This window comes from Canis lupus, chromosome 11 (assembly GCF_003254725.2).
Source record: "Canis lupus dingo isolate Sandy chromosome 11, ASM325472v2, whole genome shotgun sequence".
Classification (NCBI taxonomy): Eukaryota; Metazoa; Chordata; class Mammalia; order Carnivora; family Canidae; genus Canis; species Canis lupus.
In genome coordinates this window covers 44099004-44159951 of record NC_064253.1, presented here as the reverse complement: position 1 = coordinate 44159951, position 60948 = coordinate 44099004, and the positions used below count along the sequence as shown (strand labels likewise).

The 60948-nt window shown below is 36.1% G+C and overlaps 1 pseudogene; it reads left to right on the top strand.

Annotated features, from left to right (window-relative positions):
* Positions 1 to 20675: 20675 nt before the first annotated feature.
* LOC112649707 (arf-GAP with GTPase, ANK repeat and PH domain-containing protein 11-like) lies at positions 20676 to 56008 on the top strand (annotated as a pseudogene).
* Positions 56009 to 60948: the final 4940 nt, after the last annotated feature.

The following is a 60948-nucleotide window of genomic DNA, read 5'->3' as shown; positions in this document are numbered from 1 at the left end:
AGGGATACATGCCCACCTATGTTTATAAGGAGCATTATTTATAATAGGTAGATATGGAAGCAGCCCAAGTGTCCATTAACTGATGAATGGATACAGAAGAACTGATTATATATATATATATATATATATATATATATATATATATAGGGTGGCATTTATATATTATATATAAACTGGCATTTATATATTTTATACACACACACACACACACACACACACACACACACTGGAATATTATCCAGACATAAAAAGAATGAGATCTTGCCATTTGCAATGTCATGGATACAGCTAGAGGTATGATGCTAAGCAAAATAAGTCAGTCAGAGAAAGACAAATATCATATGGTTTCACTCATATGTGAAATTTAAAAATCAAAACAAACAAGCAAAGAGAAAAAAAGAGAGAGGCAAAATAAGAAACAAACTCTTAATGATGGAGAACAAACTGATGGTTACTATAGGGGAGATAGGTGGAGGAATGGGTGAAATAGGTGATGGAGATTAAGAATGGCACTTGTGATGAGCACAGGGTGAAGGATGGAAGTATACTGTACACTTGAAACTAATATAACACTGTATGTTAACTAACTGGAATTAAAAGAAAAGAAAGGGAAAAAACTCAAATCCTCTTAGGAGAATAAAAAGAATATTCCAGAAGTACAATCCACAAGTATAGAATATAGTTATTACGGTATCTAATAAATTAAATGGACTAATTGGGTTAGAATAAGAAAAAAAGTTAGATTCATAGAGCACATAGAAAGGGGAGAAGGAAAATAAGAAATATAAAAAGAAATATATAATATACCAAACAGTGATAAAAACTAGGGTTCAAAATAAATCAACATAACGGGATAGTTACTATATAAGAGCCACAGGAAAGGTCTCATGGATGTGGTGACGTTGGAGACATGAAGGAAATAGGGATTGCCATATGCAGATTCCTGGGTGTCATATTTCAGGCAAAAGAATAGCAAATGCAAAGTCCCTGAGACAGGGCCATTAGAAAGTACTTGTCTATTTGTGCTTTCTGAATGACATAGGAAGCAAAGTCATTGGAATGTGGGTGAGGTAGGAAGTATCAGAGATTTGAAAAGAGAGGAGAAGATGTGAGGGTCTTCTAAGGTCTTCTAAGATCTTGGGATAAATACTGGAACATCTGAAAGCATATCCCAACACATGGATTTCTTGCAAATAGTTGATTGAGGAAAGGCTCACAGGGGAAACTGGCAAGGAAGTTGGGGAAAACAGGAGAGATAGGAGAAGCATCCAGTAAGAAGGAGATGTCAGGCAAAATTCCTATGGACTCTCTCTCAAGGAAATTTAGGACTGTAGTCTGAGTCTCAGGATTGTCTTGACCCTGGCAACTGAGCCAGAGCTTTCACACTCTTATATTCCTCAATCACTGATTAAAGATTTTCCCAGGAGCAAGTGCATTCCCAGGCTCTGAGCTGTTTATGTCAGCAAGCCAGGTGGCTTGCAATATAGCTGGAGAGCAACATTCCCCCATTACCAAAAGCAAAACCAAAACAACACCCCCACCCCCCTGAAAAGCCCCACAGATGCTGGCTCTTGGAAACAGAAGTACACCAAAAAGGAGACAGGAATTGCATGCAAAATTGTTTGAAAGGATCCATGGGGATCTGAGTGGAGCAACTATTCCATTCTTCCCTAGCTTTTATCCACAGAATCCAATTTATCAGTAAAAACTGTCAATTCTAACTCTAAATACATATTCATTCTCAATTCAGCAGAAAGATGTTCTCAGAGCATAAATCATATTGTGCCATTTCTTGACTTAGAGTACAATCCAAATTCCTCATGAAGCTCTTCAAGTTCTGTCCTGTTCTCTTCAACCTACCTGTCTCACTCATCCCTTATTTTCTGAGGTAGAGTTTAAGTTCTTTGAATATGCCAGCTGCTCTCTGCCTCAGGCCTTCCCTGAGAGTTCTTTCCATCCCCTCCTGCACAGGCACTGCCTGCTGCCACTGTTCCAGTCATTATGGGATGGTTTTTATTGGTTTGTGCATTCGATGCCTCATGAAGAGAGTGACTACCGTGTCACCAATGCTGGACACACACTTAACATTCAATAAATAGGGGCTCCTGAGTGTTTCAGTGGGCTGAACCTCTGACTCCTGATTTCAGCTCATGATCTCAGGGTCATGGGATCAAGCCTTGCCTCAGGCTCCCTGCTCCGTGGGGAGTCAGCTTGGGATTCTTTCCCTCTCCCTCTCCATCTGTCCTTCCTCCCCTGCCCTCTCTCTCTCTCTCTCTAATAAATAAATACATCTTTTAAGAAACCCCACAACACTCAATAAATAATTTTTGGACTAGTGATTTGATGTCTCTTGACTGGTTGTTGGCTGTTATTTTCTTGTCCTTAGCATAGTTAAATAGGAATAATTACTTTCTGTTAGATATTCCTGATACACATTTCTATTTTCTGGTATTGGCTGAGCCTGAGTTTAAATCCTGATGCCTTCTGGAGATGCTAAACACTAAAGCTGCCAGTCACTGTGATCTTTGCATAACTGACCGTGAAGTGGAAGGGCAGTAGATGTTTGAAGATTTTGATACATTTTATTATTGTGTTAAGTATATAATTGTTATTACTCAGTGGGCAGTGTTGTTACCATAAACAGATCACTTGCTTGCATATGTGCATTCGAGCATTAATAATTTTTATTGTATGTTTATTTGTGGTTGCTATACAAGTAATTTAAGTACTGGGAATTTGGAAATATAAATCACTACCCTTGTAATCTGAGCTCATAAAGAGATCCTTAGAGAGAATTCTTCGGAGACCAAATCATAATTCACTCAAATTCATTTAGATGGATTCTTACAGATGATTTCCTAACAATGCAAATAGCCAAGCGTTTTAAAATATAAGTTAAAATAATTAGAAATGTTATGTTTATTTTTTAAAAATATACTTTTAAGCCTTATATGGGACTTTCAGGCCTTTTCTCTGGTGATGAATGAGTTGTATCTATTCTCTTACATGAACTATATATTTACCAATGGCAGAAGTATAGATCATCCTTAAAGCACAATTTTATTTTAAATATCTAGAGGGAAATATTGATTGTGCATTTTTCATTTTATACTCATGAAGCTGATTGATTTTGAAATTACTTTGCTACAATGATCCAGTTTAGGATTTAAAATTCCACAAAGGCAAGATTTTCAGGTTACAAGGAAATTTTAATGCTCAGTGCCCAAGTCACTTTTTATTATTAAGCTAGACACTTGGGGAGACCATCAGCTCTTTTCACTGCCAAAAAACCATTGGTGCATTGCAGCTGCACTCAATCTAACTGTGGTCTGACCTCGCCTGAAATTTCAAGAATTCTGGTTTTTGATACGGAAGCAATATGTTTGTTTATGACTCTGAGAGCAAGGCATAGGCCCAGAGGGCCTGTTCTCTCCTATTGGACTGTTGAAGGCTTTAGCAGCATTAACACCTCTGAGAAGCTGACATCAGAAAAAAGAAACCCAAATTTCACTGAGCAAGCAGGTTTTTAAAACTTTATTGAGGTATAATTTACATATCATAAAATTCACTTGCTTTCAGGGTCCAATTCAATGATTTTTAGTAAATTTACTGAGTTGTGTAACATTTTTATCACTCCTATAAGATCCCTCATGCTCATTCACAGCAATACCCATCCCCACCCCCCACCCCCACCCAGGCAACCACTAGTGTACTTTATATCTCTATACATTTGGCTTTTTTGAACACTTATTATGAAAGGAATCATACATACACTATGTCATCTTTTGTGTCTCATTTCTTTCATGCAGCATAATGTTTGTGAGGTTCATCCGTATTTTAGCATATATCACTGCTTTGTTCCTTCTTATTGTTGAGTTGCATTCCTTGCATGGATGTATGACATTTTGGTTATCCATTCACAACTTGATGAACATTTGAGTTGTTTCCAGTTTTTGACTATTAAGAATAATATTGCTGTGAACATTCACGTGCCGCTCTTTGTGTGGACATAATATCTTCATTTCTTGAGGAGTAGGACTTCTGGATCTCATGGTAGGTTTTGGGTAAGTTGTGCTTTTTAGAAGCTAAAAAAAAAGTTTTGAGTGCATGGCTTGGTGAGCAGCAGGGTTTTCAAAGATAAATGTGAAGAAACAATTCTTTCTCCAAGAAGCTTATGATTCATAAAAAGATAAAACAATTTTATAAATCATTAGACTCCTAGAAATCACTAGACTATGAGGGAGAATGTGAATACCATAAAAAGGGTATAAGAGTTTCTAAAAAAAGAGTCTTTTCAACTGTAAGTAGAGAGAGAATGTGTTCTGCAAGGTCCTCTGAAAGATGTCTTTGGGAATAGTTTAAAGATTTTAGGTTGATAACAAAATAATCAAAGTAAGAAGAAAGGGCAATACATAGAGTGCTGAGCAAATTGCAAGCAGCAGTATGGCGGGAAATTCAAGTAGGACTTCTTGGTCTCTTTTGGTTGAGTTTTAAGGCTTGCATCATTGTGATAGCAGCTAGTCTCCAAAATTCCAAATCAAGTTGCCACAGACCTAGAGAGGATGTGCTAAGAAATTATGAAAGCTATTAGGCCTGCAACCATCTATCAAAGAGTAGGATCTGAAACTTGGAAGAGGAATGAAATACTTGGATGAGGAAGAATTTTTCTTCACTGTAATTGTCTTTGAGGTTTCCATTTCTCACATTTGCTCCATCAGAGAGAAAAGGGAGGGTGAGTTTTTTTGTTTTTTTGTTTTTTTTCCAGATCCAGGTCAGTTACAGGTACTTCAAGGAGGCAGTATGATTGCCTTGATGTATGTCTTCTGGGGTTTCAGCTTGAGAGAGCAGAGGAAAAATAAAGGAGGCTATTCTGGGTGCCAGCTGGACTTGTGCTGCCTGTGAGTGAGTGATACACAAAATTTCCATGGGCTTTTGTGGGTGGATGAGTTGGCCAGGGGTTATTTTAAAAGGGATCCTTCCCAATAGGACTGACTGGTGGAGCAAAGGACTGTGATCGGGTGCCTGGATAGAATAAAATGTCTGAATCCCAGAGGCTAAGGGATGGGGTCTTAAGAAGCAAGCAGAAAAGGGGCATTACTTATGTTATGGGTTCTCTCAAAAAGCCCATAGAGCCCCTACAAGAGAAAGAACCAGTCCTTGCCTCTATCACTTTCAAATGGAACCTGCTCCACATCATCTCAATGTGAGACTGAGTTGGGTTGGGGTTGGGGTGAGAAGCCATGGCTGGTTTGTGGGAAAAGGTAGAGCTAACAGAAATAAAGTGGTCCACATTTTCCTTGTCTCACTGTAGGCTTTGGAGCCTGAAGCCCACATGGCCTGAGAAGCAAGAGAAGCTTTTGGTTGAAGGAAGGGGCTGGATGGAAGTTTTTATTATTACTGTGAATGGCACTTTTAATTATTAAAATAAAACTGTTGTTGAGATTGAAGAAAACTGGAGGAGTATTTATTATCCTCAAATGACTGAGCTCTGAGACCTGTTTGAGATTTCACACAAAAGTAGAGAAAGAACTGTTGGCAACATATTTAATGGCAGAGTGATGGGAAAGAAGAGTTCTCTGCTTTGTCACTACCACTTCCATCTCATTCAATATAATGATTGATGAGGGGATGGGGAGTTGGATGAAAAGGGTGAAGGGGATTAGGTGGGTACATTAAGAAGTACAATCTTAACAGTTGTAAAATAAATAAGACAAAGGGATGTAATGTTACAACATCGGGAATATAGTCAACAATATTGTTAACAATTTTGTATGGTTACAGATGGTAACTAGACTTATTGTGGTGACCATTTTGCAATGTACATAAATATCAAACCACTGTAATATACTCCCAAAATGAATACAATATCATATGCTATTTTTTAAAAATAAAGATGTATTTATTTATTTGAGAGATAAAGAGAACACAGAGGACGAGGGAAAGGGAGAAGCGGACTTCCCACTGAGCAGGGAGCCCGATGCAGAGCTCAATCCTAAGACTCTGGGATCATGGCCTGAGCCAAAGGCAGATGCTTAACCGACTAAGCCACCCAGGCATTCCCCAATTATTCTTTAATTTAGAAATATAAAATATCAAATTAAAAACAATATAATGATTCTACGACTTGTGTAGAATGTTAGTGAGGCACAAAGATAAATTGGAACCAAAACAGAAAGATCTTATAGGCCACTTGGAAGTTACATGGGCAGAAAGCAGATATATAACAAAACTTATATGTTCACAAGATCAGTCTGGAAGCTGGGTGCAGGGCACTTTGATAAGACAGAGTTCAAAATCCACAGATTTCTGGATTGTGTACTAGTCGGAAACACATGATGAGATTATGGTGGTGGTAATAAAAAAAATGAAGTTGGGTCTCTTTAAAGGGGTTACTTATAAGACAACTTTGTCTTGAGGCACTTGAGTGGCTCAGTTAGCTTAGTGTCCTATTCTTGATCTCAGCCCAGATCTTGATCTCAGGGTTGTGAGTTCAGGCCCTGTGTTGGGTTCCACACTGGCCATGGAGACTGCTAAAAAAAAAAAAAGACAACTTGCCTTTTTAAAGTAAGCAGAAAGATGCATAAGCAGTTTTTTTCTTGGTTAACATCTTAGTCCCCTGGAGAATCACCTGGCAGCTTGAAAGAGTTAATGTTCCATCCTAAGCACCTTAGCACAAGAGACTTCTTAAAATGGGTGGCAAGGAAGAGTGTAGTCCATTTGTTTACTGAGCTCCCACAGGGCTGTGAGTAAACTAAGCAGGAAAAAAACTCAAGGAGGGGAAAGAGATGGGTATATATTATCTCACTGCCAAAATTTGAAACTAAGCAGCATGTTTCTACACATCTTGACTCCCCCAAAGACCAAGAGGAAATGAAAAAGTTCAGACTGTAAATGTCAGTGAACTGCTAGATTATAGAGTTAGTAGCAAAATATATTTGCAACTCTTAATGCAGTTAAGCAAAGCTTCAGGGAGAAGCTGGAAATTTCTAAGGGAAGTTTTGATTTGCAATCAGTATGCTCAGGCTATTATTAGAAAAATAGGCTTGATGTAGGCGGGTTGGGGGAGGGATAGCCCAGGTCCCATCTGAACAGTTTTCACTTTTACTTTTTAAGAACTAGTCAGGCCTACTCAGTACCTATTCCACTTTTTGGGATGGACATTTGGATCTTCTGAATGACTAGGCCTATATGATTTGTATGTCTCTATCTTCAAGGCTCCTTCAATCTCACAAATCAACAAACCTCAAACCCTGCTCTCTCTCCTATTAATTTCTTCATTTGAAAAGTTAAGTTCTTATAGTTCCGTCATGAGGTTGTTCATAGGATAACTACCATTTACTGAATGCAGGACAAAACTTGACCTACGCTATCTCATCTGATTCTGGTAGAACTCACACCTGAGGAAGCAGATTCTGAGACTTGCCTTAAAGCACACAAGTTGGACAAATGATGGATCAGGATTAAAACCAGGGCTGTCTCAGGGCACCTGGGTGGCTCACTGGTTGAGCATCTGCCTTCGGCTCAGGTCATGATCTTGGGGTCCTGGGATGGAGTCCTGCATCAGGCTCCCTGCCGGGAGCCTGCTTCTCCTTCTTCCTATTTCTCTGCCTCTCTCTCTATGTGTCTCATGAATAAATAAATACAATTTAACAACAACAGAAAACACCAGGGCTGTGTCACAATGAATGTGGCCCTGTCTACAATGAGTCAGTGTGAGAAATAAAACCATGAGGCCCTCAGGGATGTAGAGGTGATACTGTTCCAAGTGCTGGAACCAGTCATTGCCATACTAGCCTAACACCAAAGGCTTTTTTGGGGTGGAGAATGAACCCTTCTGTTTGTACAAGCACATTTTATGGGCATTTTCTTGTAGCAGTCTACTTGTCACCTATTTACATTCTACTTGTACGTGTTTCCAAGAATACACGGTAATATATCAGTTTTCTTCCCCTTTCCTTCTAAAGTGCTTATCTTTGATTCCCAAGGAATTAGTCTTCCATGTCCTGAAGTTACTGTGGTATGTGCTTTTATTTCAGGGGTATTTAACTTGTGCATATGGAAGTGAAAGTTCCCCTTTCTGTCCTCATTTACAAATTTTTTTCTACCTCTTCTACTTCTAGTCCCTTGTTTCTGTTTCTTGCAGTTTTCCTTGATTTCTCCTCTGCTGTATTTGTCAGTCCTTTTCTTTGCCTTTCATCTACTTTAATGTCACAAGGTATTCTCTCCTACCTTCGTTTTTCCTACTGAATGTCAGATGGTCTTCCTTTCTTGGAAGGGAACTCATTCTTTTTTCTTTCCTTTCTCAGTTTCTTTGCCTTTTAGAATCAATCAAGCCTGGAGTGAAATCACCATCACTAGAATTGGAATCCTATTAACTGTGAGACATTGGATAGGTTACCTGACATCTTTAACCAAAGTTGTCCCATGAATAAGATAATATTTTCTTCATAGTGTTCTTGAGAATAATAAAATGGATAATGTATGTAAAGTTTCTGGTTTATAGTAAGTTTTCCTCTTTTTGCCATTTGCACTTTCTTTTTTTTATTTAAATTTCACTTAGTTAATATACAGTGCAATATTAATTTCTGGAGTAGAATTCAATGATTCATCACTTACATACAACACCCAGTGCTCATCACAAAAGTACCCTCCTTAATACCCTTCACCCATATATCCCATCCACCTCCACCTCCCTCCATTGACCTTCAGTTTATTCTCTATCATTAAGAGTCTCTTATGGTTTATTTCCCTCTCTCCTTTTCCTTCCCATCCCCTTCCCACATGTTCATCTGTTTTCTTTCTTAAATTCCACATATGAGTGAGATAAAATGATATTTTTCTTTCTCTGACTTATTTCACTTAGCATAATACACTCTAGCTCCATTCATGTCATCGCAAATGGCAAGATTTCATTCTTTTTGATGGCTAAGTAATATTTCATTATATATGTATATCACATCTTCTTTATCCATTCACCAGTCAATGGACATTAGGGCTCTCTCCATAGTTTGGCTATTGTGGACATTGCTGTTATATACATTGGAGTGCACATAACCCTTCGTATCTGTATTTTTGTATCCTTTGGGTAAATATCTAGTAGTGTAATTGCTGGTTTATAGGGTAGTTCTATTTTTTTTAATTTTTTAAAAATTTTTATTTATTTATGATAGTCACAGAGAGAAAGAGAGAGAGAGAGAGAGAGTGGCAGAGACACAGGCAGAGGAAGAAGCAGGCTCCATGCACCGGGAGCCCAATGTGGGATTCGATCCCGGGTCTCCAGGATCGCACCCTGGGCCAAAGACAGGCGCTAAACCGCTGCGCCACCCAGGGATCGCTAGGGTAGTTCTATTTTTAACTTTCTGAGGACCCTCTACAGTGTTATCCAGGGTGGCTGCAACAGGTTGCATTCCCACTAACAATGCAAGAGGGTTCCTCTTTCTCCACATCCTTGCCAACACCTGTTATTTCTTGTGTTATTAAATCTAGTCATTCTGACAGGTGTGAGGTAGTATCTCATAGTTATTTTGATTTGCATTTCCCTGATAATGAGTGATGTGGAACATCTTCTCATGTGTCTGTTAGCCATCTGGATGTCTTCTTTGGAAAAGTGTCTATTCATGTCTTTTGCCCATTTCTTTACTGGTTATTTGTTTTTTTTGGATGTTAAGTTTGATAAGCTCTTTATAGATTTTTGGATACTAACCCTTTATTGGTATGTCATTTGCAAATATCTTCTTCCATTACATAGGCTGCCTTTTAGTTCTTGTTTTGAAGATTTTATTTATTTGTTCATGAGAGACACAGAAAGAGAGGCAGAGACACAAGCAGAGGGAGGAGAAGCAGGGTCCATACAAGGAGCCTGATGTAGGACTTGATCCCAGGAATCTGGGATCAGGCCCTGAGCCAAAGGCAGACGCTCAACCACTGAGCCACCCAGGCATCTCTGCCTTTTAGTTTTGTCGATTGTTTCCTTCGCTGTGCAGAAGCTTTTTATGTGGGTGAATTCCCAATAGTTCATTTTTGCTTTTGTTTTCCTGGCCTCCTGTGATGTGTCTAATAAGAAGTTGCTATGGCTGAGGTCAAAGAAGTTGCTTCCTGTGTTCTCCTCTAGAATTTTGATTGTTTCTTGTCTCACATTTAGGTCTTTGATTCATTGTGAATTTATTTTTGTGTACGGTATAGGAAGGTGATCTAATTTAATTCTTCTGCATGTTGCTTTCCAGTTTTCCCAACACCATTTGTTGAAGAGATGTTTTTCCATTGGATATTCTTTCCTGCTTTGTTGGAGATTAGTTGGCCACATAGTTGTGGGTCCAATTCTGGCCACATAGTTGTGGGTCCAATTCTGGATTCTCTGGTTCTGTTCCATTAATCTATGTATCTGTTTTTGTGCCAGTATCATAGTGTCTTGATGACTACAGCTTTGTAATATAACTTGAAATCTGGAATCATGATGCCTCCAGTTTTGTTTTTCTTTTTCAGAATTGCTTTGGCTATTCCAGGTCTTTTGTATTTCCATACATATTTTAGGATTGCTTATCCTAGCTCTGTGAAGAATGTTGGTGTTATATTGATAGAGATTTCATTAGATGTGTAGATTGCTTTGGGTAGTATAAACATTTTAACCATGTTTTTTCTTCTAGTCCATGAGTGTGGAATACTTTTTCATTTCTTTGTGTCCTCTTCAATTTCTTTCATAAGTGTTCTATAGTTTTTAGATTACTGATCTTTTACCTCTTTAGTTAGGTTTATTCCTAGGTATCTTATGGTTTTTAGTACAATTGCAAATGGAAATGACTCATTGAATTTTTTCTGCTGCTTCATTATTGGTGTATAGAAATACAACAGGTCTCTGCACATTGATTTTTTTATCTTGCCACTTTGCTGAGTTCATGAATTAGTTCTAGCAATTTTTTGGTGGAGTCTTCCAAGTTTTCTACATAGAGTATCATGTCATCTGAAAAGAGTGAAAGTTTGACTTTTTCCTGGATGATTTGGATGCCTATTATTTCTTTTTGTTGTCTTATTGCTAAGGCTAAAACTTCCAGTACTATGTTAAATAGTAATGATAAGAATGGACATCCCTGTCTTGTTCCTGACCATATGTGAAATGCTCTCAGTTTTTCCCCATTGAGGATGATATTAGCTGTGGGCCTTTTGTATATGACCTTTTATGATGTAGAGGTATGTTCCATCTATCCCTACTTTGTTGAGGGTTTTTATCAAGAAAAGGTGCTATATTTTGTCAAATGATTTTTCTGCATCTATTGAGAGGATCATATGGTTCTTATTCTTTCTTTTATTAATGTGGCATATCATGTTGATTGATTTGCAGATGTTGAACCACCCCTGTAGCCCAGGAATAAATCACACTTGGTCCTGGTCAATAATCCTTTTAATGTACTGTTGGGTCTGATTAGCCAGTATCTTGTTGAGAATTTTTGCATCCATGTTCATCAAGGATCTTGATGTGTAATCTTTGTCTTTGTCTGGCTTGGGATCAAAATAATGCTGGTCTTATAGAATTTGGAAGTTTTCTTTCCATTTCTATTTTTGGAATAGTTTGAGAAGAATAGGTATCAACACTTCTTTAAACATCTGATTGAATTCCACTGGGAAGCCACCTGGCCCTGGACTTTTATTTGCTAGGAGATTCTTTCTTTCTTTCTTTCTTCTTCTTCTTTTTCTTTTTTTTTTTTTTGAAGGCTCTTTTAAAAAAATATTTTATTTAAATTCAATTTGTTTGTTAGGAGATTTTTGATTATGGACTTAATTTCTTTTCTGGTTATGGGTCTGTTCAAATTTTTTTCTTCCTGTTTCAATTTTGATAATTTACATATTTCTAGGAATTTGTCCATTTCTTCCAGAATGCCTAATTTTTTGGCATGTAATTGCTCATAATATTCTCTTATGTTTGTATTTCTTCAGTGTTGGTTGTGATCTCTCCTCTTTCATTCATGATTTTCTTTATTTGGGCCCTTTTTCTTTCTTTTTGATAAGTTTGGCTAAGGGTTTGTCAATTTTGTTAATTCTTCAAAGAACCAGCTCCTTTTTTCCTTGATCTGTTCTATTGTTTTTTTTTTTTTTTAAATTTCTATATCACTTATTTCCAGTCTAATCTTTATTATTTCCCTTATCCTGCTGGATTTAGGCTTTATTTGCTGTTATTTTCCAGCTCCTTTAGGTGTAAGGTTAGGTTGTGTATTTGAGACTTTTCTTGCTTCTTGTGGTAGGCCCGTATTGCAATATATTTCCCTCTTAGGACTACCTTTGCTGCATCCAAAAACTTCTGGACTGTTGTGTTTTCATTTTCATTTGCTTCCATGTATTCTTTAATTTCTTCTTTAATTTCCTGGCAAACCCATTCATTCTTTAGTAGACTGTTCTTTAACCTCCATATATTTGAGGTCTTTCCAATTTTTTTTCTTTGGTTGACTTCAAGTTTCATAGTGTTGTGCTCTGAAAATATGCATGTATGATTGTAATCTTCTTGTTCCAGTTGAGTCCTGATTTGTGACCCACTATGTGATCTATTCTCGAGAATGTTTCATGTGCACTCAAAAAGAATGTGTATTCTGCTGCTTTCGGATGAAATTTTCTGAATATATATAATATATATCCATCTGGTCCAGTGTCTCATTCAATGCCATTGTTTCCTTATTGATTTTCTGCTTATATTATCTGTCTATTGCTGTGAGTTGGGTGTTAAAGTCCCCTACTATTATTTTATTAATATCAATGTGTTTCTTTATGCTTATTATTAATTGATTTATATATTTGGGTGCTCCCAAGTTGGGGGCATAGATATTTACAATCGTTAGATCTTCTTGATGAATAGACCCCTTACTTATGATAAAGTGCCCTTCTTCATCTCTTGTTACAGTCTTTGTATTAAAATCTAGTTTATTGAGTATAAGTATGGCTACTCTGGCTTTCCTTTGACATCCATTTGCATGATAGATGGTCCTCTATCCCCTCACTTTCAATCTGTAGGTGTTTTTAGATCTAAAATGAATCTCTCGTAGGCTGCATACAGATGGATCTTATTTTGTATTCATTCTGACACCCTATATCTTTTGATTGGAGCATTTAGTCCCTATACAGAGTGATTATTGAAAGTTATGAAGTTAGTGTCATTGTATTATCTATAGACTTGGTGTTTTTGGTGATGTTCTTTGGTCCTTTTTAGTCTTTGTAGCTTTAGGTCTTTTTTCCCCAGTCATAGAATCCTCCTAAATATTTCTTGCAGGGTTGATTTAATGGTCACAAACTCCTTTAGTTTTTGTGTGTCTGGGAAACTGTTTCTCCTTCTATTCGGAATGAAAGCTTTGCTGGATAGAATTTTTGGTTGCCTATTTTTCCCATTCCGCATGTTGAATATATCTTGCCACTTTTTTCTGTTCTGCCACTTTTCTCTAAACAGGTCTGCTGCAGGGCAGCCCTGGTGGCACGGCGGTTTAGCGCCGCCTGCAGCCCAGGGCATGATCCTGGAGTCCCGAGATCGATTCCCACGTCAGGCTCTCTGCATGGAGCCTGCTTCTTCCTCTGCCTGTGTCTCTGCCTCTCTTTCTCTCTGCATCTCTATGAATAAATAAATAAAATCTTAAAAAAAAATAGGTCTGCTGCAAACCTGATCTTTCATCATAGGTTAAGGACTTTTTTTTTTCCCCTTGCTGCTTTCAGGACTCTTTCCTTATCTGTGCATTTTGTGAATTTGTCTATGATATGCCTTGGCATTGGTTGGTTTTTGTTGAATTTAATGGGAGTTCTTGCTTGTTGGAATTTTAATACCTCTATCCTTCTTCCCCAGATAAGGGAAGTTTTCAGTTGTAATTTGCTCGGGTAAACCTTGTGCCATCTTTTCTTTCTTTTCATCTTATGGGACTTCTATGATACGAATATTATTCCATTTTACTAAGACACTGAGTTCCCTAAGTCTACCTCTGTAATCCATTACCTTTGTTTCCCTCTTCTCAGCTTTATTATTTTCCATAATTTTATCTTCTGTATCACTGATTTATTCCTCTGATTCTTCATCCTCATTTTTATGGATTCCATTTGTGCTTGTGTCTCCGTTACAGCATTTTTAATTTTGGCCTAGCTAGATTTTAGTTCTTTTATCTCTACACTAAGGGATTTTTGAGTGTCTTTTATGCTTTTTTCAAGCCTAGCTAGTGTCCTCATAATTGTAGTTTTAAATTCTAGTTCAGACATTGTACATTGTACTTATATCTGCATTGATCAAATCTCTGACTGTCATTTCTTCCTGTTCTTTCCTTTGGGGTGAGTTCTTCCATCTTACACAGGTCATTTTTTTTTTTTTTTGGTTTGTAGATATGCACTTTTGTTCTCTAAGACTTTTGATAGGCTTTGTGGGTGTTCAGAATGATTTGATATTTATCTAACTGTGTTGGAGTGAGGGTGCAGGCTTAGGGTCACCCTACTCCTCTGGCATCTTACCTCTCACCCCTTCCTTTTGTTCTTTCTATGCCTTCTTTTCCTTATCCTTATTTTACAGTCATATGCTAGTATTTTACCTTTTTTCTCTCTACATATCCTATTCTGTTCTCCAGTGGTAGTTGACCCTAACTATGGTCCAAGAATTAGATTTATGTTTTGTATTGCTGCTCTGTTATTGCCTACTGATGTTTTTATAGCTTTAAAAATTATTTGTTGATCTCTTAAAATCATTATTATCTATTACATAATAGATACCAGGGATATAACTGAACAAAACAGGCAACAATTCTTGCCCTCGTAAAGCTTACATTCTATTGGGATTGAAGGTGGGAAAATGGATAATTTAAAGAGTTAAAAATGTAGGAGTTAGCTTCTGGGTTGTTTAATACTTCAAGGTGCATTTGAAAAAGGCATGGAAGTACCATGCCACATACCACACTTGTTCTTTGCCCTATGCATCTCTTCTATTTGGCAAAAAAAAAAAAAAAAAAAAGAATTTACACACAGAGGTCACACCTTACACAAAACTAATTAAAAAAGGATAATAGACCTAAATGAAAAATGGAAAATTATAAACCTCCAAAGAGACAACATTGGAGAAAATCATTATGACTTTGTATCTCTTCTTTCATTTCAGATAGAGCACCAAATACATGATCTATGAAAGGAATAATACGTTGGACTTCATTATAATTAAGAACTTCTGCTCTGTAAAAGATGCTGCAAGAGATGAGATAAGACATAGACTGGGAGAAGATATTTGCAGAAGTCATATCTGATAAAGGATTGTTATCTAAAATAGACAAAGAACTCTTAAAACTCAATAATAAGAAAACATACAAGCTGATTTAAAAATGGGCAAAGGATCTGAGGAGACTCGTCAACAAAGAACATATATAGCTGATAAATAAGCATATGAAATCCTGCTCAATATCATATACCTCAGGGAACTGCAAATTAAAACAATGAGATATCGCTACATACCTATTAGAATGGCAAAAATCCAAAACACTGACAACACCAAATGCTAGTGAACCTGTGGAGCAGTAAGAACTCTCATTCATTGCTGATGGAAATGCCAAATGGAACAGCCACTTCGGAAGACAGTTTGGCAGTTTCTTACAAAACTAAACACATTATTACCATATAATTCAACAATCACTCCCCATGGTATTTAGTTAAATGAGTTGAAAACGTATGTCCACACAAAAACCTGTACACAGTTGTTTATAGCAACTCTATCATAATTGCCAAAACTTAGAATCAACCAAGATGTCCTTCAGTGGATAACTGAAATGGATAAATAAACTGTGTTACATCTATTTAATGGAATATTATTCAGTGCTAAAAAGAAATAAGTTATCAAGTCACAAAGAGATAGGAAATTTAAATGCATGTTGCTTAGTGAAAAAAGGCAATATGAAAAGGCAACATATTGTATAATTCCAACTGTAAGATTTCTTGAAAAGGCAAAACTATGGAGACAGTCTTTTTACTGTAAGTGCTTGCTAGAGGTTTTTAGGGGGTGAGAGATGAATGGATGAGCATAGAGGATTTTTAGAGCAGTGAAACTATTCTGTATGATACAATAAAGATAGATACGTGTCACTATGCGTTTGTCCAAATGTATAGGATGTACAATAAGAATGAACCCTAATGAAAACTATTGGCTGTGAGTGATAATGATGTGTCAGTGGAGGTTCATCAGTTGTAAGAAATGTACCACTCTGGTATAGGATGTTGATAGTGGGGCAGGTTGTTTGTCTCAGATGGAGAGACAGGTGATGTAAAGTAACTCTCAGTTCTTTCCACTCAATTTTCCTATGAACCTAAAACTGCTCTGACTTATAAAGTCTATTTTAAAAATACAGAATTCATATTTTCTGCATATCTGCTGACTGTATTCTAATCTTACCTATTTTTTGACTTGTTGACACCATTTTTGTTTCCAATAACAGTAATGGACAAATTTTTTCCTTCTTGGCAATAATTATTCTCTCAACTTACTCAGTGAGTGATTTTGTAAAATGTACTTGGGTTTCATAATAACTCAACAAGGCAGGTAGAACATCTGATCTTTTCTCTGAAAAAGGAGGAAACTGGTTTGCAGAGAAGTTAAGTGACTTGTAGATCATAGAGACTCTTAGAGGCAGAGTCAAATTGGATCTCTGATCCTCTTATTCTAGTGCTGGCCACTTTCTTTAAGATTATACAGTAAAAAAAGAACATAGTAAATTAACCTATTCCCTATATTTCCATAGCATTTGGTATAATTTATAAGTGCTTTTATTGTACACCTCAGAGTTGGAATGTTTAACAACTGCATTCAGAGGAACTGGATAGTAGTATTACCAGCAGGTATTAGGACCTACGTGGCTTTTGTGCAAGAGATGAGCCTCTTAGTTTCAATGTGATATTTATATTTCACTTTTTTGAAAAGCTAACATTTCCTTCTCTTGAAGGACAACAGAAATTCTCAGAATACTGAAAACAGAGCAGCACAGCACAGCAGGGGTATGTGAGTTGAGATGGGACACTCCCATTAAACTCTCCATAATAACACGATTTAAAGACTGAAGTTTGAGCAATTTCTGACAGAGGAAGAGTATTTTATGCAATGAAGAAATGAAGAAATATTAGAAAGTGATGCCCAACTCTTAAGACAATGACACAATAGAATGCCAATTGGATCAAGCTAGGAACAATTCCCTTAGTGATACCAGCTAAGGATTTTCACCATTTTTTTTTCACCATTTTTTTTCAGTGCGGCAGAATTGACACTTGCAGCAGAGCATCCAGTTTTCTTTAATAATAGAATATTAGCTGGGCACAGTCACCTGATTAGATACTTCCCAGCCTTCTTAGAAGTTTTATGTGACCATCTGACTAAAGTCTGGTTAGTGGAAGGCAAGGAACACCTGGGTGGCTCAGTCGGTTGAGGAAATGACTCTTGGTTTCAGTTCAGGTTATGATCTTAGGGCTGTGAGATTGAGTCCCACGTGGGGCTCCCCACTCAGCAGGGAGTCTGCTTAAGATTCTCTCTCTCCCTTTCCCTTTGCCCTGGCCCACTCCCTCCCTCTGCTTTCTCTCTATATATAAAATTTAAAAAAAATCTTAAAAAAAAGAAAGTCTGGTCAGTGTTTTTTTTTTTTTTTTTAAAAGATTTAATTTATTTATTCATCAGAGACAGAGAGAGACAGAAAGAGAGAGAGAGGCAGAGACACAGGCAGAGAGAGAAGCAGGCTCCCTGCAGGGAGCATGATGTGGGACTCGATCCTAGGACCCTGGGATCACAACCTGAGTCAAAGGCAGACACTCAACCACTGAGCCACCCAGGCGTCCCTGGTCAGTGGATTTTTATTGGAAATGATATGTGCAAGTTTCCCGTTGTGCTTGAAAAGGAAGGGGCTCATCTTTGCTTCCCAGACTAGAATGAATGTGTGATAATGGGAGCTGGTGTAGCCGTGTTGGACCTCAAGGTGAAGCTAGATGTTAAGAATGGCAGAGCAGCAGGATAGAAGTCCACCCATCTATCTTTTGTGTGAGGGAGAGCTAAACTTCTTCTTTCAGCCAGTATCATTTTTGTGCTAATGAATTAATTAAAGCAGTTCCTAACTAAAATAGAAGTTAATGTAAAAACTATATTGTATTCGATTTGTAGTTTGTTACATATTACTTTTCTAAAACTAACAATGGTAATCATGCATATTGTTCTCTCTCCAGAGCATTATTTCATTCTTTCTCTTTCTTTTTGATGTTTTTATAAATGTTAGAGTAATAGGACCTTCTATGTATTGTTATAGATCATTATTTAGATTGAGTGAACCTCCCAATGGAAAAGAAATTAGAGTAAGCATGCTCAAATGGCAATAGTAGTGAAAATCTGGTGCCTAGGTGAGCACATCAGCTTCCCGTTCTCCATAGAGCATGGGGTATTACCAAGGCCTGTTTTATTTAAGTGAACTAAATTCAGTATTTTCAAGAATTTCTTCATTTAATTAAATCCTTGCAGTGTTATGCCCACAGTTTAAATTTTAGTGACATTTTTTGGATTTTATTTCCTTATATTTAAAATAAAGATAATATCTTCAAAGTTCCCTTAAGCTCTGCATGGTCCGTACTTAGTTCTCCAGTTATGTTAGCCTCTTGTTTTTTTGTTTTTGTTTTTGTTTTAAAGATTTTATCTATTTATTCATGAGAGACACAGACAGAGAGAGGCAGAGACATAGGCAGAGGGAGAGGAAGGCTTTCTGTAGGGAACCCAATGCAGGACTTGATCCCAGGACTCCTGGGATCATGCCATGAACCAAAGGTAGAAGCTCAACCACTGAGCCACCCAAGCACCACTGTTAGCATCTTGTTATGAGCATACTAATATTCAGCACCCAATGGTAATACCAAAAAACCCCAAAACCCAAAAACCAAAACAAGACCTAAAACAAAAAACCCCAAAAGGTTAGCAATATTTTTTTCTATTACAGAATAGAGTCAGTTTACAGGAAAAGAATGCCAGGGAGGAAGAAATGTTGGCTGCCAAGGCACAAATACAAGAGCTTCTACACTTTGGTACTAGAACCTTGAACCAGGCATCCTTACCACAATAGGCGTTAATTTAGACTGCCAGTACCATGAAAGGAAAGTAGGCACATTGTGGAAAAACTTTCCCATTTAACCTGCATCTATTTTGGATGTGTTAGTTAGAGCTGAAAAGAGTAAGTACTTAAGATGAGAATCTATTGATTTAAGCAGTACCATTCTCATATGTTCTTTTTCTTCCTACTGCTTTCTCATTATTCTCGCCTTTTTATTTGCTCTTCAGACCTCTGTTACTTAATGAGCTCACATCTTCATTGAATTCTCCACCAGGATGCCTATTTCCTGATCCAGGAAAGTTCATTAACATGTACAAATAATAGAGACTCGAGGTAGAAATGTCCATAGCAATGGATTGGCTCCTTGTCACATTTCACAGTCTTTTCTGTTCCTGACCTTTGTACTTCTTTTTGTCTTTAGAGAATGTTCGAGAAGTAGTCTGGAAAGTAAAAAAAGGAAGAAAGAGCTAGAAGGTATTGTGTTAAGGTGTAGTGTCCATCTGAATTTAAGAATGGAATTAAAATTGCAATTAATTAAAGTTGCAATTAATTAAAGTTGAAAATCTTAGTATGTCTAACATTTTTTAAAAGTATGCTTCCCATATTTTGATATTTCAAGTATTAGCAAAATTTAAAAAAAATTTCAGAGCTGGCATGTAGTCATCAACCTTTTTTTTCTTTCCAGGAATGACTATAAGAACTGTGATGAGGATCACAATAAAACTTGCTCATCTGGAGGCACAGAAATTTCAGATTAGTTATAGCAGAGAGGAGAGAATATTAGCATATTACCAACCCAAAGTAATATGCCTAACCAAAAAAATGAGAAAAAGATATAATCATAGCATAATAAAGAACAGTCTTTAGAGTTGAGTAAATTCTTTTTAAAGATTTTCATTTATTTATTTATTTGAGAGAGAGAGAGAGAGAGGAGAGGGAGAGGGAGCACAAGCAAGGGGAGGGGCAGAAGGAGAAGTAGGCTCCCCGATGAGCAGGGAGCCCCATGTGGGACTTGATCCCAGGATCCCGGGATCATGACCTGAGCCGAAGGCAGACACTTAACTGACTGAGCCACCCAGGCGCCCCAAGTTAAATATATTTCTCTCTCTAAAAAAACTCCATATGTGAGTCTTATTTATTTAAAAACTTTTTAAAAATTTTTTTTTATTTTAAAATTTTAACCGAAGGTTAATTTCCATTAACCTATAACCAGATTATGAAGAAGCATCATGGATTGAAGGTGTAAATCACTCCTATTGAGACTTATCTGAGCCTGCTTTTTTTGGAACTGTTTGCCCAATTACCCAGATTTGCATTCTTTCTGAGGCCCCTCACTTCTTCTTGGCCTGATCTTCAATTGTTGGCACATTTTGCCTTCTTACTTTCCAGGCTCCTTCTCTGTCCTTGGGATGCTAATAGCGATGTTGAGCACCATCACACTGTAGTTCAAGTGATCCATCAGTTTAACCTTGCATCTCCCAAGAACCTTTCCTGAGATACAGCCCCACTGAGCGAGGGTTTAAAGTCAGTTTTTACAAATCACTGTGATCGGTTACTTGCTAAGGTAGGGGAACCTTGACAGCCGTGACGGAATGCTTCTGTGGATAAAATGCAGTGGGGGAAATGGCTGAAGCCATCCTTTTAAATGGAATCAATGTTTGTCAGCAGCTTCACCATCTTGTACCAACATTACAAGGTAGCTAGAACTCAGATAGTTTATGATAAATACCTCTCCTGGGACCTTCTCCTTCTGCAAATATTTTAAAGTAACATTAAGAAGAATAATCTCAATGAACATTATTACTCAATGATAGAAATGTCATTTTGAAACTCTTTTTAGGTTTATCCCAAATAGTTAGCTGAAATTCCTTTTAGAGAGCTATAACAAACAGAATGTATGAAAATAGTTTTTGTAATTTTCTTGCTAAAGAAATGTAAGTGTATAACTATGACATGATGTCTATGTATTTTATTTTCCGTGCATCTTTTTTTTTTAACCAAGTGGCATTGCACTATACTCTCTTTTCTTATTCTTTTTTTGATATTAATCATTTGAGTACTGTAAAACCAGACTATCAAGGGCTTTGCTATTTTCCATTATAAGAATTCTAATAATTAAAACAGAAAAACAATTATGATCATGGCAGACAAACACATCAAGACAAATCTCGGAATGAATTCCAGAAACATTAGGGGACACTTGTATTGCTGCACTTGGAAACTTTATTTAGAGGAAAATTATTTCAGAAATTAGCCCTCCTTCAATCTTCCCCTTAAAAGTAAAAAAAAGTAACAAAAATGATGGCTTGTGTAATCTCAGACAGAATTTCCTTCTTGTGACTGACTTAGAAATTTCTCATACCCTTGCTTGCTGTTTCACATCTAATAGCTAGGAAGTAATTAATTATAGTCATTTCAAAGAAAATGCTTCAAACATTATTCTTTCCTAACTTTTGGCTTACAAAATTGAAGTAGCAATAGCAACAAAGGTATTATTTAAACAGAAGGAGATACAATTTAAAAGATTTTATTAATTTAGTTAATAATTATTTATTGAGTGACTCATATGCTATTCTCATGGTTACTGGAGAGATAGATACATCTAACATACTATCACTCCCCTCAAAGAGCATGGACTATTTTAGAGTTAATGATATTTTGCTTTATTACTCAATTGATTCATATTTATGGATTTAGTACCCACATTCTTCTAGATTTTATTTATTTACTATTATCATTTTTAAAAGATTTTATTTATTTATTTGAGAGAGGGAATGAGTGAGAGAGAGAGCATGAGCTGGGGGAGGAGCAGAGGGAGAGGAAGAAGCAGACCCCCTGTAAGCAGGGAGCCCTATGCGGGGGCTCTATCCCAGGACCCTGAGGTCATGACCTGAGCTGAATGCAGATACTTAACCAACTGAGCCACCTTGGTTCCCCAACATTCTTCTAGATTTCATAGGAGTGACTTAGCTTGGGTCACTTGAAAGCAGAGCTTGAAACAAAGACTTATACAGGTAGTTTATCTGGGGATTACTCTTACAGATCAAGAGAGGATGGAATAGAGAAGAGAAGAATATAAGGGGGGTTACTGCTGTAGGCAATCACTAAAATATCCAATGGAAGGGAGGAAAGAGATGGGGCATTTATAATCCAGTACTGAAGACATAAAACTTCAGTACGCTAAAACTGCAGTGAAGAATATGGGCAGCCATATGACTGAGGAAACAACTGTTCCATGTAAGCCAGTAGTTCTCAACTGGGTTGATTTGCACCCCCTACAGGTGATATTTGACAATATCTAGAGATAGTTTTAATCAAGATGGGAGGGAGAGGGGGTCGAGGAGGGAGGGGAGAAGAATGGGGTGAGAGGGTACACTACTGGCATCTAGTGGGTAGAGGCCAGTGATACTGCTAAACATCCAACAATGCACAAGACCACTGCCCTAATATAAAGAAACATCTAGCACAAAATACCAATTATGTTGTTGTTGAGAGACCCACTCAAACATTTGATATGCCCATGTCACTTGGGAATCTAGTTAAAATGTAGACTGTCTTCAGTAGGTCCAGGGTGGATCCTGACCTGCTTTTTCTAACCAGCTCCTAGATGGTGCTGATGTTGCTGGTCTATGGACCATAGATTAACAGCACTACAGACAGTAAGTATGGTGAAAGATTAGAAAAGTGAGAGACAAATGATAAGTAGAGCAACTTTTCTAAGGGAAAAGTCCTAGACAAGATGACATTCAGGGTGGCTGAGATTTGGTGGATAGGGTAGTAAGGAAAAAAAAAAAAAGCAAAAGCAACATGAGTGAAGAAGTCAAGTTGACAATTTTTAGCATAAAATAAGTATGCCTTAGGAATATAGAGAAAGGAAAGAGAAGAGGGTAAAAAAGTACCTGGGTGGGAAGGCTTGTTTCATCCTTAATATTGCTCTGTGGCTGCGCAAATTACACATCCTTTTGGGCTTCCTGTTTCCTCACTTTAAAAAGAATACTTCAGAGTATTGTGTTAGATATTGAACCTGAAAGTGAAATCATGTATGTCAGTTTTGTACTTTCCAGATGTAAATTTCTATTACCAGCCTGCCCAGATTTGATTCTTACCTGCACTTCTTATTCTGTGACCTAGAACAATGCTTTTCTGGTTTTTACAATTTTGTCAAACAGGAGTTCAGTAAAAAATCAGTTTCCATACGGGATGGTATTTTACAAACTACTGCTCATAGATAGTTAGCATTTATTCATTTCTTATTATGTGTCACTGTTACAAGTACTTTACATGTATGACATTTTAAAGTTTCCATCAGTTACTGGATGCAGGTAATTACTGTGATCCCCATTTTACAGACAAGAAACTAAGGTTATATAACTTACCCAATGGCAAATAGTCAGTAAATGGCACAGCAATGGTTTGGACTCAAGCCTTCTATCACAGTGTGTTTTTAGCAACTATGTTACTGGGGTTTTCTTAAACATCGGTATTCTAGCTTTTGTTTCCTACAAAAATTTTGCTGTGTGAACTGGCTTGCTCGAGAAGCTTCAGCATTTTCATAGTTTCAGACTAGAGAGGATTCAGCAAAGGGACTTCTTGTTGGATCTTTGAAGTTTTTCCACCTATGGGGGAGAGACATCTCCCTGGACTCTTCTAGATTGATTGCTCTTTATTTGTATTTTTCACAATATTAAGAGTCCACGGAAGTAATAGTAGGTATGTACAACCTCACCTCAATCTTTCCGAATGTCTAATGTACACCATATATTTACCCTGTAATAATATAGCACCAGACTGCAAAAATATCAAGATTGCATGTTTTTGAATGGAATTATAGAATAGACTCTGAATATATATCCCATTACTATTAATATAATAATAATAATAATAATAGTAATAATTCTTAAGAAAGTTTGGGAATCATTGGCCTATAATATTGTCCATGTCTGTCATGATTAGGTCAAACCCAAACACATATATAATGTTTCACTCTATGAAAATCTGTATTTTCATTAAACAGAATCTCTAGTTTCCCTGCCTCTTAAGGACATTTTTGGTTCATCTGAGAAAAACCATCTAAGCTAACAACCTCTTTTAACTCAGGCCGTTTTGAACTCTGTCACACACTCCTGTGCCTCCATCTTTACTCCCCAGGAAATGAGGAGTGTGTAGGTTTTTTGTTGTTGTTGTTTTTTATTTGTTTATTTTTTTGCAAGCAAGTTTTTTTATTATTTATTTTTGTGCTTGGGCAGAACGTGACATTGCTGATTTCTCATTTTTAATATTCTCTGAGGGGGATGTGGGTGGGAGAAGAACATACCCAGGATTTTTGTTGTTGTTGTTGTTTAAATGAATGTGTCATAAAATTCTGTTGTGACAGATTTTAAACAAGTCCCTGTAACTGGGTGAAATGAAGTGACAACAAGGGAAGACTGGACAGAAACACATCAGCTCCGTGAATTTCTTTGTATCTGTTGCCTTTGTCTTTCCCACTGAGTTGAAATATTTCTCCCATGGAGCCTGTGATGCTTGCCGAGTGGAAGGTCTCTGGCACTCCAAAGCAATATCCCCCAACAGCCTCCAGTCCCTAAAGAAGAGGCAATTACAACCCCTCTTTCCTGGGAGGTGTCAGTCGTGAAGGCAAAGGAGCCTTTGGAGATGGGTTGGAGTGTGTCAGTCATTCAAAGAGTAAACTCTGGCATTGAACAAATGGTGTGTTCCTGCATGCAGTGCCAGCAGGCAGCTTCCGGCTACAAACTCTTTTTGCAGGGATAAAAGTCTTCCTAGTGGAGCTCTAGCAATTCTAAATATTTCATGCCTGTGCTCGAACAAAAAGTTGCCATGGGAAGGCTGGCTTGAAGATGTATTACTGGCTTGGTATTTTCCAAATTAAAGTCTCTCATTAGCTTGTCCTTCTCTGCCCCTTTCTCACCCAAGTCGGAAACTCCAACTGCAAGCATTCTTCAGAAATTACAGTTCCTGTCTTAGGTATCTCCTCTATTGAAATTTGTCAGCTCTGCCTTCTGAGTCCTGCTAAAGATCTATCACACATAACAGGGGAGGAAGCAGAAGCTACTATATCTTATGAAGTGTTCAGAAGTATTTGTGGAAATCAAGTTGTATTAGTGATCTTATTATGTAACTACCCCAAAACTAAATGGCCTAGAAATTGTGAATATTTATTATCTCTCACACTTTCCGTGGGTCAGGTTTTCAGATAGGGCTCACAAGGGATACCTTTGTTCTGAATGTCTAGCCTCAGGAGGAATACTGGAAGACTAAAGACTGGAATCAACTAACGGCTCATTTACTCATGTGTCTAGAGTTGATGCTGGCTTTTGGCCAAGAAGTTGGCTAGGCTGAACACATGGCTTCAGCTTCCTCCCAGCAAGTGACTGGATTTCAAGGGCAAGTGTCTCAAGAGAGACACTGATTTTTATGACCTATGGAAGCCATACAGGGTCACTTCTGACACATCTTAGTGGTTAATGCAGTTACAAAGTCTGCCCACGTTCAAAGGAACCTTGACATGAAGAGAGGTCAATAGCCCATTGTGAGAAGAACCTCACATTATTGGTGAGATCTTCATTACAAAATACAATCTGTTTCTCAAGTGCATTTGAGAAAAGTTAAACTAATTGGTACTTTGGGAGTATTGTCTGTGCTTCCTAGTTTGTTTGGTCACAAAAATCATAAACTGATGGAAACTGCTCACTTGTTATAATTTATCATATCTACATAATGATTTGTAATATGTCAGTTACTTTTATACTTAGTATTTTAAGTTTCATTTGAACTTGGTAAATCAAGAATATTTACCTACACATTACAAATAAGGAAGTATAAATATCCTAAAATCACCCAGATTTTTAATGGCAGATTTGGGAGCAGAATCCAGCTTCTCTAACTCCCTGGACCATTGTTCTTTTCATCAGAATTTGTAACATCTACAATTTGTAACATCCTCAACAAGTGAGCATTTGTTGAGTACTTTCCTTGATGGAGGCACAGTGGTAGATACTGAGTGAATCAAGATGGATATGACATAGTCTCTCACTTCAGAGAACATGTAGTCACAGGGTAAACACACAAACACATGCATTCAAAAGAGCAGGACAAGTGTAGAGGTGCAAGTAGGCAAAGGTGTTGTTTGAGTACCACTTAATTTCATTTTGGGATTCAGGGGTGACTTTCAGGGGGATAAAATATTTAAGCTTAAATTTCATTTCTCTCAGTTCACTAAACTAGACAGCTATGGGGCAAGGCACATTGGGTACTTAAATTTCAATAAATATACTTTAAGATAATATGTGTCTAACATGATCTATATGGTAAGGCAATTGCCTTTTCCTTTTGTCCTTCAAAAAATTTATATATTTGTAATGTCTTGATTGTGGGTATGTCTTACTTCTCTTGCTACTTTGAGTAGTATCTTAAAATATTGCGGTTTCTAAGTGGTTGTTGCTAGTATATAAGACTCTCAGTGTTTTTCTTGCACAGATCTTTTATACAATATTCCTGCTGAGCTTTTTCTACCTTCTCGGGTAGGATGCTTAGCTTATTGATTTTCAGCTTTCCTCTTCTCTTAATGTATGCATTTAAATGCTATGTATTTACCTTTCATTATTGCTTTAGTTACATCCCACAAGTCAGATATTTAGTGATTTTATTTTTACATAGTTCTGTATATTATAATTTCCATTCTGAACTCTTCCTGAAAACAATGTATTTTAAAGAAGAATTTCTTTAATGCCACACACACAAATTATAAATTGGTTCTGTTTCTTTGGAGAACTTTGAAAGAATATTTGGTAATAATTTTTATTATTTTTCTATAATACTGGATTCAATTTCCTAATATTTTAGTGACAATTTTTATTTTATGTTAGGTTTTGGTATCAGGGTTATACTGGTCTCATAAAATGAGTTGAGGAGTGTTCCCTCCTTCTGTATTACCTGAAAAGATTAGTATAAGGGTTGTAGTTCTTGAAATATTTGACAGGACTCACAACTAAATCCACCTGAACATGGAGGTTCTTTTGCAGAAAATTTTTAATTACATAGTCTTTTTTTAAAACAGTATAATGGCTGTTCAGATTTTTTATTGTTTTTGACTCTGTCTTGGTAAATTTAATTTTTTTAAGGAAATGTTTCCATTTTATCTAATTTCTTCTATAGACTGTCATAAAGTTATATTATTCCCTTATTTTCCATTTAATTTCTGTAGGGTCTGCGTTTCTAATCTGTAATTCATTCTTCATATTGATAATTCATGTTTTTTCTTTTTTTCTCTTGATCAGTGTTTCTTGAGGTTTATCAGTTTAAATAATCTTTTTTTGAGAGCCAACTAGTTTGATTCTGTTATTATCTTTATTATTTCCTTTTTTATACTTTCTTTTTGTCAAAATTTCCTTTTTTCCTTCTTGAGCTAGGCATTTTAATACTTAACCTTTTCTCTTTTCTAATAAGCATTTAAAGGCAAAAATTAAGTGAAATAGGTGAAGGGGATTAAAAGTACACTTACATGATGAGAACTGAGTAATGTATAGAATTGTTGCATCACTGTGTTGTATAGCAGAAACTAATATATTATATATTCGCTACACTGGAATTAAAATAGAAAAAAAGCAAAAGTTTTCCTGTAAGGGCTTTCTCTGCATTCCCCAAATTTTGATACATTATGTTTCCATTATGATTCATGTTTAAATATTTTCTAATTTCCTTTGTAATTTCTTCTTTGACCTGTGAGTATTTAGAAAGGTATTGCTTGATTTCTAAGTATTTGGGGATTGTCTAGATATTTTATGTTTTTCTTTTTATTTATAATGTAACTAATGTGATTAGAGAATATAATCTAGATGATTTTAATTCTTTGGAAGTTTTTTGAGATTTGTTCTGTGACTCCAAATATGGTCTTGGTGAACATTTTTGTTTGCCTTAAAGTAATATACGGTTGACCTTTGAACAAACAGCATTAGGGATACTAACAGCCTCAACCCTCTACCTCTGAAAACTTAGGTATAACTTTTGACTCCCCAAAAACTTAACTACTAATAGCCTGTTGTTGACTGGAAGCCTTACCAATAAGATAAACAGACGATTAAGCCATGTTTTGTATATGTATTATATACCACGTTCTTACAATAAGGTAAGCTAGAGAAAAGAAAATTTTATTAAGAAAATCATAAGGATAGGGATGCCTGGGAGATTCAGCAGTTAAGCGTCTGCCTTTGGCTCAGGATGTGATCCCGGGGTGTGGGATCGAGTCCCACATGAGGCTCTGTGCGGGGAGCCTGCTTCTCCCTCTTCCTGTGTATCTGCCTCTCTCTCTGTGTTTCTCATGTATAAATAAATCAACTCTTAAAAAAAAGAAAATCATAAGTTATAGTATGATACTGTTTTGAACAAAATTCCAAATATAGGTTGATCCACACAATCCAAACCTGTGTTGTTCAAGGGTCAGTAGTATATTCTTCAGTGTTTTGGGTGTAATGTTTTATAAATCTCAATTATATCTAGCTGGTTGAAAGTATTTAGATATTTTATATTGTTTTGATTTTGTCCATTTGTTTTTTAAATTACTAAAAGCAGGATGTTAAAATCTCTAACTATAATTGTGGGTTTCTCTCTTTTTTTTTTTTCCCCTTTAATTCTGTTGGTTTTCCTAGTCTAATTCCCTGTTACCATTTTGCTATTGTATAATATAGGCTTCTGGGTGAATTTTATTGCTACCACCATCCCTACACCACTTAATCTGTTTTGTTATGAAATTATTACATATCAAGGTACTGATTTCTCTATGAACCCAAGTAGGCTGAGTGCTTTTTCAATCCCATACTTGCAGTGATATAAGGTTTATTTTATGGTCATGTCACAATCCAATGTATGTTGCTAAGAAAAGGGTTCTTACCTACACAGTCATTCAGGACATTAGCTTTTTCTTTGAGTACCTTCTCACTACTTCATTACATGAGAGTCACCAGGGATTTCTTGAATCTGGCTAATAAAAGAGGGGGGAAAAAAGAGGGAAAAGAATGAGTAATATTGTAGACACGCTGTTTTTAGTCTGGGACTTGAAAGGGTGTATTTCCCTTTTTGCCTATATTCTTTGGGAACTCAGTTACCGAGCCATTCTAATTGGAGGAAAAAGTTGAGGAATGTGGACTGGTTGTGTGACCAGGAAGGAGGAAATGCATTTTGGTGCTATGTAGCATTACCTCTACAACATACTCTAGTTCCACCAAGATCAGCCCAATATTGTGTTTAAGTTATGCAATATAATATTTTATTTCATTCTAAGTACTGAAACAAAAATAAAGTTTAATATAGTGGGTTGCATAATATATTGAATTTCTGCTCACATAAAATGTCATATCTTCCATTACCTTGGTTGAAAATGATTATCCTCATCTCTGTCATTTTATGGCTTTTGCTTTGAAACTCGATAAAAATATTTGCTATGGTCCTTCTAATAGTAAGAAGTTGTGGATTCATCTTTCTCTTTCCCTCTAGGTATGGAACTCCTTGAGGTAAGAGAATTATGTATTATTAATCTTTGTATCCCCACAAGTGCCTAATGCAGGGCTTCTTCACATTTGGTTCACAGGCAAGAATACACGTCTGTTGAACTGAATTGAGAGAAAATTATAATTCAAGGAGCTATCAAGAAGTTTGCAGACTTTCCATTTTTATAATTTGATCTCCTCATTTTACTGTTCTAGAAACTGAGGATCAGAGAAATTATAGGCTATACCCACGCTTATAGATCTAGTGAAATATTTTAACTGGAACTAAAACCCAGATGTTCAGCTTGTAGTTGGTGGTGTTATTTTAATTAACCAATTTGACCATGATTATTGCTTCTCAGTTGAGGTACAACAATTAAAATTACATATTTAAATAGTTAAAACTTTTGTTGAAAATACCTCTGTTAAAAACTATCATTGCATTTTCATTAATGTCATTTATGTGTCTCAAAGTATGTTTCTGTACAGCTTTTTGAAGGTTATTTTCATTTTGGCACACTGGTAGATAGGAAAAATATATGCCAAAAAGGGGCAGCATGATATCATCTTGGAAACAAAGAAGCATAAATTGTGTGCATCAGGCATAAGCTGAAGCTTAATTTTCACACTTGAGAAAAACATATGACATGAATTATTAAAATAATTTCCTTATCTGGTTATGAGAGTTAAAACTGAATCTCATGTTTTTTTTCAAGACAATATATAATGGGCAGAAATTGCTGAAATAAGTTAGCCATTTCACTTTGACTTAATGTGATGGTTAAGTTTATGTTGACTTGACTGGGGCCACAAGGTGCCCATACATTTGATCAAACATTTTTCTGAGTATGTCTGTGAAGGTGTTTCCACGTGAGATTGAAATTTGAAGCAGTGGACTGAGTAAAGCAGATTGACCATCCTAATGTAGATGGTCACCATCTAATCAGTTGAAGGCCTGGATGGAACAAAAAGGCTGATCCTCCTGAAGTAGTAGGGAATTCCTCCTGCTTGACTATTTTCAGGCTGGGACATAATTTTTTTTCTTGTTTTTGGACTTGAATTGAAACACTGGCTCCTCCTGGGTCTTAAGCCTACTTGGTCTCTGGGCCAAATCTATACCATCAGGCTTTTGTGTTCTCAGGCCTTTGGACTTGGACAGGACTATACCACCAACTTTTCTGGGTCTCCACCTTACCAAATGAAGATCTTGGAACATGTCATCCTCCATAATCACATGCGCCAATTCTATCTATCTATCTATCTATCTATCTATCTATCTATCTATCTATCATCTGTCTATCTCATCTATCTATCTATCTATCTATCTATCTATCTATCTATCTATCATCTGTCTATCTCAGAGTTTCAGGGTTCTCCAGAGAAACAGAATCAATAGGATATGTGTGTATCAATTATAATTAATAATTAAAGCTTTGAACACTTTGTTGTAAAACATGTTTACCCATCAAACAGTGCTACAAGAGGGGCAACATGTCTAGGTTTGCTCAGGTAATAAAGAGTTAATTGAAACTTTCTAGATAAATACATATGGAGAAATTATAATTGGGGTGCTTCCAAAAATAACAATGCTCATGTTTAGAATTCTAAATAAAAATATAATTACTAAGTAATTCCTCTTGATTAGCACCTCTGTTCTCATGATGAGCTAGGATTCTGTGATAATGTTAGAAGAATGATACTTAGTCAAAAGTTCAAGTGATATGCCACAAGTATAAGCAGTACAATCCGGATCTCTTCAATTAAGTATATTTAACAGCAAGTGGAAGCTTATTTTTTTTTCCACAGAAATAGAATAAAGGCTTTCCTGATGATAAAACTGATTGTTTTCTTAGCAGTGTATCCAAAACAAAAACCTTACCCTGACCCTGATGTCTAGTGTTTTATTCTTCCATATAACATGTTGAGAAAGTTACTGATAAATAACCGCTTTCCTTAAGAATATTAGATTGTTCTTGTGTATTATAGCAAGGAGTTACACTATTACTCATGAGCAACAAATATTTTCAATATATTAAGAGAAAATTACCATTTTCAAGCCATGTTGTTGAGTTTGCATGTGTGTTTTTCCCAACTCCAGGTAATTGTGAGTTGGATTAACACTGACATTATCATTTTAGCATAGATAGACCTGACCATAATGGACAATGTATTGATTAGCCTGAGAGTATGATTGAAATTTTTTTTAAAGACTTGGTCAGCCCTAGGTTTATTGTATCCTGTTAGAATGAGAAGACTCAGCATGCTGTTTCGAAGGTCAAGTCTTATCTGATTTCAGTACATCTTTACTTCTGGAATCTTAATAGAAGAAAGGTTTTTTCTTTTCTTTTCTTCTTTTTTTCTTTTTCTTCCCTTCCCTTGCCCTCTGTTCCCTTCCCTTCTCTTCTTCACTTAGGTAGGTGCACCATGGGAAATTTACTCCTGTGAAATACGTGCCTTCCAAATTACCAGGTACCTTTAGAGACCCAAATCCTGTTGACTTTTCTGAGCTTTCCTGAGAATCAAAGACAATGCTATTTCCCTTTTATTTCTTTCATGTCAAATGTCATTCATGTCAAACAGTTCATGTGTAATTACTTATAAATAACTTATCACAAATTTGAACAAATAACTATAAGCCTAGAAGTCAAAATAAAATATTCAACCCACATACATTTATTGATCAGCTAATATATGGCTGGAAACAATTTTGGCCCTGGGAATGCTAAGTTGAATAAGACTTGTTTCTTGATTTTTAAAAACATGGCACTATGTTTTGTGATTACTACTTTAAATAATGGTGAAGTAATTTGCTTAGAATAATCCTCGCAGAGATAAGATTTACAAAATCCAGAAATAAGGTATTTGTATGTATATGTGTATATATATTTACATATCTATATTTATATATATTTATTTATATGTACTGAGCAACTTGAAGGCAACAGACAATGACTAACACCAGGCAAAAATAGCAGAGGATATTAGGTTTGAAAGATGAAATGTAACAGGTGAGGCTTGCTATTTTGAAGTTCTTTGCTTGTGTGTATGCTCAAACCTACAGAAGCTTCTAAAGGCAAAAAGCTAATGTCTTGCTGCCTTGAATCAGTGAACAGAGTCTGAGGGAGGAAAATAGCCTTAAAGTTTAGGAGAAATCCTAGAAGGAAAAGATACAAAGTGATTTGGGCCTCAAAACTGCATTGAAAATCTGCTGAAATACTGCTAAACTGTCTAAACTGTGTGGCATCATTGGAGAAAATTCTACGGAGCCCAAAAAAGAATAGCAATAAGCAAACAAATATAGGGTCTGTAAGTTGAAAGACATGAAGAAATGTCATATTATGGTCTCTAGTAGGGAACAGAATTTGGAGTTTGAATATAGGCAAGTTATCTGGTTCTAGAAGAAAAAAATGATCACTCATCACAGTAACATAGCAGTATCTACTTTCTACAACTTATTATCCATAAAACCTAGCTTATGAAAAAAATGTGAAGAAACAAAAATGTGACCCCCCTCCTCAGGAAAAAAGCTATAATATAATTTGATTTTTCAATAACCTGAATGATACGATTAGCAGAAAAGGATTTAAAGCAGCTAGTATAGATATTTTTAAGGACATAAAGGAAGATATATGTGTGATGAATAAAATGATGAAGAATCTCAGCAAAGGAATAAAACCTAAATAAAAAAGATATTCTAGAGCTTACATATACAATTGCAATATACAGTAACTACATATTGAAATAAAGAAAAAGTACATATATTTGAAGATGGATTAATAGAAAGTATCCATGTGAAGAATAGAAAAAGGATTGAGGTAAAATGAACACAGCCTTAGAGATATGTAAGCAATACTAAGTGGTTTGACATATAGGACACTACAGTTCCAGATGGAGAGGGGAAAGAGAATGGGATTAAAAACAAAATAGAATCTAAGTCCTACATGGTAGACTTTCATGAATAAATACATAGCTTCAGGGACTGAGCAAATGCATTATCTAACTACTTGCTTTAAAAAATCATGGTGCATAATTAGGTGAACATATAAGGATCTTGGGATGGTGGGTGGGGTCTGGTAATGTCTGATTCTTCAGAATATAAAAGTGGAAATACCGGGTGCTGTGGAGAATGCCTTTGGTTAATTTCATGGTTCTGAATAATTGACTCCTCTGTTTTTATCCTGATTTTCCAGTGACCAGCTTTATTTTTCCTCTCATGTTCTATTTCTGAGGCCTATGCTGGGTGCCAAAATAGAAGTGTACCATTAATTATTGAGTAGCATTAGCTATCTGGTCAATAGAGTGACATTCAAATTGCACCAGGTTGACACACTTGACACTTGGGTCAAGGACTTACAAAACAAAATGAGTTAAATATGGAGCAGGAACACTGTGTAAGAACAGACCCTGATAGGAAAAAGAGCCAAATATGATGACTCACTTCCTTCACAGTAAAGACCTGAGATCCTTAGATAAATTTCAGGAGTTATTATTTAAGCTCTGGACATTTCAAGGTGCGTGTAAGTGAGCCCTGGAAAGATATGGTTAATCTGAGAGTCTTCTTTCCTCCAGCTCTGAGCAAAATAAAAAACTGAGGGTAATGGCAGACTTTATAAATGTATGTTGTTGTTGTTTTTAAAGATTTTATTTATTTAGGGGATCCGTGGGTAGGTAGCTCAGCAGTTTAGTGCCTGCCTTTGGCTCAGTGCCTGATTCTGGAGTCCCGGGAACGAGTTCCACGTTAGGCTCCCTGCGTGGAGCCTGCTTCTCCCTCTGCCTGTGTCTCTGCCTCTCTCTCTCTCTCTGTCTCTCATGAATAAATAAACAAAATCTTTAAAAGTAAAAAAATATTTTATTTATTTATTTGAGAGAGAGACAGAGAGAGTGCACAAGTAGGGGGAGCAACAGAGAGAGAGGAGGCAGGCTCCTCACTGAGCAGGGATCCCTATGCAGGACTCAATCAAAGGACTCTGGGATCATGACCTGAGCCCAAGGTAGATGCTTAACCGGCTGAGCCACTCAGGCACCCCATGTAGGGTCTTTTAATGGTACCTGGATGAATATAGGATAACTGAAAGTTCTGGAGAGAGAGCACACATTTGCAAGAAAGAAGAGGAAAAATAATGTTGTGAAGGAGAGTGCTTTTGTTTTTGTGTTTGATGAGTTCATACATCTGTGGCGTAGTTCTTTTTAGATACATTCTAATGATAAATTTAAATAAAGTCCAGGGGAGCCCGGGTGGCTCAGCGGTTTAGCGCCACCTTCGGCCCAGGGCGTGATCCTGGAGACCGAGGATCGAGTCCTGTGTTGGGCTCCAGGCGTGGAGCCTGCTTCTCCCTCTGCCTGTGTCTCTGCCTCTCTCTCCCTCTCTCCTCTCTGTGTATTCTAATGAATGAATAAATAAAATCTTAAAAATAAATAAATAAATAAATAAATAAATAAATAAATAAATAAATCAATCCCAATATTTTGTGGCGCATTTTGTGTGCAGAAAAGAAAGTGAAGAAAAGAAAAATTTCATGCATGGTAGAGTGAAAGTAACACTTAAAGCCAAGTAACCCTAGTCACATACCTGTCTTTTCCCTAATCAAAAACTATGAGTAAGACTTTGGGTAATCATATCCTTTCTCTAAACTTACATTCTTTGTATATAACATAAGAGTTTCTTTAGTCTCTTTCAGTTTTGTGAAAGATACAGAAGAAAAACACATTATGTTATTTTCCATAGAGAGAATCATGTAAGTATTCCAAGGACCACTTCTTCTCTTATGTGGCCACCAATACTACTATTCTATATTTAAGCAAAAACATATAGCTAAGGTCTAGTACTTTATATAGTACTTATATAGTACATATAATAAGGTATGTTTGGATAATCCTGTAATTATCTGGTAAACTGAATGTTTGAGGAAGAAGCAAAGTACTTTTAATAACAGAGAGCCCAAGGAATTTGAAGAGATACTGGGGAATTTCTTTTCCTTTTCACTCTACTGCTCTGTTATTTCTTTAAAGGCCTGAGTCCTTATTTATTCATTCTACAAATATTTATTGATCACTGACTACATACTAGGCACCGTTTTAGTAGCTGTAAATAGAACAGAAATCCCTATAGCTTGAGACTTATTCCCTTTTGTGACTTGTCCCTGTTTAAGTTACTAGTTGATTCACTCTTTTTAAAGGAAAATAAATTCTAGTATTAATACATACAAATGGGAGAAAATTATTCAATGTGGAATAAAGAAATGGTCTGCCTGGGAAATAAAATGGTGGCAGACAAATCTGCCTGCAAGGAATCTAAGAGGACATAATTCTACAAGTCCTGCATCACATTTTGTCCCTGTAGGTGGAAAGAGCCAACATATTCAAAGCCCAATCCATCCAAAGTCACCCATTTTTATATAAAGCCATCTAGCCCAGACACAACCGTCATATGTTACAATTTTCCCTGCCAAAAAACTAATTGGCTCAGGCTGACTTTGAATTCATCCCAGAATTACACAAAACTTGCTGAAAGGTTTGTCTACCTCAAGAAAACTTTTGATAAACCCAGTTCCAAGTTTCAGATTTTTACAAAAACCTGAAACCAAGCAAGAATTTCTTGGTTTCCTGTTTAGTGTGGAGATACTGCAAGCTCTAATTATGAGGCCTAAAGGGAACACAAGGAAAGAGAGACACAAAAGGAGAAATCTCTGAGACAGGTAATTAAAGAGAAAAAAACACATCAGGAAAACAAACAAGAATCAGTAGCTTGGCTGAAATTGTAAAGTTATTAATAATATATTTATTAAACTGTTTGTATGGTTTAATGCCACTTAACAGGTCTGCATTTCTGGGTGCATTTTATTGTTAAATGTTAGGAATTTGTAGAATGAATGCCAAACCTATACAGAGATTGATCCATAAATAGAAAATACAGACCAAAGCACTCTCTCTTCTTCCCTCAACCCTGTAAAGTTTCATATTTCCCCCCTTTTAGTGACATTCAAAGATGCATTAGCATAAAATGGAAAAATAATTCATTTGAAAAATGGTGTTTGAATCATATATATAGCATACCACACAGTCGAGATTTAAATGATCAAATTACTTTGTCTTTGGATGATTTAATCAACAAAATCAGTCCCAATATTTGATTAATTTTTTTTAAATTCAAAATGTGCCAAGTAATCAGATTGTGTTGTTAGGTATTCCCTCACCCATCTTTAGTTTTAGGTCAAGGTACATCAAGAGAGTCAACTCTGATAGCTTTTGTTCTTGACTTTGACTTTGTAAGATCTTTTAAATTTGAAGACAATTGAACTGTTTTTATTTTTAAGTCAGGGAGTTTATTTCCTGTAAGTGTTATTTTGATGCTGAAGATCCTTTCTGTTGAAATGGAAACATCTGTGAATATGTTTTTAATTCATTAATTAAGTAGATCTGCCCCTTCCTAGGAGGTATATAAACTCAAGGATATATTCACTTAACACAAGATGAGAATAGTCTAGAGGATAAAATCAGATGACAAATTATGTTGAACATTACATGGTTTAAGCAAAATTTAAAGAAGGTAAGAAGGGGTAGTATAACAGGATAGTTGCAGTTTAGCTGGGTGGTTAAGGTTACATAGGGCTTGGAACGGAGTGATTAAGATGCTAAGTCAAGAAAATGACAGGATCAAAGGAAAGTACTAAGGAGGAAGACAAATTGATAAGAACATATTTACTGGAGTTATTTTCTCTTGCTTAGGATGTGAATGAATTGCCCAGTAGACTACATTTGATACACTTGGTAGGATAGGGGGATCCATTGTTGGTTTGACAGCAAAGCATGAAAAATTTGTAGTCAATTTATCTTTGTTTTGTTTGTCTTTTAGAAAATAAAAATGTGACTTTGAGGTGCCTGGATGGCTCAGTTGGTTGATCATCTGACTCTTGGTTTTGGCTGGGGTCATGATATCAGGGTCATGACATGTCAGCTTCTGCACTCATGGAGGATTCTGCTTGACATCCTTTCCCCTTCTCTCTCCCCGCCATCTGCACACTCACTTTCTCTCTCAAATAAATAAACAAATAAATAAATCTTAAAATTGTGTGTGATTTTTGATGATACATGCCAAAAGAGACAGGTGGAAGCAGGAGAGAAATGTAACAGGCAGTAAAGAGCTCTCACTCTGATGTATCACTGTCCACATTTAAGCTGCTTCTAATAATTAGTGGCTGTGTGGCCATAGGGAATTTATTTTATCATTCACATGAAAACATGGACATAATCGCAGCACAAATCTCATGGGATTTTTTTTATGAGGAATTAAGTTGTTAATAGATGTACAATCCTTTGTTTATGGAATGTACCTATATCTTTGTTATTATAATTAAATCCTTATCTTGAATCAAATAACTTGGTTTTAGTTGTTACAGCTATCTACTCTAAAGCAAGTCACTTAACCTCTTTATCTCTCTTCTCTCAAAAGTAAAGTAGGGATGGTAGTAGTAGTACTTACTGCAAGGAGGATCAAAGAATTAATGTATGTGGCAGCACACTGTAAATTAGAAAGCACTATACCAATATATATTTTCCACTGCTATTGACTTATTGAGCTTGGTATCTATAACTTCCTCTTGGGCAGTGAGAAAGAGGAGGGTAAATGGATTAAATATGGATAAAATGACACAAGTAATATCTATATCATCTATATCTATATCTATATATAGAGAGAGTATTATTATTCAACTATGAGAAAGAAGGACATCCTGCCATTTGCAACACCATGGATGAAACTTGGGGGCATTATGTAAGTGAAATGAGCCAGACCAAGAAAGGGAAATACTGCATGTCAATCTCTTACATGTGGAAACTAAAAAAAAAAAAAAAAGACAACTCAGAAACAGTGCAGCAGAGTTAGAAAAGTGGTTGCCAGGGGGTGGGGAAAATAGGGTGAGGCTGGTAAAAGGATACAAACTTTCAGCTATAAAATGAATAAGGTCTGAGGGTCTAATGTATAATATAGTGACTATAGCTGGTACATGCCTTTATTTTTTTTTTAATTTTATTTATTTATTCATGAGACACACACACACACACACACACACACACACACAGAGGGAGAGGCAGAGACACAGGCAGAGGGAGAAGCAGGCTCCATGCAGGGAGCCCGATGTGGGTGGGACTCGATCCCGGGACTCCAGATTCACGCCCTGGGTCAAAGGCAGGCGCTAAACTGCTGAGCCACCCAGGCGTCCCAACACCTTACTTTATATTTGAAATTTGCTGGAAGAGTAGAACTGAAATGTTTTTGTATATATATGTGTATATCACATATACATCACATGTATGTACATATATATATATGGTAATGGATGTGTTAACTATATGAGAGGATGGGAGGAATCCTTTCACGGTATATACAAATAACAAATAAATCATCGCAGTGTACACTGCAAATGTTTCACCATTTTATATGTTAACCATTCACCAATAAACCTGAAAAATAAATTATTTTAAGGATATGTGCAACAAGAACAAATCTTGAAATACACCAGAGTTTAATACAGTTGAAATAAAATTATAATGCAGTGATTCCAAGGTGATGAGCCAGTGTCAATATTATCAATTAACAAATGTATCTCTCCCATTTGATCATAAAATTCTTGAAAGCAGACAATGTCTTTTTTTCCCTCAATTGTTTGCTAAAGTTCAATCCAAAACCTGGCATATAGTAAAGACTCTATAGTTATCAAATGGCTAAAAAATAAACCATGAAGGAATGAGGATAATTTATATTTGCAGTACATAATAATAGATGTCATGACAGTATGACTAAATAATTTTTCTTTCCTTTTTAATGAAAATCATAATATAATCAATGTTATAGATTAATTTCTAAAGAATGTCCCACAAATGACTTTTAAGAAAAAAGTATACTTGGGGCACCTAGGTGGCTCAGCAGTTGAGCATCTGCCTTTGGCTCAGGTAATGATCCTGGGGTCCTGGGATCAAGTCCCACATCAAGTCCTGCATGAAGCCTGCTTCTCCCTCTGCCTATGTCTCTGCCTCTCTCTCTCTCTTTCATGAATAAATAAATAATCTTAAAAAAAAAAAAGAAGTGCACCCATTCTTAGGCAATAAAGGATGGTGTTCTGTTCTGTAGTTTTGTTTTGTTTTTTCCTTTTTCCACCTTTTGCATATTGCCTAGCCTTAGTCCTCAAAGTTGGGCCTCAGTTCATATTTTTTGTCAGAATATTCATAGTTTTTTATTATATAGTTAATCCTCTTTTTCCTGAATAAAATATGGAGACCCACGCATAACAAAAATAAGCCAGCAGGGTTTAAGTAATTCTAGACTCTTCCTTTTCTACTTAAAAATTTTTAAGTCATTTTTACCACTCTAATATTAATATATTTTTTAAAAAGCACAGACTTTCCATCAAAGGGACAAATCTGGAATTCTTCTTACTAGAATTTTTTGGCTTCTAAATAACTCTCTGTCTTCTTGAATAATGGGATTATTTGATGCATCCTCCCCTCAAATCTCATTTTGAAGGTGAGCCTCACTTGTTTACTCTAGCCAATGCTGCAGATAGCTACGTCTGGCTTTGTTACTGCTATTGTTGTTTTTACTTGGCTTTTATTTTCCATGTGTAATAACAATGTTAATATAAAATGTCCGTATCATGCTTACTATGTGTCTGTCTCTGTTTTAATCAATTATATTTACTCATTCACACTCCAGAACATTCTTATCATACAGATACTCTTAACATCCCTATTTTTAGCTAAGGGAGTTAGGCACAGAGAGGATAATAATTTGCCTAAGATCACACAGTAAGTGGTGGATCTGAGATCAAGACCCAGGTAGCATTCCTCTAGAATCTGTTCTTCTTCTCATTATGGTAATTTGAAGTTTCAAAATCCTCAATTAAGACATGAATCAGCATGTAGTAATTTACTCACAGGTGCAGTAGGGAAGCATAGTTGCAATCAGAACTGTCTCCCCAAATTAGGAGTACAGGGTCACTGTGACTAGAACGTATCTTCTTCCTCAAAACCGAGTTTTAATTCCAGGGTCTACCATGCTATGGCTTTCCTAATTTAGCAAACAGAAGTGACAAAAGATGGATGAAGAGAGTCATTGTTTGGATTTAGCATAAACTGCTTCATTTTTTTTTTTTGTCATATTAAGTACCTAGTGATTTTGAAAAGTAGAGTGTTTATTTCAAATAAAAGAAACTATCAAGAGATTTTAAAAAGACAGGCAAGAGCACAGATACTGTTACTATATAAAAATGATGCATTTTAGATCTGAGGTACTCTCAGTTGGGGACTAAATAATTCAAGGACTTCTCTTTTTAGTGTTTAATGCATGTTTCTGCCAATTTACTAAGCAGAGATAAGCAACTCTTTATTTGCATATGATTATTTGGGGTTAACATTTCAACTAAAATTGAGGTATTAAAATTTAGCTCATCCAAAATGACAGTCTGAAGTCAGGTTTTTGTTATCAAAATGCTTGTGGAAAGCCTCAGGGATGGAAAAGAACGTCTAATATTTATATTTTATTATTTATATTTATATTTATAAAAATAATATTTATATTTGTTTTTTTCTCCTTTTACCTGCAAATAATTTTTTGTCTTCAAAATAATTAATGAAAAATATTGAGTGGTGACCTTCTTCAGACTGGGGATTGAATAATAGCATAGAAAGAGAGTAGGTTCAACTTAAGTCGGATGTAAATCAAAGAACAAGCCTATTTGAACTCAAACTTACTCTTTTGGCTTTGTAAGGGGTAGTAGTTCGTTCTCCCTCTTCATGCATGTACTAGTTTGGTGTTACAAGATGAATGTAAGAGTTTCCAAAATTTAGTCCCTTTCTACAATGCTATGTTGTCTCTTCTTTGCTAGTTCAGTTTTACTTGTCCTTTAAATTTTTGTTTCATGTAACATCCCTAACATCCCTACCAAGACTTTCTTGATTCTGTTTTGTCACTTTTCTCCAAGCTTACAAAACACCCTGACAGCTCTGTCATTGTATTTATCTCATTGACTTGGAATCGTCCGCTGACCAATATAGTCTTATATACTTGCATCTTAGGTCTTCAAGAATAAGGGTAAGTCTCATTTATCTTTGTAACACAATGTTTAGTATGACATGGACATTCTATAAATGTTGAAATAAGTTTGAAAGCTACATTGGTACTGTTAGTCATGTAGCAGTGGTCAAAATCAAGTTATGCTTCTTTTTAGACTTTATTTTATTCAACAAATTGTTTATTATTTATCAGACTTTTTAGAACATGATGGAACTTGTTTAGCCTGGTTCCCTGGTGTGAAATTCAGAGCTTGTGCAATTTAAGCATATCTTTGCAAATATAAGCTATTTGCATAAGTTTATGTAACAAATGACAAATGGCCTTGGATGATAAAAATGAAAAACTCAATTCAATCATTTCTTTTAATATAGGTATTAAATAAAGCTTCTAAAAGATTGAGATGTACACATGTTTGGTAAGACTTGTATTATATGGGTGTATGTGCATAATGCATGTAAATATTTATAAAATACATCGATACACAACTTTAATAGAGTGGAGTAAAGAAGTCATTAATCTTATAAAATATTGTATGATATACTCACTTGTTTTCTTTTTAATGCATAGGATTTACATCCAAACAGACATGGACTTGAATTCTGAGTCTGTAACTCATGAGCTATGTAACTTTGGACAAGGTATCGAAATTGTCTTATCCTCAATATTCCTTATGTGGTACTAATAAATACAGATCTTGCAAAATTCTGATGAAGGTCACTTGAGATACTGTATTTAAAGTGTTTACCATAATTTCTGTCATCTAGCAGGTGGCAAATAAATGATGGTCTTGTTTTTGTGGTGGTTGTCCTAGCATAAAAACAAGTGCTTTCAGTAATTTTTATTTTCTTCCTTGACTTCAGTTTCCTCATCTGTCCAACGGCAGTCCCACTCTTTACCTTGTTTGTGGTTATGGAAGTCAAATGTCTCTGAAGGTACTTTCTAAAATGAATAGTGTTGCACAAAATAAACTCACAGATAAAGAAATTTTGTTTTTATTTTGAAGAGTGGGATACTGGCCTGACACAAAGTAAAATGTTACTGAACTGCAGTCCTATATATTACAGAACAACCCCTCTCAATTTCCTGCTTGACTTATTTTTCATTTTCTACTATCTGGTCACCAGGACTCCTTTGGTTTCTTTGCTTCTTACTGTGCGGGAGACCTAATCAGTACGGAAGCAGTCACTACTGCTTAATTGAAGGAAGACATTGTCTATTTTTCTGATTGTGTACAAAACCCTAGGCTCTGTTTTATCAGTTTAAACAAGTTTGCTACATGAGTGCATCCTCAAAAATGCCAATAGGTGCTTTCGGGCTTTAAAAAATATTAGGTCTAAGTGAATTTTCATTTATTCCCATTAAACATTCTTTCCAAGTCTGCCTGTATCCCTTTTTGTCATATTTCTAATGTTTCAGTCAAACTTGGTTTGATCCTTAAAACCTTTCTCAAATTCATTCTTCTTTCTAGTATTGGTATTTACGTAGTCACACTAAGCCTGAACATTTCAGCTTGACAAAATTCTGCCCTGAAAAACTACAACCCTAGTTATTTTTGAGAGCTTTTCTTTTTCTTGGAATTTAATAGCACAATTTAGTGTCCTTTAAAGGTTTGTTGAAAACATTATATAGCAAAAAGCCAATCGATGTTATATTTGTACTGGTTTCTGAACAAGAAAATTCTCAGAAACTTGAAAATAGCTGTAAAATTATTATTTGTTAGTATTGCCCCTCCAGAAGATTCAAGATACCATAGCAGTTTTTATGTTTTCAAATGTCTCCCTTTTCTACATATTTCTACATGGGGTATAAAATCTACAAGATCTTGACTTTACTTCTTTGACTATTATTAGATAGTCCTCTTTCGAATTGCCAGATGATGCTCTTATGCCCTACTGTTCAATAGTAGGCCTTCACTGTCAAAATTTTACACCTTCCCGCGGTACTAAGTCCAAAGTGGACCATAGAGATTACTAAGAATGAATTCCACGCAGTTTAGCAAAAAATTAACAAAAGACCTCTTAGTGTTGGATCGGCCATGATTAAAAGCATGACGTTTCTTGTTATTTTAAAAATTAGTTCAAAATCTTGTGTTAGGTTTTAAAAGCTGAATGACCTTGTGCAAATTACTTCTCAGAGTTTCTGTAAAACAAGAATAGTAGTGTCCATTGTATGATAAAGTTTTGAAATTAAATAAGAAAATGTAGCACTACTATAATTTTTATGATTATTGTTTGCCAGTAAAACAAAAACAGAGCTAAAACACAGTGAAGAAGTGAGATGAAGTGAGATTCTTCTATGTTCCTGAGTAGTTTTAAAATATAGAATTTTCCACATGGCATTTGAATTAAGGGCGCTTTTAACTTCAAGTAACAGGAATCCCAACTATTATGGCTTATACGAACAGGGTTTAATTAAGTATTTATTTTCACAAAACAGTCCAGAGATGGACAATTATTGTTCTGGGTTTAGAAACTTTATGATATCTGAATTAACATCTCTGAAAAATCACTTATATTTTACCTCATGGTTGCAAGAATGTTGCTGTAATGCCAGCAATTACATAGATGCAAAAATCCTTAACAGAATATTAACAAGATGAATCAAGTAATATATAAGAAGGATAAAACATCATAACTAAGTGATTTGTTTCCAGCAAGGTTTTCATATGATGTACATGTATAATGATAACCAATGTAAGCAACCGTATTAAAAATGTTTTTGAAATGTTAAAAAAATTGAAAGAATCATCTTAACAGATATAGGAAAAGCATTTGATGAACTTAAATATCCAGCAAACCAGGAGATAAAAGAGAACTTCCTCAATTAAATAAATGACATCTCTGATAATCTACAGCTGACATCATACTTAATAATAAAACATTGAATGCTTTCCCCCTAACACTGTGAATAAGGCAAGGATGTTCATTCTTACAATTCCTGATAAACATTGTAATGGAGGTCCTAGCTCTACAATAATGAAAAAAAAAAAAAAGATATAAAGGTGTATAGATTGGAAAGGAAAAAATAAACAGTCACTTTTTACAGATTATAAAATTTTTTGTGTAGAAAGCCCTAAGAAGTCAACAAAAAAACTGCTAAAATAAATGAATTTACAAAGATCACAGAATCAAAACCATACAAAAAATCAGTTGGATTTCTGTGTACTAGTAATGAACAGTTGGAAAAATAACACCATTTATAATAGCATCAAAACAAAATACTCAGAGACAAACAAATTACAAAACACATTACAAAATGTGTTTTTATGCAAGACAGTGAAAATATGAAAAAATCTATCACACAAAGACTATCATATTCATAATAGTTTCAAACTAGAAAGATTCCAAATGTTCATCAACAGATGAATAGGTATACAAATTATGATATATCCAAACAATGTAATGTTATCTAGCAAGGAAAAGCAATGGACTACCGGTACACTCAGCACTATGAGTAAATCTCATAGACAGTATGCTAAATAAAAGAAGTCATACACAATAGAGCACACACTGTATGGCTGGATTATTATTTATAGGAAGTAGATCAGTCATTGTTTGGGATGAGGCACATGGAGAGTATTGATTGTAAAGTAGTACAAGAAAACTTATGAGGATGACAGAAATGTTCTATATTTTGATTGTGGTCATATTTGTCAAAATTCATGGAAAAGTTGATATAATGTGGGTACATTTTTTTTCCATGTGTAGATTATACCTTAAAAAAACTGATTTATAAAAAAAGAAATGTTAACTTCCAAGTCACAATTATTCATGGAAAATGTTCTAAGCAGAAAGAGTGGGGTGGGGATGCACCCTTGGCTAGAAATGATACAACTGTCCTCAGAAGGTAGGGAGTTAATATTGGTGCCTACATGGTAATCAGAACCTGTTGAGTCGCTTCAGGGAAGAAAACACTGAGCAGCAAAATTCTAAAGTGAATGAAAATATGTCCAATTTACAATCAAATAAAAATGCTGTGGGCATAAAGCCAAAGAATATTCTTAGATTAGACTTTGTTTAGCACTCTAAATTTAACCAGCTAGAATTCTTTAAGTACATTTCTATTCAACATTTTGAAGTGAAGTATTTACATTTTATTTGAGAAACTATACTTCCTCTGAAAGACAGAAGAAGGTCCATTTTTCTTTGTAATAAAGAATGGGGTAGTTTATTATAGGTTTAATATATAATGAGCACAAACTGCAACCATCTCCCCTCCCATACACACACACACACACACACACACACACACACACACAGAGGGCAAAGTTGAGTCAAGACTGGTGAGGAGCTAGAGGATATAAGTTGAGCTGTACTTATGGAAATGATATTGCTGACTTCCACCTTGTGAATAGAGATATGTGTAAATAAAATCAACAGAAGAAAGAACTTCATGATACGTGATAGAATATTAAAATTGTTGATCATGAACAAATATATATGATGTGGGAAATTTCCCAATAGTACATTATTTTGCAATACATCTTTGATTTTAATAAGCCTGAAAGGTTCTTTTATTATTTTTTTCTATTTTCCAAAAACAAATCTTTCTTCCAAATAAATGAAATGTATATTTAAAAAGCATAAACTTCCCCATTTACTATCTCAATGCTCATTCTGTTGTGTGGATTGGTTCATAAATTATCCAGACAATGAAAATTCTTTTCACTGTACCATTTGACATAACAATTAAAGCAGAATATTGAACTAGTTTTAAAAAATTTGAGGAAGCAGTTTATTTTCTTTATCAAGAGATGTTGTTCCCTTTAGGGAATTGAAAATATATCCAAGATACTAATTTCCTCATAAAGAGATTTGGAGGGATTATTTTTCCCATAGAGCCAATATTCCAATTAATTCATCCAAAGAAGGATATTTCTCAAATTGAGCCAAACTCAAAGCACCAGAGTATGATGTCATGAATTTTAAAGAGGAAACCTCTCTGCCAGATACTTGACGTTCCAGTGCACACATTCCGTGATTCACAATTAGGTTGATTGACTGCATGATTTGTCGAATAGTCTTTCTGCTAGGTAAACATCTCTCAACACTGAAACCTAGCTGATTCTTTTCTCAAAAATCTATTTGGGACAACATTTAATAAAATTCTTCTTTAGAACATCCCGTCTTTTAAAAAATGTTCCTAAATAGTCTTTGCCTCAAAGAGTGCTGAGAAATGAGACATTTGAAAAGACAAAATGAAAGCTAGATAATGCAGAAAACCTTACTTGCTTCTTATGCTTATAAACACTTGCATTAACATGGATCTGATATTTGGTTGTGTAGTTTCCAGTAATTCAGCCAGACTGATTATTGTTCTGAGTTTGTCTCTTCAGTGTAGAAGCCTCTGTATGGACAACCATGAAGCACTACACCATCACATTTCACTGACTGAAGAGGAGCAAGAAACTATACAACTAAATGAGAAGGATAGCAATAATTAAAAAAAATGAGAACAAAGGTATCTTGCTTCATCTATTATTTCCCCACTTTATTTTCCAGACAGAAGTTGAAATATGAAGCTATCTGGCTAAAATTTTGGCACCCGGGGACACTAAGTGACATTGTGCCTAGGGGAAAAAACTCAAGTAATATTAATACAGAGAGAACTAAAATAATTTATTTCTAAAACAAGAATGAACAGTATAAATAAGGAGTTTATGAGACATGTTTTCAAGAGTCTTTCTTTTTTCACAAGGCAAAAGCATAATCCGCGTTTATTCACAAATACTCAGAAATGGAAGATGTCCTGTACTAGAATGTACTGAAGTGAGAAATACATATTGCTGCTGGTTCTCAAAACATATTTCATGGAAAGCAACCAACTAACAGAGCTTCCAGCCTGAAGGGAGGTTTATACGGCTATATAGCCTGCCTAAATATTGCTAGGCTTATAGATGGTGTGTATGACTTGTTTTGAAGTTGCCAGTTTAGAAACACTCGGGGTGACAGAAGGCATCTCTTCAGCGATCTATTTGCACTTTAAGATAATGTGCCGAATTTTAAAGGAATTGTAAGAGAGAAGGGAACTGCTATTAGGAATTGACTGTGGGCAATTATTGGTCTGGGTATATTATGTAGTTTAACAGACTAAAAAGGCAATGTGTAGATATTAATGAGACTTGTATTTGGGGTATAAAAAGTGACTCACCCTCCTTCATGAGGACAGGTTATAACTGGAAGAAGTCATTTTTGAACAAACTGCATGTTTTAAAGAATAATTGCATGTAAATATGATGATAATTATACATGGAGATGTTTGGTTTGGAGAACGTGTGTAAGGTTACAATCCTAATAACAACTTCACAAGTTTTGCAGTTATTTTGACCTTTATATCATCAATGTAAGGGACAAATGGTAGCCCAGATGCCAAGAACATTGAAAGAATTCTAAGAATTTATCAACCAGAACTATATGCATGAGTACACAACTGAATGAGTCAAATAATTAACCAATACCTCCCTGGTTTTCTCTATCTGGGTAGTACAGAGGACTATTTAATAGTGTTAAACAGAGAATATCTTTGGTTAAGATGATTTCCACAAAGGTTGGTAAGAGGCACTTTTTATACCAGACTTAACCAAAAAAATGAATCTCTCCCAACAAGAGCCAGAGTGGTATAAAACATCTCCCATAAGAGTGAAATACCTCATAGAACATTCAAACAGAAAAAGAATGGAAAATTAGGGCAATACACAAATAGAGAGATACCTTGAGCAAGAGAGTCTGGAATTTTACAAAGTTTTTAGAAGCATAGAGGACTTCCTAAGTTATTTATAATTAAGAATTGACTTCAGTTACAGAAAGTGCTATATGGAGGATTTGCTTCTTTATAGTTGAATGTGAATTAATTTCATATGGGGAGAATGAAAATTGTCTCAAATTGTCTCATTGTTAAGGAGCTTTACATGAGAAAATGTTCTTGTGCACACACACACAGAGACAATATTAGACAGCTTTGTTGTGGTCATGTATAACCTCTAAATGTCAGTGGCTTCAGATAGTATTTACTTTTCATTGGCAAGTGTGTAAATTGGCTGCAACTCTATTTGGTCACGATTACCTCTATTCTATATGCCCTCCAGTTCTTGAACACAGGATGGCAGAGTAGTTTCTATTCAGACTACGTTGTTCTCATAGCATAGGGCAGGAATGCAAGAAACACAAACAAAAAATTAAAATAAAATGTTAAAGAATGCAATATCATTTAAAGCTTATGTTTGAATATGGTATGTATAATGTCTGCCCATTTTCCATCCCACGGAAAGTTGCATGGCCAGTCCTGAAAATGAAGTAGGGAAGTATCCTTCACCTGCTTTGAAGCATAGCCAACTAGCAACTCATGTAGTAAAGAACATGGATATTCCTTCCTTCCTTCTTTCTTTTCTTTGATTTTTTCTTTTCTTCTTTTCTTTTCTTTTCTTTTCTTTTCTTTTCTTTTCTTTTTTCTTTCTTCTTTTTCTTTTTATAGAGGATTAAGCAAAGGGTTGGAGAATTTTAACAATCTGCCACAGATACATATCCTATATGTATGTTAACTCTCAAAGTATATACTTCTCATTACAACTTGTGGTTTTATTCAAAATAATTTATTTGTTTTTCTTCTAATTCCCAAATTAAAGAACTTGTCAAATATTTAGCTATCCATACTAGGACTTTGTTGAATATAATAAATTGTCATGTTTAAACTAGGTAGATTGGAGCCGTTGGAGAAGATTGCCTTAAGAAATTCTGAGTATAACAGACTACGTTTAAGAGTTTTTAAAAAGGGAATTAAAAGTATGTTTAACAAACTCTTATAGCAACAAACTATGAATACTGCTCAAAATTTTTTATTATTTTATTTATTTATTTTTTAAGATTTTAATTATTCATGAGAGATACAGAGACATTGGCAGAGACAGAGGCAGAAGGAGAAGCAGGCTCCCTGCAGGGAGCCTGATGTGGGACTTAATCCCAGGATCACGCCCTGAGGCAAAGGCGGGAGATCAACCAACCACTTAGTCACTAGGTGCCCTTCAAAATTTGTTTCAATACAAACAATAGCATACTGTTATAGAATTCATCCATCTCAATTCTAGGAATTTTACACAAATGCTTTTCCATAGGCCTGATTTTATTTTATTAACTTTTACTAACTCTTTAAACTTAGAGAATAAGCAGGATGTGAGAGCCAAACTGGAAAACTTGGAGGTCAAAGACATTATTAAGATAACAGATATGTGCTGAAAGGGCAAAATTAAAACAAAAACAAATAATAAAATACAAATTCAATTTTTTTACCTCACTGTTGAAACCCACACACAGCAACTTCAAGGGCAAAGCTAAGTTTCTATATTAAGAAAGACAATTTTGTTTCTATGAAATTTCTATTTTTCCCGGATCAGGGATAGGCCCTTTGGTGGCAATATCAGTCCTTTCATGACTTGTGAGCATGAATATCCTTTGTACTGTCTGGCCTCTCTTGACACTTTGAGAGCAATGTGGAGTCTTAGAGCCACAGTCATGGAGCCAACAAGGAAGCAGTTTGAAGGAGGAGGGGGGGCAGAGAATTAACAGCTTTGTAGAGAGTCAAGTTGATATGTGAAATACACTGTGACTTCTGATAGAGACCATAAAATGCTGAGATTCACAAATTATATATTGACTGTAAAGTGTGAAGATAAATATAGAATATTTGCCTAATAAGCTGTTTTTATGTCTTCCATCTGGTTGCATTTGAAAAATATTACATCAAAAATATATTTAAGAATGTAAACCAATCAAAGCAAAGGCATATGAGGTGGCTTTTTTTTCCCCCTGCAGATCTGGGCTTTCATCTGGTATCTTTTTCCTTCAAGCTTGAATAAATTATTTTATCATGTTTTGTACTACAGGCCCACTAGAAATGTATTATCTCAGTTTTTGTCTCTCTGAAAAAAATTCTTTATTTTGCTTTCACTTTGAAAAATCGTTTTTGCCAGGGTGGAATTATATCCAGTCATTTTTTTTTTCTTTCTGCTCCTTAAAAAATTATTGTTTCATTGTATTTTGGCTTTAATTTTGTTGCCACTGTGCACAAGCATGTCTCTTCCCATTCTAACTTTAGAAAGTTTTCCTCTTTATCTTTGATTTTTCAGCATTTTGATAAGTGGCTATCGGTGATTTTATTGTTTAGTCCTATTTATCTTGTCTGAGGTTCATGGCATTTTTGGTCCGTGGTTTTATTTATTTATTTGTTGAAAACATTGGGAAATTCCCAGCCATTATCTCTTCAAATATTTCTTTTTTTTTTTTTTCCTTCAAATATTTCTTTTGCTTTATTACCTTTCTCCTCCTCTTCAGGAACTATCTATCTATATACATACGTTTAGAACTAAGAGACTTGTTTTTCTGCTCTCAGATATGGTGTTTTTTGGCCTAAGTTTTCCTTCTTGAAAATTAGGTTGAATTAGATGACTGTTTTTAAAATTCTTGATTTTTAGTACATTATGTTTAAACTTAAATTTTAATTCAGGCATTTTGTGTGGGGACACAGTCAGTGAAGGTCTATCTGATTAGCTTCTTCCCTGAAAGGGTGAGTAAGTTTTTCCTGGTTGCTAATCAAAGGTTGGAAAATAGAGGAGACAGACTCAAGGTATAAACCACTTATCTTGTCACTTACTTTTGAATGCAAATTGTAGATAAAATTAGTTAGCCAAGGAAATGGGGAAATGAAGAAGAATTTAAAGCATAGCATAAGATTGACAAGCTTACTCATGGATACTCTGTGAAATGGATAATTGACCCTTAGACTTTGCATAGTAGCTTATAAGTAGACAGCTGTCTGCATTCCAAAGAGTGGAGAAAGAAAATTATACATGAACTTTCAGAATTTTCATTGCTTAACACACAGTGAGTATGTATAGATAAAACAGCTGAATGGATTAGTTATGTGTCCTAAATAAAGTAAAAATCATGGAAAGAACCTAAATAGCTATGTTTGTTTTTGCTTTCATCTACTCCTTGACTAAATTAATTGCTAGGCTTAGTCAAATCTCTACAGGTGCTGCTAGTTTTTGGAGTAAGCTCTAAGATGGCCCCAGTGGTCTACCTCCTGGCATTCACAGCCTTATATAATCTATCTTGAGTGTGGGCTGAATTCAGCAACTTGCTTTAAGTATTCTATTAAATGCAGCCAAAGTGATGGCATATAATTGCTGATTTAGATTACAAAATGATTGTGGTTTCCTCTTGGCTAGTCTTTCTTGCTTTCTCTTGCATACTTCACTCTGGGAAAAGCTGATTGCCATGCGGTAAGATAGCCCTGTAAGGAGGCCCATGTGAATACACATGCAAACAAGTCTTCTGAGGTCTGTGAATAGTCACACAAGTGAGTGTTAAAGTGGTACTTCTGCCAACTTCCTTATGAGTGAGCTTGGAAGCAGATCCTGCCCTAGTTGACCCTTGAGATTGCCTCAGCCAACACTTTGATCTCAGCTTTCATGAAGGTCCTGAGCCAGAACCATATAGCCAGGCCCACCACCAGATTCTTGACCCCTAAAATATGTGAGGTTATAAATGTTTGTTGTTTCCAGATGGAAAATTTGAGAATATTTTTATTATGGCAATAGATACTACAATCTTCAATAATGATGATTCTTTGTATTATTTGTCTTTTTATAGTTAGTGCATGTCTGGCATCAAGGGATTTGCATAGTGGCTCTATGTTATTGTCACACTTCATAGTAAAAGAATTGAGATTTGGAATATTGTTCAAGGTTTCAAAGGTAGAATAAGTTGAATCAACATGTGGCTTTATATCTTCTGACTCTAAATGTAATGCTTTTGCAGCAATGACCCTGTTCTTCACTGTTCTCTTCACTAAATGCTGACAGAAAGGGGACAGCATTGAATCTAATTAATGACTTTGCTGAATGTAATATTAACTGGTTAGATCCTGGGTTAAGAGGTTATGTCATATATGAAAGTGAAATCTAGAGTTGAATCCCTAAATTCCTTGGGAAATATGGGAGCCCTTTGATTTTGTTAAATTAGCTCTTTCTTCTCTATTTCAACAAGTTATGTGACCCCATTTCAAAGGACTGCAGTTTTCCTTATCAGTATTAAAATAGCTGTCTGCATGAAGGTGACATTTTGTGCTGTCTCTGGGTTCCTCTGGCCATTGACTTCCATCGTAATGTCCCCAGTGCTTTTCATCTCTTCATTCTAATTGCTATACTTTTGGATGCTGGCCCTGATTGGGACAGGCAGTTGAAATGGCATGTACTGGGTGATTGACACAGCCTGTATAAATACCTATTCTCTTAAGCCCACACCATGTCACAGGCTGTCAGAGCCAGTCTACTGCCAGGGCCTTTTCAAAATCATAATTAAAGCATGATGCCCATAGTCAATTATAAGTTCATAAATTAGGCTCTATGAAAAAAAAAATCTATTCTCAGGACTCTACATATGAGTTGAACACTCTTTTCCCCTCCCTCTGCTTTTGAATAGAGTTGGTATTTAAGTCCGTGGTTTCTGGATAAAATTGTTATTTGAATTCATATTTGAGTAGCTATAAATCCTTCTAGGGTGTCAAATATTCTGCTTTGTCCTTAGTAAAGAATGTTGATGGATGGATACCTACTTTATATAAAGATGAGGAGGCTTATATAGCTTATACAAGTTTTACTTGGTATGGAGGATGAATAGAAATCAGATATGGCAGATAAATTTGTGAACAGTTCTGAAATTCTCAGGATGTATCATGATTACTGGATCATAAGTCAATGAAAAAGAAGGGCATATTTCTAAATGCAAAGTCATCATACACAAGTCAAATTGATTGCAAGATGGCTTAATTTTAAGGATTTCTAATTAAAGAAATTTCTAGAAAGTCTTGTGGTTGGTATTTATTTTCCTCCTCCCTGTTATTTCTCGTACTCTTTCTTCCTTTGTGATGTAGCATTAACTAACTTGATTTGTAACATTGGTAATCTCACTACTTGTTTGTAACGTTGAAGTCTCAATATTCCAAGATTGTGAAAGCTAAAAGTTATATAAGTAATACACTTGCTGCAGAACTCTAGAAAGGGCTCAGTAAGTAGGAGTTATTATTATTATTATTAAAAATTTTATTTATTTATTCATGAATGACACAAAAAAAGAGGCAGAGAGGCCAAGAGAGAAACAGGCTCCCTGTGGAGAGACTAATAGGACTAATAGGACTTGTCTCAGGACCCTGGAATCATGACCTGAGCCAAAGGCAGACACTCAACCACTGAACCACCCAGTAGAAGTTATTGCTCACTTTTTAAGAATGCCAAACCTCTCTCAGAACCTCTATTGTATCTCAGAACCTCTATTACACATCAAAAACTATGGTTGAATTCAGTGGGTTACAGAAAAATTTAAATTAAAAACAGAACTACTATGTTGGAGCCATATATCCAATATTCTGGATATTTATCAAAAAAATTGAAATCAAGATTCAGAAGAGATATTAGCACTACTGTGTTCATTATAGCATTATTCAGAACAGCCAAGATATGGAAACAACCAAAATGTCCACTGACCATGAATGGATAAAGGAAATGCAGTGTATACATACAATGGAATATTATTGAGTCTTAAAGAAAAGTAAATCCTGCCATATGTAACAACATAGATGAATCTTGAGAGCATGATGCTAAGTAAAATAGGCTAGTCACAGAAGGACAAATGTTGCAGGATTCCACTTATATGAGGCATTTAAAATAGTCAAACTCATGGAAACAGTAGAAAAGCATTTGTGAGAGAAAAGAAGTGAGTGATATAAAATTCCAGTTATACAAGAATAAATTCTAGAGATGTGCTGTACAACTCTGTGCCTATATTAACAATACTGTACTGTGCACGTAAAAATTTGTTAGAAGAGTACATATGAAATAATTATACAATAAAATAACTGTTACAGCTACATAATTATTATTTTAATATTTACCTCCAAAATTGTACTTCCTGATATCCCACCAAAATATGATTATTCTAAAAAATACAATTTTTTTCCACTTAAAAATATATTCTATTCAAAATGTATAAACATTTTATTCATTTCACTTTCATTTTTAAAAAAATCTACTTACATTCTTTACTCTTTTCAATGGACTTGTAACATTCATATATTTACCTGTCAATAGTTGGTGACCAAAGACTATTAGGGGAAATAATTCCATTGTCACTAAGAGATTTCAAAGATGCTTTGTCCACATATTTTTGAATAGACGCTTACTTTAGGAGTTTCAATGTCTAAACATTTATCCATAGGCAAAATTATTTCTGAATTAGATGCCAAATGCTTATCTTGATCAAGAGAGACGGTATCCAGCTTCAAAAGGTCCACTAAGTCAAATTCACCTTTATTGGCATTTGTGTTATGAAAATAAACAGGGTTAAGTGTTGCATTAGCAGCTTGGAGGATCTTCACAGGAACTTCTTCTCTTGAGGAGAAAGGCCTGGAAAGCCGGGTGGACAGCATCAGGAGCGATCAAGCCATCCCAATTAATCAGGGCATGCTGTTGAAGTGAAGTGGCAAATCGCTGAACAAGGAGTGGAAAAAAATACGTGACCCTGTGCAACAACGGCATGCTGACCCTCCACCCAAGTTTACATGATTACCTGCAGAATGTTCATGGTAAAGAGATTGATCTTCTGAGAACCACTGTGAAAGTCCCAGGGAAGAGGCCACCCCAAGCCACGTCAGCTTGCGCGCCCATCTCCAGCCCTAAAACCAACGGCCTGCCCAAGGACATGAGCAGTTTACACATTTCACCAAATTAAGAACAAGAAGAAAACATTGAGTTTATCATTGTGTCCCTCACTGGCCAGACATGGCACTTTGAAGCCACCATATATGAAGAGCGGGATGCGTGGGTCCAAGCCATGGAGAGCCTGATCCTAGCCAGCTTACAGTCCTGTGAGAGCAGCAAGAATAAGGCCCAGCTGACCAGCCAGAGCACGGCCATGGCTCTGCAGTCGATAGGAAACATTCACAGGAATTCCCACTGCATGGACTGCAAGACCCAGAATCCTAACTGGGCCAGTTTGAACTTGGGAGCCCTCATGTGCATCGAGTGCTCAGGGATCCAAGAACCTTGGCACCCACCTTTCTTTAGTCCGGTCACTGGACCTTGACGACTGGCCATCGAGCTTATCAAGGTGATGTCATCCATTGGGACTGAGCTGGCCAACAGCGTCTGGGAAGAGAGCAGCCAGGGGCAGACGAAGCCCTCCCTGGACTCCACAAGAGACATTTCAAAGTCTTCCTTTCTCACAAGTGGAGTGACCGCAGCTCTTCTTGGGTCACATTCACTGTCCTCAAGAGCTGTGCTGAGTTGCCCCCCTCTCCAAGGCTATGGTGAGGACGATGCTGTGTCATGGCGTTTCCACTGAAGATGAACACCTTTGAGGATTGAATGCTTCTTTGTGCCTTTTGTCATTCTCTCGGGGAGTTTCATTTTTAATTAATATTCAACAAATATTCACTAAGCACTTTATCATAGAAAAGAAGTGATAAATGATGATTATTGCCCTACAGTAATTGGTGAATGTTCTCGAGGCTATAGCTGAGGGTGCCAGGACTCTGGAGAACTCACTGCATGGTGGGCATTCTTACAACCACTGTGCTCCAGGAAAGTGTCACTGGAAAAACAGCATCTGAGCTGTACTTTAAAATGTGGGGTGGGGGCTCCCGGGTGGCCTTCATCTCAGGTCTTGATCCCAGGGTCCTGGGATGAAGCCCCGAGTCAGGCTTCCTGCTCAGCGAGGAACCTGCTTGTCCCTCTGCCTCTCCTTCAGCCTTTGCCCCATCTTATGCACATGCACATGCTCTCTCTCTTGCTCTTGGTCACTCACACTCTCAAATAAAATCTTTGTAAAAAATTTTTTTAAAAATGTGTTATTTATTTTTAATAAAAAATCTAGGAATAACCCTTGAAGACAAATTTAAGAGTTAAAAGAATTTTGATCAGAATTGTCTGGTAGTTTGGTGAAATTTTTTATTCACCTCCATATATGAAATTAGACACAATGTTTTTTTTCCAGTAAACACCTTTTAGATTGATTATAACAGTAGAATGTCTTTCTAGGGTGGTTGATTTATGCAGTTAACATTTATGAAGAACTCACTCAGTGGAGCACCCAATTTAGATAGATACTGAGGATTTTTAGAAGAGGTACCATTTTCTGTGCACTGACTATGCCTAAAGTGTTGCCCATTATTAAGTAATCCTGCAAGACAGATATTACTATTACCATTTAACAGGTGATAAAATAGAGGAAGAGGGAGTTGTAGTAACTTGCCTAAGGTCATGTGTCTGGCAAGCAAAATAAGTAGAATATCAATGTGGGTGACTTTTACTTCAAAACCACTTCCTCCTATGTTTTGCTGTCCTCCTGGAGCTCCTTTCCCTACAACTGAAAGGCTTTCTGTCTTTGTATAGGGTAGGGTTCCTGAGCCTGAGACAAGGATTTGGGTACACATGATTTATGGGAGGAATACCCCAAGGAAAAAGAGCATAATAAGGGAGGGAGGAAGGAGCAAGGGAGGGAGGTAAGCGATTATGCCCTCCAAGTTGGTCTGGAACTCAAGAGCAGGAACTGCACCACAGCGCTGATTGTAGTGGAATCTTGAACTAACCCTTAGGGGTGCTCTCTGTATCATTTAGTCACAAGGGGAGGGAGGTGGGAAAGAAACCATTTCTGCTTGCTGGTGACTGAGAGGTTTTCTGGGATGCAGAACTCTCAGTGCTGAAACTGGGACTGTCACAGCAAATCAGGATGGCTATTCCTGTATGTGGTGGCCCAGTTAAAGCCAAGAGAAATTCTCCAGAGAAGAGGAAAGCTGTGAGCTGTTAGCGGCCAACACTCAACAGCCTGTGGAAGATGAATTTGCGACCTGGTAAAGGGGATCTGGCCTTTGCACCACCACCACCGACTGAGCTGCCTTCCTTAACCCACTGTGGTGGAGAAACCAATTCGGCAGAGCCTGAAGAAGCCCGTGTTATGTGAGCACATGCACTCTGCAGATTCCACCAGTGAGCTTTGGGGAAACTGGGCCTTTATGGTGAGAGTATAAGAATTGATTTAGACAGATTTAAGACAGTGAGGTACCCAACAACTAACAATTTAGTTATGGAATGGGTTCTGTCAGGGAGAGATTTCTTGTTCCTGAGCAAAGCCACAGTGCTATGGTATGAAAGGGTCATGGTCAGGCTGACAGCACACTTTCTGCTTCTTTAGCAATGTTCCCTTGCTATTTCTTGATGTATGTTATGTAATGGCATGCGAAGGAGGATGCTGGTTGGGTGCTGGAAGATGAAATTAGGAGAAACTTCTCTGGCTAACAAATGTTACATAAACAAACATTTTGGTTTTTGGGTACCTGGGTGGCTCAGCTGGTTAAATTTCTGCCTTCAGCTCAGGTCATGATCCAAGGTCCTGGGATCCAGCCCTGAGTTGGGCTTCCTGCTCAGCGGGAAGTCTGCTTCTCCCTTTCCCTCTCCCCCATGCCTCCGCTCGTTTCGTTCCCTCTCTCTCTCTCTCAAATAAATAAATACAATCTTTAAAAAATTAGGTGTTTTTGCTGATATTAATCACCAAAACCCCTGTTTGGGATTGTATTTATAAAATAACTCCGCTGGGAAGAGACACTCTAATGTCGAGTTAAAAGTGGTAAGTATTGAATAATATCATCATCATCATCATCATCATCATGGACTTGCCCTTATTAGAGTGTTTCAGTACAAAATAAGAAGTCCAAAAAATGTATATTGGAATGATGCAGGTAATGATTTCTAATTGTTTTTGCATTCGGAACAGAAATATTAAGTCTCTGCAAACCGTAGTCTAAAAGGTATAAAGCTTCAGTTTGAGAAACTAAGTGATTTTTTCTTCAAGTTTCAAAGAAAATTATATTTGATTGAAAATTATTCTCTAGGCTCCTATTACTGTAGTTACTGTACTGGATAATAAAAGGCTTAAACTCAGAATAAAATACGCGAGTGGGGAAAAATAGCAGAGCATTTGTGCTGGAGGCTGTCAAAGCTGCATCTCCTGTATGTCCTGCCCTATGAGTTTGCTTCCACAGAATCATCCTCAAGGCAGAATTCCAGGGTAAGTTCTGACACCCACATCCTGTCCTTCCCAGAGTTGCTTCTTGGAGGCTGGCTGCCATCAGTTTCTTGAGGGCACATATGCAGAGTTTATTATCTAGTAGATGGAGAGGCCCATCGTCATGAGGTCTCTAATTTTCCCCGCATGAGCTCCGTCCTATTTTGTTTTGAGTCACTATCTCTTCAAGTGTATTCTCCAGATATGGAGTAGGGCAAGAGGTCACTTTGCTGACTCACTCAGGAATCTTTTCTATTCTGTTCACATTCAGAACAGTAGGAACCTGTTAGAAAGCAGCATTGTCCAAAGTGTGTTCTGTAGGTGACCCACCCCCCAAGGACATTTGGGTACCAATATTTGATCCTTCAAATATATCACAATGCACAGAAGGATATTAAAGTCTTTGCCTAACCCAGTGTCATCTTAACATATTGACAACCAAGTCCTTTTTACCTTGAAACTCGCATTGACCCTTGATGGCACACATGCATTCTCTAGAAAAATGTTTTTAGAAATGCTGGGCAATGACAAGGAAAAAGGACAAATAGTTAGGATCACATTTTTAATATCCTGTGATTTCCTTTTCACTTGTCTGTCCCCTCTTATTTCCACTGTCCCTTACCCTTGTATCAACTTCATCCTTCTGAATAAAGAAAATAATGTGGGAAAATTATGGCTTTTTCCAGAAATACATTGAGGTACTGTTTTGAGATACAATAAGAGGATATGTACTTTCCCTGTATCTGAGACTCTATCTGCATATCTTCCTTTGCTTTTCACAAGTGAAAATCTTAGGGACCAACAGGGATAGAGGAAGAGAAAGAAAAATAATATTTAGCATATTTTCTTTTCTGTGGTACCTAAGCATTTAACAGTATATATGCATATATATATGTATATATGTGTGTGTGTGTGTGTGTGTGTGTGTGTGTGTGTATATATAGCCAAACAATCCTAGGAGAGATGAAGTAGTATATTTAAACATTTGAACATCAAAATCTATTAAATGAAGGCTGCGATGGAGAAATACCCAAAACATTCAATAAAGCTTTTCAACCTGAATATAGGGTTACCATGACAACGAAACTCAAAAATCCCTCTTCTTCATATAAAGTTGCTGAAAAAAATGCCCATGGTGGAAGCAGCATGGAGTCCTCAAATTTATAACTACTGAACAGAGGTACAAAGAATCTCCAAAACATTTGATAAAGCTTCAGGGTGAACATTTTAATATCCTCCTTTAAACAAAATAATAAAAAGATCCAAGCTATTTCCACACTACTTCCTTTTTCTTTCATCTAAACCATTTTGAGGATTTCACGCTTTTTCAAAATCATTCTCTATGAAAGAAAACAGTTTCGATTACAGTGGCCTAATGAGGAATATTAATAACATTGATCTTAAAATAGGTTTGGGGAACACCAGGAGTGGCACGGAAGGGGTTGGCTTGGTGCTCAACCTTGCCAGTGTGGCCTCCTATTCCCCACCTGCTCTTGGAGAAGGCTTGAAGGACATTCTCTGCTAGAGCAAACAGAAGCAAAACACTTGATTCTTCTTTTCAACTCTCAACCAGTTCCTTAGAAGGACAATATGTATGTGATTATTAGCTCTATATGTGTATTTTCATCTCCTGCATGGATCTACATGCAAGTATAAATTATATTACATACGTGGGTGTGTGGTTATATATTCTATTCTATATATATATATATATATATATTCTATTCTACAGGTTGATACAAAGGAATGATTTCACACAAGAATGGTGGGCTTATTGGTACTTACAATTTCCTCCTGGTAACATGGGATAATGGATTTGCCAATATCTAATAAAAACAAGATTTACCCTATCTTTTCTAGCTACATGGAAAAAGGTGAAATTTAAAAAGAAAACATTTCATCATGATGTTCTCGTTAGGAAAGGTTCAGAGTCAGGGAACTGGTATCTAAATGGTGTGAATCACATATATCCAGGAGGAATGTGTCAGATCTTGGATATCATTCCTCATTTTCTGGAGGTATATGACTGAGTTGTCAAAGGCATTTTTTAAAAATTCACTTACAGTGCTCTTGGATTGATTTTGTTTGTATGTTTGGTTTTGTTTGTATGCTACTTATACTTTCTACAGGCCAACCCTGTTTTGCAGCGAGTTCATCAGATTTAAGAAAATATTGCTTTATTTCAGCCTGTTTGTTTTGGAATAGGGGAGAAATCCTATAGT